This window comes from Thalassophryne amazonica, chromosome 6 (genome assembly GCF_902500255.1).
Source record: "Thalassophryne amazonica chromosome 6, fThaAma1.1, whole genome shotgun sequence".
Taxonomy (NCBI): domain Eukaryota; kingdom Metazoa; phylum Chordata; class Actinopteri; order Batrachoidiformes; family Batrachoididae; genus Thalassophryne; species Thalassophryne amazonica.
Genome location: NC_047108.1, coordinates 4,500,499 through 4,572,587, shown reverse-complemented (window position 1 = coordinate 4,572,587; position 72,089 = coordinate 4,500,499). Strand labels below are relative to the sequence as shown.

Genomic DNA, 72,089 nt, shown 5'->3' with positions numbered 1-72,089 from the left:
AGTGTTAAAGAGAGATCTGGCTGAACCAGAGGAGCGGTGCACATATTGAGCACATCTTGTGAATGCCAAATCTCTTACAAACTGAAATGAAATTAGAAATGAACACCAGAGAAAATTCCCTGAGATATGCTTCAAGATGGCATGTGACAGATATCAGTATCCAAAAGTCTGTAGATTTTCTATGGCTTTATTTTTGTGTCACTTTTTTGGGACACCCTGCATGTGAAGCAGTTCTCAGAAACATTGGTTATAAAACTAAATATTAGTTCAGAGATGCACAGGAAAGCTAGTAAATATTCAGGTATTTTTCAGCTTATACAGTAAATGTTTGTAAAGAAAAATGGAGACACTGCTATTGTTTTGAATATTCCTTTTCTTACCTTTCTGTAAAGTCGGAACATATTTGATAAATTTTTCTTCATATTTTGCTTTGGAATAGAATATTCAGTTGTACTATAGTTTTCATCAAGACAGGCAAAGTGCTAAAACAAACATTGACAAGAAATGTAAATACCAATGATGAGATGACTGTTGTGTGAAGGAATATTTGTTTGCACCTATTATGTGATGTGATGAAAATATTTAATAGAAACCTGTCGCAACAATGAAAATAGATAAGAATTTTCAAAGAAGTGCTTCATGTGCACCCATTGTACTCTGCAACGCATGTAAACTGTTCCCAATGCATTTGCGTGTATTTAAATAAAATACATAGAACAACACTGCCATCTACTGGATGGGAGTGTGAATAGCGACCAGCATGTTTGTGAATCTCAACTGCAGTTTGCGCTCAGAATGTCTCAGTATTGTGTAGCTGAGCAAAACGATGAATGTGTGTGATCAATGATCCACAAATACTGAATCACACTTCCACAAACAGAATTTTCAGTTTTGCAAATGCCTATTTTTTTTACACAAATAAAAAATTACATTCGTATTTACAAATACGCATATATTTGTAAAAACCAACACAAGTTACAATCTGAAATTTGTTTGTGGACCACAAAACGTGCGCAAATCAAGGACTATTTGCAGATCACCCTCTGTGCATTTGCAGGTATTAATGAGACAATTTTAACTCCATCCAGATCAGTATACAGGAGCAGTTTGCCATGCATGTAGACAGTGCAATTTTGTGGCTGTAGATAATAATACTGTATTTTTGACATGTTGCTTTGAAATATATCGATTACAGGACCTACCAAACAAGCAAAATTAAATAAATAAATAAATACATAAAAAAATAAGACATATTCCACAAATATGTTACTGGTATAAACAGACCTGGTGGGATCTTCAGTGCTGAAGTTGTCCAGTTTATCAAGCCAGGTATTTCCTCACAAAAGACATTATTGGCAATATGTAGTACATGCAAGCAACTGCTCCCAAATCATCTTTGTTCACTATGAGATGGACGGTACAGATGGACACAACACCACCACCAGGATCCAGCAGCCATAACCTCGCTGTCCAGTCATGTGGTCAGAGCAGTGAATCAGTGAGCAGATCTCAGACTTGACAGTGTAAGAAGAAGGATGCTGAAGAAACATAAAGCCTATCCTCAAATAATTTCTTAATTTCAGTGTAATTTTAAGCAAACAGGAACAATTAAAATATTTGCACAAAGTAAACATTTCGTCTTTCCTGCCTCGCAGACATTTCCGTTCTTTGGAGTTGTGCCGGCCATTCTGAATGAGTCTGGAGAGGAGCTGGAGGGACCAAGTGAAGGATACCTGGTCAGGCACCTGATTTATTTACTTATTTTAAGATTAGCCTGATTTAAACCCTTTCATCACCATTATTTAGCCATACTGTGCTAACAGTTTTGTATCTTGAACACTTTGTCATACATGTTAACCCTTTTCTGCTGTCAAACAGGTGTTCAAACAACCGTGGCCTGGTGTGATGAGGACAGTGTATAGAAACCACCAGAGGTTTGAAACCACCTACTTCAAGAAGTTCCCTGGATACTATGTGACGGGAGACGGTGAGACGCGACGGGAAGGGGAATGCTTCAGAATGGGCTCATGTGACATTATGGGTTGTTTATACTATTTATAAAAAAAAAGAGTGAGAAAATAGCTCGTGAAGATCCCGATCTAAAATAGATTACAAGGAGCAGTTAAGAAGTTTTGAGCCTGAGCCAGAAAAAGGGCGTAGTCTCCATCTTTTGCAACATTTCTTAAGGATGTGTGAAGTTTGGGCTCATTGTCTGCAGTGTTAAGAAATATTGGTTTCTCAGAATGCTAAAGATGGAGACACATCTCAGTCACCCCTCATATTCTACAATTGCAACAAACTGGTGTGTGACGATCATGGTCGAAAACTGAGACAAACCAGTGTGTGAAGGTTACATTCTATACAGTTGTATGCAAAGGTTTGGGCACCCCTGATGATTTCCATCATTTTTCCTTTATAAATCATTGTTTTTTTGGATCAGAAATTTCAGTTAAATATATCATATAGCAGACAAACACAGTGATATTTGATAAGTGAAATTAAGTTTCTAGGATTTACAGAAAGTGCAATAATTCTTTAAACAAAATTAGGCAGGTGAATAATTTTGGGCACCCCAACAGAAAAAATACATCAATATTAGATCCTCTTATTAGTAGATCCTCTAAATGCTTCCTGTCACTTCCAATGAGAGTCTGGATTCTGGTTGAAGGTATTTTGGACCATTCTCTTTACAAAACATCTCACGTTTGTTGGTTTCTGAGCATGGACAGCCCACTTAAAATCACACCACAGATTTTCAATAAAATTCAGGTCTGGGGTCTGAGAGCCACTCCAGAACGTTGTACTTGTTCCTCTGCATGAATACCTTCCAGCCTGGCGCAACTTCAACTTTGTCACTGATTCTTGAACACTGTTCTCAAGAATCTGCTGACATTGACTGGAATCCATGTCCATCCAAATCCTCAATTTTAACAAGATTCCCAGTACCTGCACTGGCCACACAGCCATACAGCATGATGGAACCATCTCCAAATTTTACCTTAGGTAGCAAGTGTTTTCTTGGAATGCTGTGTTCTTTTCAGTCATGCATGCCGGCCTTTATTATGTCCAAATAACTCAGTTTTAGTTGAATCAGTCCACAGCATTCAAAAATGAAGCTTGCTTGTCCGACTGTGCTTTAGCATACCTCAAGCAACTCTGTTTGTGGCGTGTACGCAGAAAAGGCTTCCTCTGCTTTACAGCATCATACAGTATCTTCTTGTGCAGAGTGCGCTGTATAGTTGAGCGGTGCACACAGACACTATCTGCAGCAAGATCATGTTGTAGGTCTTTGGCGCAGGTCTGTGGGTGGAGTATGACCATCTTTCGCTGACTAAATTTACCTTTCAAAACTTTGACGATGAAATTGCTTCCATCCCACACGACTGACTGTATTTCCCAATTTTCTTCTGTTCAGATCTGAAGGGAATTGTACATCTTGAAGCTCTTGCTGTGTCTATTTGTGTATCCAATTGCACAACAACCCGGCATTTTCAGTGAATAAATAATAAAATAGCTGGATTTACATGGCAGAAAGATTAACAGTGAACGCTATTTTGAACCCAAGATGGCACCATGAGGTCACATGACCGGTTTTTTTTTTTTTTTTTTAGACACACTAATTGTTAAGGCTATATGCCCCTGTTGGTCATTCAGGATTATGATTAATGATACTGAACCATGATCATTCATTCACTGTTCTTTGCTGTTTTATCCTTCAGGTTGCCATAGAGACAAAGATGGCTACTACTGGATAACAGGAGGATAGATGACATGTTGAATGTTTCAGGTAAGATTCAACTGATCAGCAGGTTTGATTGGCAGGACCTAGAATAATGAGTGCTTCCTTAATCTTGACGTTTTACCTCTGCAATGCCACACAGAAACTGTTCAGTCATGGTTAAGCACACTGCTTTATGCATCAGTGACAGAGACTCCCGGTCACTGACTGAAGAAACATTTACTTTGAGCCTGTATTATTCTAGGCCTAATTCCTCTCTTCCTCCTCATTTCCTTCTCATTCTGCTCTAGGTCACTTATTAAGTACGGCAGAGGTGGAATCTGCTCTGTAGCGCATGAAACTGTAGCAGAGGCTGCTGTTGTTGCCAGACCTCATCCTGTCAAAGGAGAAAGCCTCTATTGCTTCGTCACGCTCACTGATGGCGTGACGTACGACAGCAGGCTGGAGGCGGAGCTGAAAAACGAGGTTTGTAAACATGATTATTTTTAAAGGGTGTTGCTTTAAACAGGGTTCATACAGGTGCTTGAAATCCTTGGAAATGCTTTTTTTTTTTTTTTTTAATTCAAGTTTTTATTGAACTTTCTTAAGTTTGGTACATGGCAAATTAAACAAGTTTCTCCATACAGGAACAAGTAGTATATGCTTAAAAATGACTCCAGTAACAAACTCCACATATTTGTCCCAAAAATAGGCAATAAGTACAAAAAGTACAAAACAGTGAGTACATGATGATATCCACTGATACCGTCACATATACATACCTGCACAACCCCCCATACCTAAAATGCCTCTAATCTTTGGAAATGCTTGAATTTTAATGTATTTCAAGTTTTGAAAAATGCTCGAATTAGGGAATAACCCTGTTTAACGCGTCACCGATAAAGCTCAATTTGTGATGGTAAAATCCTGCATAAACGTCCGCAAATCATCAGACACAACAGGGTTATTCCCATTCTAATCCAATTCCATCGTTTGCACTGTTTATTTTTCTGTAAGTAATTCGGTCAGCAAATCATTGTGAAAGGGTGTGGTCAGTTTGTCAGAGCTTACCGTAGCAACAGCATCTTAATGCCAAACTGGAAATTCTGTGAGCAGACCCATAGATTTCTCCATCTTGTCAGCTGCATTGAGTTAAATCCACAGTAAATCATCAGTCAATCCAGTTAAAGCCATTAAATCCACACATTTTAGGATTGTCGCTGCACTAGTTTCTGTCAGTCTCAGGTGACAGCGTAATTTTTTTAAAAAAATACTGTATTTTCCTATTTTCACACTTTAAATGAATATACACAACATACCAACAACTTTCATACCACGAACAACAACAACACAACAAAAATACAAATGTAAATATCAATTTCCCCCCTCCACTGAGGCTTAAGGCAAAAAAGGGCCACAAAAGTGGGCAGTCTTTTTAAAGTCAGTCTGTGTTTCTTTGGTCTTTTTGCACATATGACAGAATACATCAAAAATACTTCCCCAGTAACTACTTAGAGAGGGGCAGGCCCAAAACATGTGTCCCGCTGTAGCTGGGCTGTTTGTTACCACATCTCGGGTAGGCAGAGTTTGTAGTGAGAAAAATTCTGGCAAGTTTTTCCTTTGAATAGTGGAGATGATGGAGCACCTTAAATTGAATTAATCCATGGCGTACACAATGAAGAGTGTGTATACGAGAAAGGCTGTCCCTCCACGCCTCCTCTGAAAGCACCTCCCCCAAATCACTCTCCCATGCAATTTTGGTTTTCTCCCAGGATATCTGATTTAAACCCCTTATCAAAGTGTGTATCGCCAAAACCCGTTTCTTCTCAAAGGGGTTGGGCTCTAAAATGTTATCTAATTGGCTTTTAGGTGGCAGGTAAGGAAATGAGGAGAACACTTTCTTAGTGAAACTACGTACTTGAAGATATTTAAAAAATGAGTGTTGCATAATGAGTGTTGTCTCTGTACTTCTCCATCAGCACTCTCAGAGCAAACATTGCATCTGTGGTGCTTTTTGTCTGCAAAACCATACTGCTGCTTACAGATCTTCACCTGTTTTCCAATAATTGCTTCTACTACTCTTTCCCATGACTTCTTGCTGTGGCTGATCAACTTTATGCCTCTGTAGTTTACTGCAGCTCTGCACATCACCCTTGTTCTTCAAAATAGGAACCAGCACATTTCGTCTCCACTCCTCAGCCATCCTCTCACTTACCAAGACTTTCTTGAACAGTCTGTTTAGAAACTCATTTGCGTCTCATTTGCATCTCTCCTATACATTTCCATGCCTCCACTAAAATGTCATCTGGGCCGACTGCCTTTCCACTCTTCATAGCTGCCTTTACTTCATCCTTGTCCTTCATCCTTCATCCTCATTAACTCTCCACATCACCCAGCCTTTTCTCTCTCATTTTCTTCATTCATCAGCTCCTGAAAATATTCTCTCCACCTTCTCAACATACTCTCCTCACTTGTCAGAACATTACCATCTACATCCTTTACCACCCTAACCTGCTGCACATCCTTTCCAGCTGGGTTTGGCCAATTGGTACGAGTCCTTTTCTCCTTCCGTACTGTTCAACTTCATGTACAGCTTGCTGTAGGTCTTTTCTTTAGCTTTTGCCACTTCTCTTTTCACGTTATGCCGCATCTCCTTCCACTCCTGTCTACTTTCTTCATCTCTGACTATCCCAGTTCTTTCTCACCAACTTGTTTGCCATTATGCTTTCCTAAACATTGTTGTTTCACCACCAAGTCTCATTGTCTTCCGTCCACTGTCCAGATATCACACCTAGTACCTTTCCAGCTGTCCCTCCCCACATTTGCAGTACTTTTCGAGTCATCCAGAATTGCTTCCCTCCTTCCAGTGCCTCTCTCACCTGCTCGCTGAATTTCACGTCTTCCTCCTTCAGCTTCCACCACCTGATCCTTTGTTGAGTTCTCACTCTCTTCTTTTTCTTCACCTCTAAAGTCATCCTACAAACCACCATCCTATGCTGTCTAACTACCCTCTCCCGTGCCACCATCTTGCAGTCTCCAGTTTCTTCTGCTTTTAGCAGTTATGTCGCTGAACACCACAAAACTGAGATAGCAGCGTGCAATATTTGCAAAGCCATTGTTTATTTATTTCAGCGGACGGTCTGGATGGAGGCTCTGTCATGACCTGAATCAATCATTTGAGAAAGCACCACATTAAATAATTAATTTTTAATTTTTTTATTTTTTTTTTTAACTGGAGCAGAAACACAAAATCAGCCAGGAAATGACTGTTTACCCAGACTGACTTCAAATATGAGTAAATTAAGTATTTTTATTATTATTATTATTATTTTTGGTGGTTTGGTGTTGAGTTTTGTAAATGAAGAAAAGTGCTCCACCTTCAAAACACTTCATGTATTCTGAGCGGGTGTGCCATCTAGTGTTCAAGAGATGAAACTTCAGCCACTGACCCAACAATAAATAAGTTTAATCTTTCACCAAAACATCAAATCTAGGCTTGCATCTTAGCTGTACCTTCTGGTCAATTGTAGCTATAGTTTTGAGATCTGCACAATAAATGTTCTTTGCTAGGAAGACCCATTCAGAAACACTTCATTACAATTTTTACACTTAAGTTTATATTGCGATATGTGCCATTACCGTGAAGGGATTCAATTTATACCGCAATATGAATTTAGGTCATATCACCCAGGCCTAATATCTACCCATTACTTACTCATCTCCTGTGTTCCCTTCGCCAACATGCCCATTGAAGTCCACTCCAGTCACCACTCTTTCATGCATTTAATTCGAGCAGGTTTTCATCCTGGAAGTCTCTGTACATTGCTACATTCATCTTTTCCTCAATCCTGACTATTTCCTACTGCTGACAAACATCTCCACAGCGTGATGCTGCCACCACCATGCTTCACTGTAGGGATGGTGCCTGGTTTCCTCCAAACATGACGCCTGGTATTCACAAAGAGTCTCATCAAACCAGAGAATTTTGTTTGGAGTGGCTTCCGTCTGGCCACTCTACCATACAGGCCTGATTGGTGGATTGCTGCAGAAATGGTTGTCCTTCTGGAAGGTTGTCCTCTCTCCACAGAGGAATGCTGTAGCTCTGACAGAGTGTCCATCAGGTTCTTGGTCCTTCCCCCTGATCGCTCAGTTTAGACGGGCGGCCAGCTCTAGGAAGATTCCTGGTGGATCCAAACTTCTTCCATTTATGGTTGATGAAGGCCACTATGCTCATTGGGAGCTTCAAAACAGCAGAAATGTTTCTATACCCTTCTCCAGATTTGTCCCTCAAGACAATCCTGTTTGAGTTCTACAGGCAATTCCTTTGACTTCATGCTTGGTTTGTGCTCTGACATGCTGTCAATTGTGGGACCTTATATGTAGACAGGTGTGTGCCTTTCCAAATCATGTCCAATCAACTGAATTTACCCCAGGTGGACTCCAGTTAAGCTGTAGAAACATCTCAAGAAGTTCAGTGGAAGCAGGATGCACCTGAGCTCAATTTTGAACTTCATGGCAGAAACTGAATACTTATGTACATGTGATTTCTTAGTTTTTTGTTTTAATAAACTTGCAAAAAAATAAATCACATTGTCATTATGGGGTATTGTGGATAGAATTTTGAAGGGAAAAAATCAATTTCATTTTGGAATAAAGCTGTAACATAAAAGAAAAAATGTAGAAAAAGTGAAGCGCTGTAAATATTTCCCGGATGCACTGTACTCTGCATGGTTGTGTTGGCCTGTTTTACACCGGATGCCCTTCCAGACACAACCCTACTCATTTATCCGGGCTTGGGACTGGCACTCAGAATGTCCTGGCTGCACACCCCTTGTGGCTGAGCAGTACCAAGTCGAAACTAAACTCTGAAAACATGATGATACTAATTATTATCTACTGCTGGTAGTGCTGTCATTACTGAGGATTCAGTTTTTACACAGCTGTCATTAAATCCCAAGATTGAGAAAACAACACTGCAGCAGAAACAGTTTTGTAGCTCGGTATCTGTTTCCAGCCTGCATAAGCGGATCTGAATCTTCTGAAGCATTGTAACAAATTGTTTCTCTAAAGCTGGGCTTACACTGTGCGAGTTTTTGCCTTTTTCAGCCAATTTTTCACTCGTGCGAAAATTTTTTGGATTGTGCTGAGTTTCAGCTTAATCGTGTGACCTGCATTGTGTAGTATACATGGAGTAACGAGCTGCGTTTAACATCTCACGACCACATCCCGATCGTCAATTGTATGGTTGGATGAAAATCAAACCTCTTTGATATTCTGGTCGGCCCTCGTGAAGGTATCTACGCGCTGATTACCTCTCGCACTGTGCATGTGCAAACACCGGAGTGATCATCTCTTTGGAAGAGCAGCTTCTGTTTCTTTTTTCCGCCTTATTCTTCATTTCATGTAAAGTCTTGTATTGTTTTTTTTTTGTTAAAACTTTGATGCAGTAGCGGCGCCAGGAAATGTTTTGGGGGGGCTGAGGGGGGGCTGGGATAAAAGTTGGAGGGCTCCACAAAATGTCTTTGAAAAGAACAATATATAGTAAATTGCTTTAGAAATACCAAGGTATGTATTTTAGTCACCCATGCTCCTCTAAAATGTGGTATCAATGCACACACACATCACTTAGAATGATTGCAAGTTCAGTAAACTTGCACATAGGTATAAATAAAGATAAGTGAAGTTTTAAGAGTGGCTGGAATAATATTTAGGAAACCTCAATTTTTGGAGTATGGAGTTAAATTTGTCTCATTAATACTTGCAAATGCACAGAGGGTGATTTACAAATACCCTTTGATTTGTACACGTGCTTTGTGAGCCACAAACACAAATTTCTGATTTGTAACTTGTGTGTGTTTTTACAAATAAATGTTTATTTGCAAAACTGAAAATTGTGTTTGTGAAGGGTGATTCAGCATTGGTGGATCACCGAACACACACATTCATCACTTTGCTCAGTTACTCAATATTGAGACATTCTCAGCGCAAAACTGCATTTGAGATCCACAAATATGTCATTCGCTACACATTAGCGAATTAGCATCATTATTGGCAGAATTATTGGGGGGGGGGCTTGGCTCATTATTGGGTGGGCTTAAGCTCTCCCCTTGGCACCGCCACTGCTTTGATGTCTCCCATCAAGTTTTTACGGAGCCCGCCTGGGGACATGGTGGTTAATTTTTTTTAGCCCAGATTATTGCGTTCCATCGCAATACTTGCATTCAGTCTCCCCCCACCTGATTCCATTCACTGTGTGCTCTGATAGGCATGAGGTTTAATATGATATTAGGTTATTACGAGGGAACGCAAAAACTATTGCGAGGGAATGCAGTATTCTGGGCCAAAAAAAAAAAAATTGACCACCATGTCCCCAGGCAGGCTCCGAAAGTTTTTGTAAAAATAAGAAGTGTAAATAAAGTTTGGAAAAAAAAAAAAGCTTCTGTTTATGTTTTGCTTCTGGAAACATGACTCCGATGTGTGGTTTTTGAGCATACAATGTGAGTAGTCAGACCGCATCAGAGCATTGTAGTGTGAGAACATAAATCATGCGCTCTGAACTTTTACACCGTGCGGTTTTGTCGTACAGTTTGATCTGGAGCTAAGTACAACGATTGAAAATATCGTACAGTGTCTGCCCAGCTTAACAGTGGAGTTGGAGAGAGCTCCCACATAACATTATTTGCAAATAAAAATGAATACTAGCCAAAGATAAAAGTCACAGAGCGGATCAGCTTAAGGGTGGAAGCCGCTAAATGCTTGATTACATGAATGAATGCTCTGCTCTTTGTCTGCTCAGCGCAGAACATAGTGTTCCTGGGTGTACGGAGGCACCTCGAACACATCATTTTCATATGTCATGAAGGAAAAGTCACTGTTTAATCCAGATTTGCTCTCCTCACAGCTGGATAGATGCAGTGCACTGCAGATGACAAACCTGTGACCTTTAAGTTTCCATTCCTATGTTTAATATGTCTTGCATGATGATGTTGAGTACAGTTTGGTTTGTGAAGGTGGTTGTTAAAATGTAACCAGTTCTTTCAAGGTCTGTTTCTGTGACAGTGTTTATGGAAGTGTCCCTGTAAAGTGTCCTCGAATCACATATTATATTGATTTGATTATATTGATTTTGATTATATTATGTTTCTGCTTCTCGTACAATAATACTACACATTCTTGTGTAATAATAAATTGTACACTCATGTACAACATTACTTGAACACTCATGCAATATTATGAAACAGTCTTTATTTTCTTGCTTGTAAATAGTGTATTATATGGTATATATTGTTATTCTGCACAGAACTGGACTTCTGTGCATCTAAAAAACAAATTTTCAAAATTTCCCAGGGAGGCATCCCAGATCCCTCTTTGCCCTCGGGGACTGTATCCTCAGCCAGATGCTTTGCATCTGTATTCATCCACCCAAGCCATCCAGTAAAATGTTGGGTCAAAGCATTTTTCCCCCCCCACTGAAACCTGTATAAATATGTATATTACCACAACTCTAATGTGCTGGAAAAGCTTGAAAATGGACCTTGAAAGTTGAATTTGACCTTGGGAATGGTGTATGAACCCAGATGGTGTCACTGAATCACAAAGACTTAAGTTGCATTAATCAGTTTCAAAGATGCAATGTACCATTTTTCCAAATGGAATTTTTTTTTTATGTAATTTTTTAATGTCTCTAGTTTACATTAAATTTATTTCAACATCCAGCACCCAAAATATTTTAGAATTTGCTGTTTTTAAAATGCTACATGTGAATAGAAGCCACGGGCAGTGGCATGAAGCTAAATCTGGTTCTGATGTATTCTTTGTGTGTCCACAGTGAGGGAGAAGATCGGTGCCATTGCGACACCAGACTACATCCAGAATGCACCAGGACTCCCCAAGACCAGATCTGGTAAAATTTATTAGAAGAAGTGGAACTGAAATTACACAGATTGCTATTTCAGCTGTAATTGTGCTTTGGGTTTGGGGGGAGTTTTTTTTTCTTTCTTCAAAGACTTGTCTCATTCCAGTTTGCAGCTCTGGCATATTTAGAACTGCACTCTTAATCTTATTGTGAAGCATTCGTCTCACACGTGTTCCGGAACTGTGTGAGAGTATCCTGGTTTTTATTGAAATGACCGCCTGATTTCACAGATTAACAACACTGACTAAAGTTCAGTCAAATCAGCTGCAATTGGTAGGAATGAAGACCTGTATCCACCTGGTTCTTGAGAAGAGTTTGGCACCACTGCTGTGACGGTTCAGTTCACTGCTGTTAGAGGTCTGTTGAGAGAGTTGTGGAGGTCAGTTGGAGTTGGGGTATTCAGAGAGAGAGCATAGGTCGGCAACCAGCGGTTCCAGAGCTGCATGCTGCTTTTTAACCTCTCTGCAGCGGCTACCTGCACCTTTGACCCATATCTGTACCTAAGAGTCTGTGCCCTTGAGTCTCCTTTTTTTTTTTTCCTCCCTGAGTGGCAGCGTCTTCCAAGTTGACAATCTGAGGTTTTCAGACGGAGAGACGCTGTGACATTCAGAAGTTTAGAAATCCTTCTGTAACCAATGCCAAGTATGTTTTGCAACAATAAGGTTGTGAAGATCTTGATAGAGCTCTTTGCTTTTACCTATCATGAGATCTTTCTGTGTCTTTCTGCACCTCCCTTTCTTCATGTGTTAGTACTTTTTCACGTAGATTATTGGGGTTGTTACTGATAGCTGGTGAACATTTGGCCACAGGGGTGTGCATATTGTACATTGCAAAATTTACAACCCCTGGCAAAAATGATGGCAGTCAGTAACAGTTACTTTTTTAGACCAAGCAGAGGGAAAAAAATATGGAATCACTCAATTCTGCTTTGCAGGTTGGAGCCTTGTCATGGACCATTTTTCAACTTCCACCAAAGATTTTCAATTGGATTAAGATCTGGATTTGCAGCCCATGACATTGACCCCATGTGTCTTTTTGCAAGGAATGTTTTCAGAGTTTGTGCTCTATGGCAAGATGCATTATCATCTTGAAAAATGATTTCATCATCCCCAAACATCCTTTCAGTTGATGGGATAGAAAAGTGTCCAAAACATCAACGTAAACTTGTGCATTTATTGATGATGTAATGACAGCCATCTCCCCAGTGCCTTTACCTGACATGCAGCCCCATATCATCAATGACTGTGGAAATTTACATGTTCTCTTCAGGCAGTCATCTTTATAAATCTCATTGGAACGGCACCAAACAAAAGTTCCAGCATCATCATCTTGCCCAATGCAGATTCGAAATTCATCACTGAATATGACTTTCATCCAGTCATCCACAGTCCATGATTGCTTTTCCTTAGCCCATTGTAACCTTGTTTTTTTCTGTTTAGGTGTTAATGATGGCTTTCATTTAGCTTTTCTGTATGTAAATCCCATTTCCTTTAGGCGGTTTCTTACAGTTCGTTACAGACGTTGACTCCAGTTTCCTCCCATTCGTTCCTCATTTGTTTTGTTGTGCATTTCCAATTTTTGAGACATATTGCTTTAAGTTTTCTGTCTTGACGCTTTGATGTCTTCCTTGGTCTACCAGTATGTTTGCCTTTAACAACCTTCCCATGTTGTTTGTATTTGGTCCAGAGTTTAGACACAGCTGACTGTGAACAACCAACATCTTTTGCAACATTGCGTGATGATTTACCCTCTTTTAAGAGTTTGATAATCCTCTCCTTTGTTTCAATTGACATCTCTCGTGTTGGAGCCATGATTCATGTCAGTCCACTTGGTGCAACAGCTCTCCAAGGTGTGATCACTCCTTTTTAGATGCAGACTAACGAGCAGATCTGATTTGATGCAGGTGTTAGTTTTGGGGATGAAAATTTACAGGGTGATTCCATAATTTATTCCTCAGAATTGAGTGAGTCCATATTTTTTTCCCTCTGCTTGGTCTAAAAAAGTAACTGTTACTGACTGCCACAATTATTTTTCCTGATTTCTTATAGTGTTTCTTAAAGCCAGAAAGTTGCCATTTGAAATGACTTTAGTTTTGTGTCATGTCTGTGATCTGCTTTTTTTCTACAAAATTAAACAACTGAATGCACATCCTCCAAGGCCGGTGATTCCATAATTATTGCCAGGGGTTGTACAAAGGTTAGGTTAAATTGTCCCAGTTAATTATACCAAGACCTGGAGAAACTGCATTTCGTTCTGCCTGTAAGGGTCGAGTGACAATAAAGTGAGTCTGAGTCTGATATCAGTAGCACCTTTAGAAATATTTACTGAGAAAATTATTGACATGTTCACAGTGGTGGGCACAGTTCCGCTAATCCTAACCGATAATTATCAAAGCTAATGTTTTCATTATTGGATTAGCTTTTCAGATACCTTCGAAAACCACCAGTGGACTAATTATCTTCCGATAAATTTTGGTCTGATAAATTTTAGACCGCTAACCTATTTTTGCAGGTGTGGTGAACAAATCTTTACAATCACAAACATTTATGAAGTCTGAAATCAAAGATTTGAGACCCTACCTGTTAAATGTTTTGCAGTAGATGCACAGCTCTATCCTGTGCAAAAAAATGAGCGCTGGTTCCAGGAGAAACTGCTCGTAGCACGGGCCGAGGCGGAGAATTAGCAGCAATCTTCCATTCCAGCTTATTAATTAATCAAAAACCCAGACAGAGCTTTAATTCATTTGAAAGCTTGACTCTTAGTCTTGTCCATCCAAATTGGAAGTCCCAAAAACCAGTTTTATTTGTTATCTATCATCCACCTGGTCGTTACTGTGAGTTTCTCTGTGAATTTTCAGACCTTTTGTCTGACTTAGTGCTTAGCTCAGATAAGATAATTATAGTGGGCGATTTTAACATCCACACAGATGCTGAGAATGACAGCCTCAACACTGCATTTAATCTATTATTAGACTCAATTGGCTTTGCTCAAAATGTAAATGAGTCCACCCACCACTTTAATCATATCTTAGATCTTGTTCTGACTTATGGTATGGAAATTGAAGACTTAACAGTATTCCCTTAATATTTACATTTACTCTGATGGACTACCCAGCAGTGGGGAATAAGTTTCATTACACTAGAAGTCTTTCAGAAAGCACTGTAACTAGGTTTAAGGATATGATTCCTTCTTTATGTTCTCTAATGCCATATACCAACACAGTGCAGAGTAGCTACCTAAACTCTGTAAGTGAGATAGAGTATCTTGTCAATAGTTTTACATCCTCATTGAAGACAACTTTGGATGCTGTAGCTCCTCTGAAAAAGAGAGCTTTAAATCAGAAGTGCCTGACTCTGTGGTATAACTCACAACTCCAGCTTAAAGCAGATAACCCGTAAGTTGGAGAGGACCAAATCACAACAAACAGTTGCCCCTTTTATCAAAAAACAAAAAACAAAAACATAACTCTTCTGTGGTTCATAAAGTTATCAGGTCATTTCACAGTCATAAAACTTTTTCTAATCCAATGACGTTTTTCTCAGCAAATCTGATTGGTTAGTCGTGTGATTTCAGACCATAAAATATCACATGGATGGTGGCAAAATATTAAAACCGTTTCACATTTGATGTGCCACTCCGCCCCCTGACCGCGTTGCTGCGCAGGCGTTACTAATGACGCTGTCAGCTGAGAGCGACAGAAACTAGTGCAGGGACTATGATGCTGAAATGCGTGGATTTAATGGATTTAACTAGATTGATTGATTGGATTTACCATGGATTCAACTTATTGCAGCTGATGAGATGGAGAAATCTGTGGGTCTGCTCACAGAATTTGCAGTTTGGCATGAAGATGCTGTTGTGACAGTAAGCTCTGACAAGCCGACCACACCCTTTCACAACAATTTGCGGACCAAATTACTTAACAGGAAAATAAACCGTGCAAACAATGGAATTGGATTAGAATGGGAATAACCTTTTGTGTCTGATGATTTGCGGCCGTTCATGCTGGATTTTACGGTCGCAATTTGAGTTTTACCGGCGAGGCGTTAAAGATGCTTCCAGAATGTCGTGCTGAGAAGAAACTGGGAGAAATGTCTATGAAGTTTGGAGCAGATTGTGGCGCAAAACCAGTGGTGGGCACAGTTAACCACAAAGTTAGCTTCGATAACTGTTAATCCGCTAACTGAAAATTTAGCTTTTATAAAGCTAAACTGATAAAACCCTAAAATATTTAGTGGACGTTACAGATAAAAGGTTAACCGTTAACCTTCAGTATTGATTTCAGTACAGTAGCAGCTACTGACACAACAATTTGCCAGTGCTTCTGTCTCAGATCAGCCTTCTCTCCGAAAAACAGACCTGGTGACCATAAAGAAAGGAAAGAGAAGAGTGAAAAGAAGAAGGGGGGAAGATAATTCTCTTCATACCATACAGACTCGCCGGCATAACACACAAGTCATGCAAAGGCAGACAGTTTTGACTTATGGTTAAAATTTTAAACTAATTCCGGACAAGTTATTGAAATTAATGTCACGTCTGTTTTACAAAGTAAAATATCAGCTATATGTTTTAGTTTTAAAGTAATGCACTAATTTTGAAGGTTTTAGCATTTAGACACACATGCCGCAATGAATTATGGGTAAATTAGTTTCCTGACATGAGTGGTTGGTTGATCAGTATAAGTAACACACGTTACTGCAATGTTTGGTGGATTTTTACAAATAAATCTGTATTTGTAAATATGTCATTTTTTTCATCTGTAAAAAAAGGCATTTTGAAAACTGAAAATTCACTTTATTAAGTGGATTCAGCACTTTTAGCAAATGTGTGGCGGGAAATGCTGTTCATACTGCCATAAACACTGCCATCTACTGGCCAGTAGATGGTAGTGTTCATTGCAGTGTGAATACAATACAGTAAATACAGTGTGATTATTAACTCTAGTGCTGCTGCAGTGTCTATCAGTAGGCCACCTTCCCCATGCCAGCATGTCAAGCTTCCCCAGCCTGCCTGTATGCCAGGCCATATTACAACAAAGTGAAACTTCATGTGCAGTGAAAACAGCCAAATCTCCCCAGTGTAAGACACAATACCTATATGACAGTCATAATAAATCAGTAGAAAAAGAATGTATAGTGCAATAGAACAATTATCCTGATGCGGTGAAAATGATGAACCATCATACATATATAAACATTATGACTTACCCTTTTGAAAAATACTTTCCTGAGTTATGATTGATGTCCTTATTCAACCAAGTATTGAACAAACTATAAATGCAACACTTTTGATTTTGCTTTTCTATATACACAAAAGACTAAATAATCCATCCCCGATAATCCATCCCACCTCACAGGTGTGGCATATCAAAATCCTGATTAGACAGCATAATTATTGCACAGCTGTGCCTTAGGCTGGCCGCAATAAAAGGCCACTCTAAAATGTTCACTTTTATCACACAGCACAGTGCCACAGATGTCATATGTTGTGAGGGAGTGTGGCTGACTGTGGGAATGTCCACCAGAGCTGTTGCCCGTGAATTGAATGTTCATTTCTCTACCATAAGCCATCACCAAAGGTGTTTCAGAGAATTTGGCAGTACATCCAGCTGGCCTCACAACTGCAGACCATGTCTAACTACAACACCCCCAGGACCTCCACATCCAGCCTGTTCACCTCCAAGATAGTCTGAGACCAGCCACTTGGACAGCTGCTGCAATGGTCGGTTTGCAGAACCAAAGAATTTCTGCACAAACTGTTAAAAATCATCTCAGGGAAGCTCATTCTGCATGCTTGTTGTCCTCATTGGGCTATCGACCTGACTGCAGTTAGTCGTCGTAACCGACTCGAGTGGGCAAATGCTCACATTCGATGACATCTGGCTGCTGATCAACTCTATGTGAAGGAGATGTGCTGCACTGTATGAGGCAAATGGTGGTCACACCAGATACTGACGGTTTTCTGATCCCCCCCAGGCCTCCCCAATAAACCAAAATGGCACATTTCAGAGTGGCCTTAATTCTTCAGCCTAAGGCACACCTGTGCATAATTGTGCTGTCTAATCAGCATCTTGATATCTCACACCTGTGAGGTGAGATTATCTCAGCAAAGTGCTCACTAACACAGATTTAGACAGATTTGTGAACAATATTTGAGAGAAATTGGTCTTTTATGTACAAAGAAAATGTTTTACATCTGAGTTCAGCTCATGAAAATGGGAGCAAAAAAAACAATGTTGCAATTTCTATTTTTGTTCAGTGTAGTTGGCAAGGACTTTGCAATTCTGTGTGGCTTTGGGTGGCCCTGAAAAGGGCTGTTGGGGTGTTGGAATCAGATGGTACTCAATGAAAACTGGATAACCAGTGTCCTCATCTCCGGCAGCTCTCCTCTCCATGAGCCTTTGTAGGCTCCATCGTGAACTGCGGGCTTTTCGGCTCTAAATTTGGTATTCGTCCATTGGACACCTTTGACTTCTGCAGGCTCCAGTTTGTCGTCATCTCACTCGAAAACCCAAGAAATCATTATCAGAATCCTCTATCATAAAGATGTCCCTGAATAATTCGCTATTCTCCAGTTCAGAGTTGTCAAGTATGCTATCTTCACCAATAATGGTATGTGCAGTCGCTGCTATGATTCAGTCACTTTCTTTTTTCTGATGTAACGCGGTCTGGACAAACTCCCTCTATATGGAGAAGAGACTTGTTTTACCACAACAAAATGAGCATTACCACCGGAGGTGTGTCTGATTGTATACATGGGGTTCGAGATTCAGCTAGTCCTTAGCGTTCACTGGTTATTACACTTGCTTTGTAGGTACCTCCCAAACACTAAATACAGCAGACCGGCAATGAAAGTGTCTTCGGGAGCCGATATTTCGAGGATCGGCACAAAGCGTAATACATGCATGCTATATATACAGTAGTGTTCAGAATAATAGTAGTGCTATGTGACTAAAAAGATTAATCCAGGTTTTGAGTATATTTCTTATTGTTACATGGGAAACAAGGTACCAGTAGATTCAGTAGATTCTCACAAATCCAACAAGACCAAGCATTCATGATATGCACACTCTTAAAGCTATGAAATTGGGCTATTAGTAAAAAAAAAAAAAAAAAAAGTAGAAAAGGGGATGTTCACAATAATAGTAGCATCTGCTGTTGACACTACAAACTCAAAACCTATGTTCAAACTGCTTTTTTAGCAATCCTGTGAATCACTAAACTAGTATTTAGTTGTATAACCACAGTTTTTCATGATTTCTTCACATCTACGAGGCATTAATTTTGTTGGTTTGGAACCAAGATTTTGCTCATTTACTAGTGTGCTTGGGGGTCATTGTCTTGTTGAAACACCAATTTCAAGGGCATGTCCTCTTCAACATAAGGCAACATGACCTCAAGTATTCTGACATATCCAAATTGATTCATGATACCTGGTATGCGATATATAGGCCCAACACCATAGTAGGAGAAACATGCCCATATCATGATGCTAACCTCTTCTGCACGTCTTTTATTTAACAGAGGGACTTTGCGGGGGATTCTTCCAAATAAATTAGCTTCACACAGGCGCCTTCTAACCTGTCACAGCACTTACAGGTAACTCCAGACTGTCTTTGATCATCCTGGAGCTGATCAGTGGGTGAGCCTTTGCCATTCTGGTTATTCTTTTATCCATTTGATGGTTGTTTTCCATTTTCTTCCACGCATCTCTAGTTTTTTTTTGTCCATTTTAAAGCATTGGAGATCATTGTAGATGAACAGCCTATAATTTTTTGCACCTGCGTATAAGTTTCCCCCTCTCCAATCAACTTTTTAATCAAACTACGCTGTTCTTCTGAACAATGTCTTGAACGTCCCATTTTCCTCAGGCTTTCAAAGAGAAAAGCATGTTCAACAGGTGCTGGCTTCATCCTTAAATAGGGGACACTTGATTCACACATGTTTGTTCCACAAAATTGACAAACTCACTGACTGAATGCCACACTACTATTATTGTGAACACCCCCTTTTCTACTTTTTTTAACTAATAGACCAATTTCATAGCCTTAAGAGTGTGCATATCATGAATGCTTGGTCTTGTTGAATTTGTGAGAATCTACTGAATCTACTGGTACCTTGTTTCCCATGTAACAATAAGAAATATACTCAAAACCTGGATTAATCTTTTTAGTCACATATACTACTATTATTCTGAACACTACTGTAGATGACCGGCAGGGCTAGAGTTAAGAACCCAGCTGTTTACTTTGACGGGTTGTCAGAAGATCTCTCGTAGGAAGATGTTGTTCTCTGCAGTGTGGTCGTTTGATTTGGTTGCTCTTGGGAACCCGGCCAGTTCTCATCTGGGACTCCGGTAGACCACTGGAGGGGGGGACGTGTGACACAGTGTAGAGATGTCAGCTGTGCCAAGTTGATTGCTTGACATCACAGTTAAACTGGAGATGGTGCTGGTCGTCACTTCAAGAAGACCACAGAGTGAAAAATTATTGTCTCTAAGAGTTCTTCCTGTTGGAATAATCTGGTGGTTTAAAAAACAAAGAAACAAATAAAAAAAGAGAAAAACTTTTTGTATTTAAAAAAAAAAAAAAGACTAAAAATGAATAATTGAAAAAGGGAAACCTTTTTAAATTTAGAAACTTGCACAACGTTAATGGACAGATCTCACTCCAGTCAACAATTCCTTTAAAAAAAAAATTACATACCAGATTATGAATCATTTCTTCCATTTTAACTTGTGCGGGCCCTGATACAGTTGATAAAGCTAAAATAAGCCAGAGTGCATCAGAAAATGCAAGACAAATTCAGTCATTTTTATCCATAATCATTACGTAACATTTTGAACAGATTTTAGCTGAGTGACGGTCATGCACCTGTGTCCAGTTACAGTTTCATGCTTTGACTTATGCCAGTAAGTTAAGCCGGGTTGCTTTTTGTATTCTGAAAAAAACAAAAAAACAAAAAACAAACAAGCTAAATAAGCACAAAATATTAATAAATACATACCCTGAGAGATGCCATCCCACTGAGTTCTCCTCCCCTGTTTGCACACAGCAGCCATGTAGAATTGCTGCTGCTCCGATCAACAAAGTTGTTATCTGCTTTCAAAACCTCCAAATTGTATGAACACATGATGGTCAGTATAGATGTATCGTCGATCGTCCCCAGTCATTGATCCGGTAAGACAACACTGTTAAACAGCTGGGGACTGGTCTGGTGTCCACGTCATGGCTACCTGTGGAGCGTGAAAAAGAGACATTTAATTTCTGTGACAGCAGCCAAAAAACAAAAACTCCTCCCATTCCAGGCTTTTGGAACAGGCAGCACGCTTAGTTCTGCTGGCCACATGAATTGAATCGAAGGAATAGAGCCGAGCAGCTTTGTGCCAGCTGCAGTTTCTCCACTCTTTCTGGGAGGTGTGTACAAAAGCTTCCACTTCAACCTCAAAAATCTTAAGCATGGGAACACTCACAGCAAAATCACTAGTGTTAAATTAACACTGACAGTGTACATGTGGCCCCATACTGGGTCAGTGTAGGACCACATGTACGCTGGCAGTCTGAATATTAACAGTGTTAATTTAACACTGGTGATTTTTGCAGAATTTACTGTGATGGACAACTCATAAAAATCATAATTGGTATTGCTGGACCTTCTAAAAACACACCAAATCATTTTGACGTATTCTCTGTAATAGTTCTAAAAAAGAGCGATTTTGAACTTCAAAAAATTAGTTTAAATGAAAATAATAAATGCGTCTGAGGGGGCGGTCCCTAAAGTGGCGTTACTGAAGTCAACATTTCTCACAGGCTAATAAGCGTTAATTAGTGGCAGATAAAATCAAGCTAATTTCCTCATGTCAGTGACTTAATTTCTCCAGGCATATTGTACCAAAATAAAAGACAGTATATCAATATTTTCAAAATTCTTTATTTGTTTAGAGTAGTCGACTCATTTGGCATTTTATTTACCAGAGATATGCATGTTAAAGATGGGAAACTTAATCTGGAGACCTTAATCAGAAGCTGTTTGACAAGTAACGGTAAATTTGATAAACGAGGCGGCATGTTTGCAAAAACTTAAATAAATAGAAATAAATTCTCAACAGATGGAAAGTTAAAATGCAGAGCTTGAAAGAGGAAAAAATGGATGAAAAGTAAGAGCGAAGAGGTGCAGAAGAGAAAGCTGAAAAAGATTGAAGAAAGAGCCACAGTGAAATGATCAAAGCAAGAAATGAGAGAGACTCTGTTATACGGAGGCTGGTATTTTACAGATCAGCTGAACAGGTGAGGAACTGGGTGTAGAAAATGTTCTTTGATCAGTCTTGATTTACATCACAGGGGTTTAAGGTGTTTGGGCAAACATGTCATCATCTATCCTGTTGAATGGCACGTCACTTTTCAAACCTGTGAGTCCTGGGTGACTTCAAAGGCTTGGTTACTTGACAAAGACCAGCCATTCTTGCTGCAGGCGGTACCAATGTGTACATGCAAAACTATGGTGTATGACTTCAACTATGGTTGAAGTCGAAGGAGGACACAGATGCTGACAGAAAGGCACAAAAATCTTCAAAGATAAGCCACGGAGTGTCCGGGTTAAATGTTCTATGGGCACATGAAACCAGAGTAGAGCTCTTTCAGGTTGCTGATAGGAGACAACATGAAGCCCATAAAGAAAACAACACCGACCCAGAGTCAAACACAGAGTAGGTTCTGTCACGCTGTGGGGCTGCTGAGCTAATTGTTACTGGAGGCATTGAATGTATCAAAAAACTTGAAGTTTACCAAGTCATGTTGGATGTGTTGCCCATGGTCAGAACAATAGGTATGAAGACAAAGTCTCTGATTTTCCAGTAAGACAACAAACGAAATAACTAATCCAACAGCACATAAGAGTATTTGAAAAGTTAACATTGAACTTTAAACCATTGAATGAAAACATACGGCGAGAGCTAAAATCTGCTGTTGTTTAAAAGGACTCACACAAACTTAAGAGGTTGAATTCAGGTAAATGGAAGGTGGTAGAAACTACCAGCAGATAGATCCAAAAAACATTTAAAGGTGTCATTGTTTTATTGTTAAGGTTTTTGCAACCAACTAGTGAAGGTACCAATAAAGTGTCCGTGGTACCTTTGGTCTTTGTATGACTTGCACAATTCTGCAGTTTTTTTTCTTTTGCTCATTAACTTTGGACTTTTGATTTAAATTTTCTGATTTTACACAATTGGTTCTTTTGCATTTATTTCTGTAGATAATCAGAACATGATGTTTGTGTCTTTGCTCCTGTGTGCACGTGTGTTGATGTGCACGTCTTGCGCCTGTCTTTGTTTAAAACCAGGTCCCATGGAACAAAGAAGTGGACCTGTGTTGGCACACGCTGGTGCGTGGAGTGTCAGATGAATGTGAACCTGAGTGGTGTGACTCAGAAGACCCTCTCTTCATCCTTTACACCAGCGGCTCAACCGGCAAACCAAAGGTGCAGAACACCAGATTAAAACTGGCAGCCACACTAAATCTATAGCTACAGACAGACTTGGCAGGATAACAGCGACTTGTCAAAACATTTAGAGATTTTCCTCACCTGCCACTGCCCACCTCACTCTCTCCTCACATTTCCAGGGTGTTCTTCACACGGTCAGCGGCTACATGCTGTACACCGCCACCACCTTCAAGTTGGTGTTTGACTACCAGCCCAACGATGTCTACTGGTGCACAGCAGATATTGGTTGGATTACTGGACACTCATACATCGTCTACGGCCACTGGCTAACGGGGCCACTAGTGTCCTGGTGAGTGGGGGCCAAGGGACTAATTTGGTGTCTACAAACTGAAAGTGAACTGAAATAATTTATGCATTGGACATCAGATCAAAATATTAATTTGTTCAGTTACTATTTTAAATAGTTTACACCTGTAATAAAGTCCAAGGGGTGTGATAGTCTGTGTCTGTGGACAAGATACCTCAAAAACAGCTGAATGGATTTCCTACAAATCTAATGGGACTGTTACTTGTGGTAGTCATGCCATTAAGTGCACTTGTTTCTAGTGCGGAAGGTTTCTGGTTCAAACCCACCCTGCCTATTCTTCAACAAGGATTTGTGTCAGGAAGGGTGTCCGGTTTTAAAACCTCTGCCAACATGTAGATCCACCTCAGATCTGCTTTGGCGACTCCGAATGAAAGGAAGGGAGATGCTACTTAGACATCGAGAGGTGATTAGATTTTGGAGTAGTTTGGTCAAAGGTCAAGGAAAACATGGTCCACAACAGACTTAAAACCGAACATTCATTTTCTATACCCGCTTCTTCCTGTTAAGGTCACGGGAGAGCTGCAGCCTTTCCCATCAGTCACAGGTCAAAAGGTGGGGTAGTCCCTGGACAGGAAGCCAGTCTATCTCAGGATCACACACACACACACCACACACACACACACACACACACACACACACACACACACACACACACACACACACACACACACACACACACACACACACACACAACAGACAAACAAACACATTTACACCAATTTAAAGTTTGCAGTAAACTTGAGAGCAAATAAAATGAAAAGGTGTAATTTGTTGACCAATAAATCCAAACTTTACTTGAATGCCCTTTGAAACACCTTCAGTGCCCCTGATTTTCTGGATGTTGATATCGTAGATAAGTGGCTGCTTCCTTCTGCATTTTAAACCTTGTGCTTGAGCAGTTTGAGCCATTTCTGTTTCATCCTTTAGTGATGTAGAGAAACACACAAAATCTACAAGTTGTCCTTTAGATGTTGTTCCAGCTGAGTTGCTGGAAGCACTTTTTAATACTGTCTGGTCAGGTCTCTTAACTTTTATTAACTCAGAGACCATTGTGTTTGGATGTTCTGGCATGCTGAATGTGGTACCATCTTTACCTCTACATTACCTTTACATCTCTACCACCAACTTTGGTGCTCTGGCTAATTATGCAAAACCAGCTGTCAAGAATTTGGGGGTGATATTTGACAGCTGTTTGAGGTTTGATTAACAGATAACTCTGGCTAAAATAAAGCACTTCCTCAGTAGAGGTGATCTTCAGACAGCCATTCATGCTTTCATCAGCTCCAGACTTGATTGTTGTAAAGCACGTTATACTGGTATTAACCAGTCGTTTCTTGCACACCTCCAAGTGGTGCAGAATGCTGCTGCAAGTCTTTTACGACCACTTCTAGACGTGGACATATTATGCCTGTACTGTGCTCACTCCACTGGCTTCCAGTTCATTTTAGAATTAACTTTAAGATTTCTGTGTTTGTTTTTAAGGCTATTAATGGCTTTGCACCTTTCTACCTGTCTGATATTTTAACTCTCTGCACTTAGAGTAGGACATTACGAACGCCTGGTCAGCTTTGCTTAGATGTTTCGAGATCAAAATACAAACTCTGGGATGATCGTGTTTTTGCGGCAGCTGGCCCTAGACTGTGGAACAGGCTACCTCCTGATTTACACGCTATTCTTGACCTAGCACTTTTTATATCAAAGCTTAAAGCCCCTTTCACACTGGCACAAATGTAGAGTTGCGCTGTGTTACATTTATAGTACGCCCAAAATGCACACATACTCTGTGTTTTTCCTGTGTAATCGTGTGTCGTTGCATTCGTAGATTTGCTTGCAGCTGCATATGTTTGCTTTTAATGTATGTGTACTGTCCCATGTAGCCCTGCCTATGTTTTTTTTTTTTTTGCATTGTCGAAATGTGCTCTGTTCTGAAAATGGTAAAAAGCAAACGGCATTCACGTTTCCAGATGTACAGCTGGACACACTGCTTCCTTGTCAGGGCTGGGAACGTCAGATCGCAAAGTTCAGAGTCCTTGTGTATCGTGTATCCTCCTCCCCCCAAAAAGTAGAGAATATTGCCATTTAAACTCACAAGCAAACCCAAACATTCCATTTCTTGTTTCAGCATTGAGAGAGAGAGAAGGGTTTTGAAAAACAAAGGAGAGAGAGAGAGAGATAGCGCTGTTTCTAATCACTGGGCTGTGCTGTGTGGATCTTGCAGTCAGTCACACATGCATGTGGGTTTGATCACCTGTTCTGATCAGGCACACACATGTGCTTCACCTTTTCGCCAGCTGATTCACTCTGGATGAATGCATTCAGTGTTTGGATGTATTGTAGGACACACACACACACACACACACACACACACACACACACACACGTACACATGCAGACAAAAGGACTGTCTCATTCATGATTCAGTGCCACAAACGTTGTTCAGAAAATAATGTAGCCATTTGCGATCACACTGGGTTTTCTGTTTTTAATATGTCAGACCTCTGTGGATCAAAGCTGTTGACACGTGAACGTCCGCTGCTGCTGAAACTTTTTCATACGTGATGCTCAAAGTCACATGCTTTTGTAAACTGCTGCCTGGTTTGCAGCACTTGGACTTGGACTTTTGTTTTCCTGCAGACATATCTGCATTGCCAAACATGGCTGTAGTCATGTACTTGATTATCCAACAAACATATCAGAGCTGCAGAAAAGTTTTAATTTGTGTCAAAAATATAAGAAAACTCCAATTTGATCACAACCAAGAATTAAAGATTCTGACTACCTGCAACATTTTTTTTTCTGCATAATCTACACCAAAGTTAAAAATCAAATGTTTTACACGGGCCAACAACAACACAATTTTAATGTGATGTTATTCTGTGTTTCAGTTTGAGGGCCTGCCGATTTACCCAGACATGAGCCGTATGTGGCAGATTGTGGATAAATACAATGTGAGTAAGTTCTACACAGCTCCCACCGCCATTAGACTTCTGATGAAGCACGGCAGTGAGCCAGTGCAGAAGTGAGTTCATCCTCCTGAACCTCTACTCTTGTTTTCTCCTTTTGTTTTTGTTTTTTTTTTCCTTTTTTATTATGAGAATAATGTTCTTTATTTTGTCGTTGTGACATCGTGAACCTTGAAAGTAGATAGTCTGATAGTTGCTTGTTTCTCCTCCTCCTTTCCAGGTGTAAGCGAGAGTCTCTGAAGGTGTTGGGGACAGTGGGCGAGCCCATCAACCCAGAGGCTTGGCATTGGTACTACAATGTGGTTGGAGAAAAGAGATGTCCCATTGTCGACACCTTCTGGCAGACGGAGACTGTACATATAAATTTTGATTCTGTTTTAGAAACATTCGAGAAGGTTTTAGTTAGTTTTTTTCTTTTAGACAAGAAAAATACTGATGCTTCTTTTCACCTTTTGTTATGTTTAAAATGACTTGCATCTTTTATTTTCACCACTATTTAAATCCTTGCTTACAACCAGAAATTCAGGCTGCCCTTTTGTGGTTGTACGGTTCACATATTTCACTGTTTTTTTCAGGGTGGACATGTGTTAACGCCTTTACCTGCAGCCACACCGCTAAAACCTGGATCTGCTGTGAGTCCCACCACCACCTTCTAGAGGCATCGCAATACATGTATTTGTATTGAACCATATGGTTAGGCAGAATACATGGCACAACTGTGCACACTATGATTATACATTGTATATTTGATTCCACAAGTCACCGAGAGTTCAGTGAGTAGCGCTGCTCATGTCCACAGACTGCATCCTTCTCATCTCCTGCTCTGTGCAGGAGGTGTTGCCAGCTTGTTCTGTGCAAGAAGGTGTGGTCATCCCCCTCAGCCTGCTCTCTGTGAGGCAAACAGAGGAAATAGCCAGCCAGCCAGTTGAAGCAAGCAACCGCTTTATTCCACCCACAAACCTAGAAAGCCTGAGTGGAATTGGTTAATTTGCCTTTTTTTTTCCTAAATTTGAACCTAAAATTGAAAGTGTACTGATCCACATTTGTGTTGAATCACTGTCCCAATTTGAGATCAGTATCATCATTCAAGCTTACAAACAACGGCACCAACTTATGACAAAAGTTGATGCTTTATAAGAATTTTTGTAAAATTTGGTCATCGTTGCTGAATGAAAGGATGTTCCAGGTGCCCAGCCGCGTGAGCTGCCTCAGGTTTGGGCCTGGGCACCACCATGCAGTGGACAAACCTCTTAGCATTGCACCATCTGCCATCCTCCAAAGACAAGGCCCTTTGTCTCGTTGACGTTTTTCTTCTTGGGGCATGAGGCTCCAAATGGCTGTCCTCCATAATAATGCGTGCTACCTTTTGTCTTGGAGCTGTGCGAGACATTTTTATGGTGGTTGAAGTGCCAGTCCCACCGTCAAGCCCCAATGGAATGAAGTGTGGGCTGGGCTGGAGGACCACCTGCAGTTCCAGATGCAGAACCATGCTCAGGGTGCCCACACAAATTAAATACACACCAGATTAAAAATAAATAAATAAGAACAGAATCTATTAGGGATACACCAATCCCAATACCAGTATCAGGTATCGTCCCGATCCCGTATTGATTTACTCGTAATCATAAAATGTCTCTGATACTCCGTGACCCAATACCCATTTACAGCAGCGTGAAGTCAACCTCTCAATGTGGGATTTTCACGCTCCGTAATTTCCGGATTATAAGACGCTACTTTTTTCATACCTTTTGAACACTGTGTCTTAAACAGTGATGCGGCTAATTTATGGATTTTTACAGGCTTTCGTGTAATTTACTCAAAAGTCGAAATACATCCATCAATGCTGTCCATCATGCTGTCTGTAAATTCACCCACACAGAGTAAATAAAAACTCTTACCTATTTGTTTCAGTGGAATTCATCATATGATCTGGAAGAAAAATAATCCACACAAAGCGTCCTGAACCTAACCTAACCTTATCTCAGTGTCACACATTGCAGATGAAATCAGAAATGGTCTCACAGCTGATAACACAGAGAAGCTCTTTTCCTCAACATGAATCTGTCCCTCACATTTTCAGAAAAGGCTTTTAGTCCTCACAGACAAAGTTATTGATGGACAGTTTCAGTTCTGTTCCTGGTGTTGTATATTTTGTAGTGCTGAAGTCCACAGGTTACATTTCAGTGAGATGTCTGGCAGTGTCATGTTAAGAAACGCACTGTTAATGTTAAATGACAATTTGTTGTAGACAATTTTTTACGTGTTTGTAAATAAAAACAAAGCTAATAATATTGGTAGCAGTTACAGTCAAAAAGTAAGGAACAACTGATGAAGAAAACATGTTTTCAAAGTCATCATAAAACTGTAATGGTATCATTAAGTATTCGTATCAGTACTCAGTATCGACGGTATGTACTTGTACTTGTACTCATTCTGGAAAAAAGTGGTATCAGTGTATCCTTAAAATTCATAAAAACATTCAAAAACTAACAAAAATATACAGTGCATCCGGAAAGTATTCACAGGGCCTCACTTTTCCACATTTTATGTTAAGCCTTATTCCAAAATGGGGTAAATTAATTTTTTTCCTCAAAAATCTACACACATCACCCTATAATGATCTGATTTTCTTTTTTTTAAGATTTTTGCAAATTTATAAAAAAGAAAAAACAACAACAAACAAACTAAGAAATTACGTGTATTGACAGCCTTTGCCATGAAGCTCAAAACTGACCTCAGGTGCATCTTGTTTTCACTAATTGGAGTCCACCTGGGGTAAATTCAGTTGATTGGACATGATTTGAAATGCACACACCTGTCTGTATATAAGGTCCCACAGTCAGAGTACATGTCAGAGAACAAACCAAGCATGAAGTCAAAGGAATTGTCTGTAGACCTCCGAGACAGGATTGTCTCAAGGCACAAATACATTTCTGCTACTTTGAAGGTCCCAATGAGCACAGTGGCCTCCATTATCCATAAATGGAAGAAGTTCAGATCCACCAGGACTCTTCCTAGAGCTGGCCGCCCGTCTAAACTGAGCGATCGGGGAGAAGGGCCTTATTCAAGGGGTGACCAAGAACCTGATGGTCACTCTGTCAGAGCACCAGCATTCCTCTATGGAGAGAGAACCTTCCAGAAGGACAACCATCTCTGTAGCAATCCACCAATCAGGCCTGTATTGTAGAGTGACCAGACGGAAGCCACTCCTTAGTAAAAGGCACATGGCAGCCCACCTGGAGTTTTCCAGAAGGCACCTGAAGGACTCTCAGACCATGAGAAACAAAATTCTCTGGTCTGATGAGACAAAGATTGAACTCTTTGGTGTGAATGTCAGGAGTCATGTTTGGAGGAAACCAGGCACCATCCATACAGTGGAAGCATGGTGGTGGCAGCATCATGCTGTGGGGATGTTTTTCAGTGGCAGGAACTTGGAGAATAGTCAGGATTAGGGGAAAACATAAATGCAGCAATGTTCACAGTCATCCTGGATGAAAAACCTGCTCTAGAGCGCTCTTGACCTCAGACTGGGGTGAAGGTTCATCTTTCAGCAGAACAATGACCCTAAACACACAGCATGTCTTTTTCCTGGTTCTCTCCCTCAGCCCCAACCAGTCCCAGCAGAAGACTGCCCCTCCCTGAGCCTGGTGATATCAAAGGAGTGTCTTCAGGACAAACTCTGTGAATGTCCTTGAGTGGCCCAGTCAGAGTCCAGACCTGAATCTGATTGAACATCTCTGCAGAGATCTGAAAATGTCTGTGCACTGACGCTCCCCATCCAGCCTGATGGAACTTGAGAGGTGCTGCAAGAGGAATGGACAAAACTGCCCAACGATAGGAGCACCAAGCTTGTGGCTTCATATTCAAAGACTTCATGTTTTAATTACTGACAAAAGTGCATCAACAAACTATTGAGCAAAGGGTGTGAATACTTATGTACATGTGATTTCTTCATGTTGTCATTATGGGTGTTGTGAGTGGAATTATGAGTAGGGGAAAAAAAATCAATTTACTCCATTTTTAATAAAGCTGTAACACAACAAAATGTGGAAAAAGTGAAGTGCTGTGAAAACTTTCCGGATGCACTGTAAAGGCACGATGGCCGTTGACTCAAGGAGTTCAGCTGCCCTTTGACAGGTCTTGTTTGTCATCCTGCTGGGTGTTAGTTATGCCACTATGCGGCAGGTTGTACTGGGTACAGTATTACAAATAGCAGGATTAATACTGTCCCTGACCTGACAAGCCATGTGGCTTGTTTAACTGTGCATGATCCAGCATGAAGGTGTCTGATTGTTGAGGACTCCAGTAGCTGGAGAAGGCCAAAGGGATATATATCCACGTTTCACCTGGCTGTGGCAGATTACAGTTGTGTTAAAAATAATAGCGTGTTTAAAAAGTAAGGTTAAAAATCTTGAAAATAGCTTTTATTTCCATACACACAAATGCATTTGGAACACTGCGCATTCTATTCCAAATCTAAACATGAAGAAAAATGTATCCAGTTTGTTATTACTTTACATAAAATTAATAAAGTAATATTCAGCTGTCAAAACAACAAAAAACCAGCAGTGTCTGCATTTTTCTTTCTGTGACCCTAATTGCTCCCTTACATGTGACCCTTATTTAAGGACAAAGGCAGCAAAATGTTATACATGCTGGTTGTTGTGCATTTCTCTCTGAAAATCTGAGTAAAGTGAGTTGTTCCAGACATTGTTCAGAAGAACAGTGTACTTTCATTAAAAAGTTGATTGGAACTGGGAAACTGTAAAGATGAGCAAAAAATGGACAGCTAAAGCAATCTCAAATGCTTTATAAAATGGCAACAAAACAAGAAATATGTGGAAGAAAACAGAAAAGCACCATTCAAATGGATCAAAGTGTAGCCAGAATGGCAAAGACTCAGCCAATGATCAGCTCCATGGTTATCGAAGGTCTCGTTAACTGTGAGTACTGTAACAATTAGAAGATGAGTATGTGAAGCCAAACTATGGACAAGAAGCCCAAGAAAAGTCCCATTGCTGAAAAATATGTGCTGAAGAGGTTACGATTCACACATTAATACCTGTTCACAGGTGCTAGAAGTGGTTGAATCCATGCAACACATACAGGGTGTCCCCAAAAAGTGCCACAAAATCATTTGACTCTAATTCTACAACGGCTAATCTAAATTGTTTGTTTTGTTTTTTTTTCCCCAGACATCAAGATGTGAAGAATTTCTTCTGATGTAGTTTAAGTTCTGCTTACAGTCAAGCAAAAAGTGAAACTGGTGGAATTCTACTTTGAGACCTAATCGATTGTGCAAACCCAATGACAATATCAACGTTGTTTTGCAGTTAGAAAATCTCCAGACAGAAAGACAATATGGAGGATTGAAAAGAAGATTCAAATTGATAGAACTGCTCAGTGTTAAAGAGAGATCTGGCTGAACCAGAGGAGCGGTGCACATATTGAGCACATCTTGTGAATGCCAAATCTCTTACAAACTGAAATGAAATTAGAAATGAACACCAGAGAAAATTCCCTGAGATATGCTTCAAGATGGCATGTGACAGATATCAGTATCCAAAAGTCTGTAGATTTTCTATGGCTTTATTTTTGTGTCACTTTTTTGGGACACCCTGCATGTGAAGCAGTTCTCAGAAACATTGGTTATAAAACTAAATATTAGTTCAGAGATGCACAGGAAAGCTAGTAAATATTCAGGTATTTTTCAGCTTATACAGTAAATGTTTGTAAAGAAAAATGGAGACACTGCTATTGTTTTGAATATTCCTTTTCTTACCTTTCTGTAAAGTCGGAACATATTTGATAAATTTTTCTTCATATTTTGCTTTGGAATAGAATATTCAGTTGTACTATAGTTTTCATCAAGACAGGCAAAGTGCTAAAACAAACATTGACAAGAAATGTAAATACCAATGATGAGATGACTGTTGTGTGAAGGAATATTTGTTTGCACCTATTATGTGATGTGATGAAAATATTTAATAGAAACCTGTCGCAACAATGAAAATAGATAAGAATTTTCAAGAAGTGCTTCATGTGCACCCATTGTACTCTGCAACGCATGTAAACTGTTCCCAATGCATTTGCGTGTATTTAAATAAAATACATAGAACAACACTGCCATCTACTGGATGGGAGTGTGAATAGCGACCAGCATGTTTGTGAATCTCAACTGCAGTTTTGCGCTCAGAATGTCTCAGTATTGTGTAGCTGAGCAAAACGATGAATGTGTGTGATCAATGATCCACAAATACTGAATCACACTTCCACAAACAGAATTTTCAGTTTTGCAAATGCCTATTTTTTTTACACAAATAAAAAAATTACATTCGTATTTACAAATACGCATATATTTGTAAAAACCAACACAAGTTACAATCTGAAATTTGTTTGTGGACCACAAAACGTGCGCAAATCAAGGACTATTTGCAGATCACCCTCTGTGCATTTGCAGGTATTAATGAGACAATTTTAACTCCATCCAGATCAGTATACAGGAGCAGTTTGCCATGCATGTAGACAGTGCAATTTTGTGGCTGTAGATAATAATACTGTATTTTGACATGTTGCTTTGAAATATATCGATTACAGGACCTACCAAACAAGCAAAATTAAATAAATAAATAAATACATAAAAAAATAAGACATATTCCACAAATATGTTACTGGTATAAACAGACCTGGTGGGATCTTCAGTGCTGAAGTTGTCCAGTTTATCAAGCCAGGTATTTCCTCACAAAAGACATTATTGGCAATATGTAGTACATGCAAGCAACTGCTCCCAAATCATCTTTGTTCACTATGAGATGGACGGTACAGATGGACACAACACCACCACCAGGATCCAGCAGCCATAACCTCGCTGTCCAGTCATGTGGTCAGAGCAGTGAATCAGTGAGCAGATCTCAGACTTGACAGTGTAAGAAGAAGGATGCTGAAGAAACATAAAGCCTATCCTCAAATAATTTCTTAATTTCAGTGTAATTTTAAGCAAACAGGAACAATTAAAATATTTGCACAAAGTAAACATTTCGTCTTTCCTGCCTCGCAGACATTTCCGTTCTTTGGAGTTGTGCCGGCCATTCTGAATGAGTCTGGAGAGGAGCTGGAGGGACCAAGTGAAGGATACCTGGTCAGGCACCTGATTTATTTACTTATTTTAAGATTAGCCTGATTTAACCCTTTCATCACCATTATTTAGCCATACTGTGCTAACAGTTTTGTATCTTGAACACTTTGTCATACATGTTAACCCTTTTCTGCTGTCAAACAGGTGTTCAAACAACCGTGGCCTGGTGTGATGAGGACAGTGTATAGAAACCACCAGAGGTTTGAAACCACCTACTTCAAGAAGTTCCCTGGATACTATGTGACGGGAGACGGTGAGACGCGACGGGAAGGGGAATGCTTCAGAATGGGCTCATGTGACATTATGGGTTGTTTATACTATTTATAAAAAAAAAGAGTGAGAAAATAGCTCGTGAAGATCCCGATCTAAAATAGATTACAAGGAGCAGTTAAGAAGTTTTGAGCCTGAGCCAGAAAAAGGGCGTAGTCTCCATCTTTTGCAACATTTCTTAAGGATGTGTGAAGTTTGGGCTCATTGTCTGCAGTGTTAAGAAATATTGGTTTCTCAGAATGCTAAAGATGGAGACACATCTCAGTCACCCCTCATATTCTACAATTGCAACAAACTGGTGTGTGACGATCATGGTCGAAAACTGAGACAAACCAGTGTGTGAAGGTTACATTCTATACAGTTGTATGCAAAGGTTTGGGCACCCCTGATGATTTCCATCATTTTCCTTTATAAATCATTGTTTTTTTGGATCAGAAATTTCAGTTAAATATATCATATAGCAGACAAACACAGTGATATTTGATAAGTGAAATTAAGTTTCTAGGATTTACAGAAAGTGCAATAATTCTTTAAACAAAATTAGGCAGGTGAATAATTTTGGGCACCCCAACAGAAAAAATACATCAATATTAGATCCTCTTATTAGTAGATCCTCTAAATGCTTCCTGTCACTTCCAATGAGAGTCTGGATTCTGGTTGAAGGTATTTTGGACCATTCTTCTTTACAAAACATCTCACGTTTGTTGGTTTCTGAGCATGGACAGCCCACTTAAAATCACACCACAGATTTTCAATAAAATTCAGGTCTGGGGTCTGAGAGCCACTCCAGAACGTTGTACTTGTTCCTCTGCATGAATACCTTCCAGCCCTGGCGCAACTTCAACTTTGTCACTGATTCTTGAACACTGTTCTCAAGAATCTGCTGACATTGACTGGAATCCATGTCCATCCAAATCCTCAATTTTAACAAGATTCCCAGTACCTGCACTGGCCACACAGCCATACAGCATGATGGAACCATCTCCAAATTTTACCTTAGGTAGCAAGTGTTTTTCTTGGAATGCTGTGTTCTTTTTCAGTCATGCATGCCGGCCTTTATTATGTCCAAATAACTCAGTTTTAGTTGAATCAGTCCACAGCATTCAAAAATGAAGCTTGCTTGTCCGACTGTGCTTTAGCATACCTCAAGCAACTCTGTTTGTGGCGTGTACGCAGAAAAGGCTTCCTCTGCTTTACAGCATCATACAGTATCTTCTTGTGCAGAGTGCGCTGTATAGTTGAGCGGTGCACACAGACACTATCTGCAGCAAGATCATGTTGTAGGTCTTTGGCGCAGGTCTGTGGGTTGAGTATGACCATCTTTCGCTGAATAAATTTACCTTTCAAAACTTTGACGATGAAATTGCTTCCATCCCACACGACTGACTGTATTTTCCCAAATTTTTCTTCTGTTCAGATCTGAAGGGAATCTGTACATCTTGAAGCTCTTGCTGTGTCTATTTGTGTATCCAATTGCACAACAACCCGGCATTTTCAGTGAATAAATAAATAAAATAGCTGGATTTACATGCAGAAAGATTAACAGTGAACGCTATTTTGAACCCAAGATGGCACCATGAGTCACATGACCGGTTTTTTTTTTTTTTTTTTAGACACACTAATTTGTTAAGGCTATATGCCCCCTGTTGGTCATTCAGGATTATGATTAATGATACTGAACCATGATCATTCATTCACTGTCTTTGCTGTTTTTATCCTTCAGGTTGCCATAGAGACAAAGATGGCTACTACTGGATAACAGGGAGGATAGATGACATGTTGAATGTTTCAGGTAAGATTCAACTGATCAGCAGGTTTGATTGGCAGGACCTAGAATAATGAGTGCTTCCTTAATCTTGACGTTTTACCTCTGCAATGCCACACAGAAACTGTTCAGTCATGGTTAAGCACACTGCTTTATGCATCAGTGACAGAGACTCCCGGTCACTGACTGAAGAAACATTTACTTTGAGCCTGTATTATTCTAGGCCTAATTCCTCTCTTCCTCCTCATTTCCTTCTCATTCTGCTCTAGGTCACTTATTAAGTACGGCAGAGGTGGAATCTGCTCTCGTAGCGCATGAAACTGTAGCAGAGGCTGCTGTTGTTGCCAGACCTCATCCTGTCAAAGGAGAAAGCCTCTATTGCTTCGTCACGCTCACTGATGGCGTGACGTACGACAGCAGGCTGGAGGCGGAGCTGAAAAAACGAGGTTTGTAAACATGATTATTTTTAAAGGGTGTTGCTTTAAACAGGGTTCATACAGGTGCTTGAAATCCTTGGAAATGCTTTTTTTTTTTTTTTTAATTCAAGTTTTTATTGAACTTTCTTAAGTTTGGTACATGGCAAATTAAACAAGTTTCTCCATACAGGAACAAGTAGTATATGCTTAAAAATTGACTCCAGTAACAAACTCCACATATTTGTCCCAAAAATAGGCAATAAGTACAAAAAGTACAAAACAGTGAGTACATGATGATATCCACTGATACCGTCACATATACATACCTGCACAACCCCCCATACCTAAAATGCCTCTAATCTTTGGAAATGCTTGAATTTTAATGTATTTTCAAGTTTTGAAAAATGCTCGAATTAGGGAATAACCCTGTTTAACGCGTCACCGATAAAGCTCAATTTGTGATGGTAAAATCCTGCATAAACGTCCGCAAATCATCAGACACAACAGGGTTATTCCCATCTAATCCAATTCCATCGTTTGCACTGTTTATTTTTCTGTAAGTAATTCGGTCAGCAAATCATTGTGAAAGGGTGTGGTCAGTTTGTCAGAGCTTACCGTAGCAACAGCATCTTAATGCCAAACTGGAAATTCTGTGAGCAGACCCATAGATTTCTCCATCTTGTCAGCTGCATTGAGTTAAATCCACAGTAAATCATCAGTCAATCCAGTTAAAGCCATTAAATCCACACATTTTAGGATTGTCGCTGCACTAGTTTCTGTCAGTCTCAGGTGACAGCGTCATTTTTTTAAAAAAATACTGTATTTTCCTATTTTCACACTTTAAATGAATATACACAACATACCAACAACTTTCATACCACGAACAACAACAACACAACAAAAATACAAATGTAAATATCAATTTCCCCCCTCCACTGAGGCTTAAGGCAAAAAAGGGCCACAAAAGTGGGCAGTCTTTTTAAAGTCAGTCTGTGTTTCTTTGGTCTTTTTGCACATATGACAGAATACATCAAAAATACTTCCCCAGTAACTACTTAGAGAGGGGCAGGCCCAAAACATGTGTCCCGCTGTAGCTGGGCTGTTTGTTACCACATCTCGGGTAGGCAGAGTTTGTAGTGAGAAAAATTCTGGCAAGTTTTTCCTTTGAATAGTGGAGACGATGGAGCACCTTAAATTGAATTAATCCATGGCGTACACACAATGAAGAGGTGTGTATACGAGAAAGGCTGTCCCTCCACGCCTCCTCTGAAAGCACCTCCCCCAAATCACTCTCCCATGCAATTTTGGTTTTCTCCCAGGATATCTGATTTAAACCCCTTATCAAAGTGTGTATCGCCAAAACCCGTTTCTTCTCAAAGGGGTTGGGCTCTAAAATGTTATCTAATTGGCTTTTAGGTGGCAGGTAAGGAAATGAGGAGAACACTTTCTTAGTGAAACTACGTACTTGAAGATATTTAAAAAATGAGTGTTGCATAATGAGTGTTGTCTCTGTACTTCTCCATCAGCACTCTCAGAGCAAACATTGCATCTGTGGTGCTTTTTGTCTGCATAAAACCATACTGCTGCTTACAGATCTTCACCTGTTTTCCAATAATTGCTTCTACTACTCTTTCCCATGACTTCTTGCTGTGGCTGATCAACTTTATGCCTCTGTAGTTTACTGCAGCTCTGCACATCACCCTTGTTCTTCAAAATAGGAACCAGCACATTTCGTCTCCACTCCTCAGCCATCCTCTCACTTACCAAGACTTTCTTGAACAGTCTGTTTAGAAACTCATTTGCGTCTCATTTGCATCTCTCCTATACATTTCCATGCCTCCACTAAAATGTCATCTGGGCCGACTGCCTTTCCACTCTTCATAGCTGCCTTTACTTCATCCTTGTCCTTCATCCTTCATCCTCATTAACTCTCCACATCACCCAGCCTTTTCTCTCTCATTTTCTTCATTCATCAGCTCCTGAAAATATTCTCTCCACCTTCTCAACATACTCTCCTCACTTGTCAGAACATTACCATCTACATCCTTTACCACCCTAACCTGCTGCACATCCTTTCCAGCTGGGTTTGGCCAATTGGTACGAGTCCTTTTCTCCTTCCGTACTGTTCAACTTCATGTACAGCTTGCTGTAGGTCTTTTCTTTAGCTTTTGCCACTTCTCTTTTCACGTTATGCCGCATCTCCTTCCACTCCTGTCTACTTTCTTCATCTCTGACTATCCCAGTTCTTTCTCACCAACTTGTTTGCCATTATGCTTTCCTAAACATTGTTGTTTCACCACCAAGTCTCATTGTCTTCCGTCCACTGTCCAGATATCACACCTAGTACCTTTCCAGCTGTCTCCCTCCCCACATTTGCAGTACTTTTCGAGTCATCCAGAATTGCTTCCCCTCCTTCCAGTGCCTCTCTCACCTGCTCGCTGAATTTCACGTCTTCCTCCTTCAGCTTCCACCACCTGATCCTTTGTTGAGTTCTCACTCTCTTCTTTTTCTTCACCTCTAAAGTCATCCTACAAACCACCATCCTATGCTGTCTAACTACCCTCTCCCGTGCCACCATCTTGCAGTCTCCAGTTTCTTCTGCTTTTAGCAGTTATGTCGCTGAACACCACAAAACTGAGATAGCAGCGTGCAATATTTGCAAAGCCATTGTTTATTTATTTCAGCGGACGGTCTGGATGGAGGCTCTGTCATGACCTGAATCAATCATTTGAGAAAGCACCACATTAAATAATTAATTTTTAATTTTTTTATTTTTTTTTTTAACTGGAGCAGAAACACAAAATCAGCCAGGAAATGACTGTTTACCCAGACTGACTTCAAATATGAGTAAATTAAGTATTTTTATTATTATTATTATTATTTTTTGGTGGTTTGGTGTTGAGTTTTGTAAATGAAGAAAAGTGCTCCACCTTCAAAACACTTCATGTATTCTGAGCGGGTGTGCCATCTAGTGTTCAAGAGATGAAACTTCAGCCACTGACCCAACAATAAATAAGTTTAATTCTTTCACCAAAACATCAAATCTAGGCTTGCATCTTAGCTGTACCTTCTGGTCAATTGTAGCTATAGTTTTGAGATCTGCACAATAAATGTTCTTTGCTAGGAAGACCCATTCAGAAACACTTCATTACAATTTTTACACTTAAGTTTATATTGCGATATGTGCCATTACCGTGAAGGGATTCAATTTATACCGCAATATGAATTTTAGGTCATATCACCCAGGCCTAATATCTACCCATTACTTACTCATCTCCTGTGTTCCCTTCGCCAACATGCCCATTGAAGTCCACTCCAGTCACCACTCTTTCATGCATTTAATTCGAGCAGGTTTTCATCCTGGAAGTCTCTGTACATTGCTACATTCATCTTTTCCTCAATCCTGACTATTTCCTACTGCTGACAAACATCTCCACAGCGTGATGCTGCCACCACCATGCTTCACTGTAGGGATGGTGCCTGGTTTCCTCCAAACATGACGCCTGGTATTCACACCAAAGAGTCTCATCAAACCAGAGAATTTTGTTTGGAGTGGCTTCCGTCTGGCCACTCTACCATACAGGCCTGATTGGTGGATTGCTGCAGAAATGGTTGTCCTTCTGGAAGGTTGTCCTCTCTCCACAGAGGAATGCTGTAGCTCTGACAGAGTGTCCATCAGGTTCTTGGTCCTTCCCCCTGATCGCTCAGTTTAGACGGGCGGCCAGCTCTAGGAAGATTCCTGGTGGATCCAAACTTCTTCCATTTATGGTTGATGAAGGCCACTATGCTCATTGGGAGCTTCAAAACAGCAGAAATGTTTCTATACCCTTCTCCAGATTTGTCCCTCAAGACAATCCTGTTTGAGTTCTACAGGCAATTCCTTTGACTTCATGCTTGGTTTGTGCTCTGACATGCTGTCAATTGTGGGACCTTATATGTAGACAGGTGTGTGCCTTTCCAAATCATGTCCAATCAACTGAATTTACCCCAGGTGGACTCCAGTTAAGCTGTAGAAACATCTCAAGAAGTTCAGTGGAAGCAGGATGCACCTGAGCTCAATTTTGAACTTCATGGCAGAAACTGAATACTTATGTACATGTGATTTCTTAGTTTTTTGTTTTAATAAACTTGCAAAAAAATAAAATCACATTGTCATTATGGGGTATTGTGGATAGAATTTTGAAGGGAAAAAATCAATTTCATTTTGGAATAAAGCTGTAACATAAAAGAAAAAATGTAGAAAAAGTGAAGCGCTGTAAATATTTCCCGGATGCACTGTACTCTGCATGGTTGTGTTGGCCTGTTTTACACCGGATGCCCTTCCAGACACAACCCTACTCATTATCCGGGCTTGGGACTGGCACTCAGAATGTCCTGGCTGCACACCCCTTGTGGCTGAGCAGTACCAAGTCGAAACTAAACTCTGAAAACATGATGATACTAATTATTATCTACTGCTGGTAGTGCTGTCATTACTGAGGATTCAGTTTTTACACAGCTGTCATTAAATCCCAAGATTGAGAAAACAACACTGCAGCAGAAACAGTTTGTAGCTCGGTATCTGTTTCCAGCCTGCATAAGCGGATCTGAATCTTCTGAAGCATTGTAACAAATTGTTTCTCTAAAGCTGGGCTTACACTGTGCGAGTTTTTGCCTTTTTCAGCCAATTTTTCACTCGTGCGAAAATTTTTTGGATTGTGCTGAGTTTCAGCTTAATCGTGTGACCTGCATTGTGTAGTATACATGGAGTAACGAGCTGCGTTTAACATCTCACGACCACATCCCGATCGTCAATTGTATGGTTGGATGAAAATCAAACCTCTTTGATATTCTGGTCGGCCCTCGTGAAGGTATCTACGCGCTGATTACCTCTCGCACTGTGCATGTGCAAACACCGGAGTGATCATCTCTTTGGAAGAGCAGCTTCTGTTTCTTTTTTCCGCCTTATTCTTCATTTCATGTAAAGTCTTGTATTGTTTTTTTTTTTGTTAAAACTTTGATGCAGTAGCGGCGCCAGGAAATGTTTTGGGGGGGCTGAGGGGGGGCTGGGATAAAAGTTGGAGGGCTCCACAAAATGTCTTTGAAAAGAACAATATATAGTAAATTGCTTTAGAAATACCAAGGTATGTATTTTAGTCACCCATGCTCCTCTAAAATGTGGTATCAATGCACACACACATCACTTAGAATGATTGCAAGTTCAGTAAACTTGCACATAGGTATAAATAAAGATAAGTGAAGTTTTAAGAGTGGCTGGAATAAATATTTAGGAAACCTCAATTTTTGGAGTATGGAGTTAAATTTGTCTCATTAATACTTGCAAATGCACAGAGGGTGATTTACAAATACCCTTTGATTTGTACACGTGCTTTGTGAGCCACAAACACAAATTTCTGATTTGTAACTTGTGTGTGTTTTTACAAATAAATGTTTATTTGCAAAACTGAAAATTGTGTTTGTGAAGGGTGATTCAGCATTGGTGGATCACCGAACACACACATTCATCACTTTGCTCAGTTACTCAATATTGAGACATTCTCAGCGCAAAACTGCATTTGAGATCCACAAATATGTCATTCGCTACACATTAGCGAATTAGCATCATTATTGGCAGAATTATTGGGGGGGGGGGCTTGGCTCATTATTGGGTGGGCTTAAGCTCTCCCCTTGGCACCGCCACTGCTTTGATGTCTCCCATCAAGTTTTTACGGAGCCCGCCTGGGGACATGGTGGTTAATTTTTTTTAGCCCAGATTATTGCGTTCCATCGCAATACTTGCATTCAGTCTCCCCCCACCTGATTCCATTCACTGTGTGCTCTGATAGGCATGAGGTTTAATATGATATTAGGTTATTACGAGGGAACGCAAAAACTATTGCGAGGGAATGCAGTATTCTGGGCCAAAAAATAAAAAAAATTGACCACCATGTCCCCAGGCAGGCTCCGAAAGTTTTTGTAAAAATAAGAAGTGTAAATAAAGTTTGGAAAAAAAAAAAAAGCTTCTGTTTATGTTTTGCTTCTGGAAACATGACTCCGATGTGTGGTTTTTGAGCATACAATGTGAGTAGTCAGACCGCATCAGAGCATTGTAGTGTGAGAACATAAATCATGCGCTCTGAACTTTTACACCGTGCGGTTTTGTCGTACAGTTTGATCTGGAGCTAAGTACAACGATTGAAAATATCGTACAGTGTCTGCCCAGCTTAACAGTGGAGTTGGAGAGAGCTCCCACATAACATTATTTGCAAATAAAAATGAATACTAGCCAAAGATAAAAGTCACAGAGCGGATCAGCTTAAGGGTGGAAGCCGCTAAATGCTTGATTACATGAATGAATGCTCTGCTCTTTGTCTGCTCAGCGCAGAACATAGTGTTCCTGGGTGTACGGAGGCACCTCGAACACATCATTTTCATATGTCATATGAAGGAAAAGTCACTGTTTAATCCAGATTTGCTCTCCTCACAGCTGGATAGATGCAGTGCACTGCAGATGACAAACCTGTGACCTTTAAGTTTCCATTCCTATGTTTAATATGTCTTGCATGATGATGTTGAGTACAGTTTGGTTTGTGAAGGTGGTTGTTAAAATGTAACCAGTTCTTTCAAGGTCTGTTTCTGTGACAGTGTTTATGGAAGTGTCCCTGTAAAGTGTCCTCGAATCACTAATATTATATTGATTTGATTATATTGATTTTGATTATATTATGTTTCTGCTTCTCGTACAATAATACTACACATTCTTGTGTAATAATAAATTGTACACTCATGTACAACATTACTTGAACACTCATGCAATATTATGAAACAGTCTTTATTTTTCTTGCTTGTAAATAGTGTATTATATGGTATATATTGTTATTCTGCACAGAACTGGACTTCTGTGTGCATCTAAAAAACAAATTTTCAAAATTTCCCAGGGAGGCATCCCAGATCCCTCTTTGCCCTCGGGGACTGTATCCTCAGCCAGATGCTTTGCATCTGTATTCATCCACCCCAAGCCATCCAGTAAAATGTTGGGTCAAAGCATTTTTCCCCCCCCACTGAAACCTGTATAAATATGTATATTACCACAACTCTAATGTGCTGGAAAAAGCTTGAAAATGGACCTTGAAAGTTGAATTTGACCTTGGGAATGGTGTATGAACCCAGATGGTGTCACTGAATCACAAAGACTTAAGTTGCATTAATCAGTTTCAAAGATGCAATGTACCATTTTTCCAAATGGAATTTTTTTTTTATGTAATTTTTTAATGTCTCTAGTTTACATTAAATTTATTTCAACATCCAGCACCCAAAATATTTTAGAATTTGCTGTTTTTAAAATGCTACATGTGAATAGAAGCCACGGGCAGTGGCATGAAGCTAAATCTGGTTCTGATGTATTCTTTGTGTGTCCACAGTGAGGGAGAAGATCGGTGCCATTGCGACACCAGACTACATCCAGAATGCACCAGGACTCCCCAAGACCAGATCTGGTAAAATTTATTAGAAGAAGTGGAACTGAAATTACACAGATTGCTATTTCAGCTGTAATTGTGCTTTGGGTTTGGGGGGAGTTTTTTTTTCTTTCTTCAAAGACTTGTCTCATTCCAGTTTGCAGCTCTGGCATATTTAGAACTGCACTCTTAATCTTATTGTGAAGCATTCGTCTCACACGTGTTCCGGAACTGTGTGAGAGTATCCTGGTTTTTATTGAAATGACCGCCTGATTTCACAGATTAACAACACTGACTAAAGTTCAGTCAAATCAGCTGCAATTGGTAGGAATGAAGACCTGTATCCACCTGGTTCTTGAGAAGAGTTTGGCACCACTGCTGTGACGGTTCAGTTCACTGCTGTTAGAGGTCTGTTGAGAGAGTTGTGGAGGTCAGTTGGAGTTGGGGTATTCAGAGAGAGAGCATAGGTCGGCAACCAGCGGTTCCAGAGCTGCATGCTGCTTTTTAACCTCTCTGCAGCGGCTACCTGCACCTTTGACCCATATCTGTACCTAAGAGTCTGTGCCCTTGAGTCTCCTTTTTTTTTTTTCCTCCCTGAGTGGCAGCGTCTTCCAAGTTGACAATCTGAGGTTTTCAGACGGAGAGACGCTGTGACATTCAGAAGTTTAGAAATCCTTCTGTAACCAATGCCATCAGTATGTTTTGCAACAATAAGGTTGTGAAGATCTTGATAGAGCTCTTTGCTTTTACCTATCATGAGATCTTTCTGTGTCTTTCTGCACCTCCCTTTCTTCATGTGTTAGTACTTTTTCACGTAGATTATTGGGGTTGTTACTGATAGCTGGTGAACATTTGGCCACAGGGGTGTGCATATTGTACATTGCAAAATTTACAACCCCTGGCAAAAATGATGGCAGTCAGTAACAGTTACTTTTTTAGACCAAGCAGAGGGAAAAAAATATGGAATCACTCAATTCTGCTTTGCAGGTTGGAGCCTTGTCATGGACCATTTTCTTCAACTTCCACCAAAGATTTTCAATTGGATTAAGATCTGGACTATTTGCAGCCCATGACATTGACCCCATGTGTCTTTTTGCAAGGAATGTTTTCAGAGTTTGTGCTCTATGGCAAGATGCATTATCATCTTGAAAAATGATTTCATCATCCCCAAACATCCTTTCAGTTGATGGGATAAGAAAAGTGTCCAAAACATCAACGTAAACTTGTGCATTTATTGATGATGTAATGACAGCCATCTCCCCAGTGCCTTTACCTGACATGCAGCCCCATATCATCAATGACTGTGGAAATTTACATGTTCTCTTCAGGCAGTCATCTTTATAAATCTCATTGGAACGGCACCAAACAAAAGTTCCAGCATCATCATCTTGCCCAATGCAGATTCGAAATTCATCACTGAATATGACTTTCATCCAGTCATCCACAGTCCATGATTGCTTTTCCTTAGCCCATTGTAACCTTGTTTTTTTCTGTTTAGGTGTTAATGATGGCTTTCATTTAGCTTTTCTGTATGTAAATCCCATTTCCTTTAGGCGGTTTCTTACAGTTCGTTACAGACGTTGACTCCAGTTTCCTCCCATTCGTTCCTCATTTGTTTTGTTGTGCATTTCCAATTTTTGAGACATATTGCTTTAAGTTTTCTGTCTTGACGCTTTGATGTCTTCCTTGGTCTACCAGTATGTTTGCCTTTAACAACCTTCCCATGTTGTTTGTATTTGGTCCAGAGTTTAGACACAGCTGACTGTGAACAACCAACATCTTTTGCAACATTGCGTGATGATTTACCCTCTTTTAAGAGTTTGATAATCCTCTCCTTTGTTTCAATTGACATCTCTCGTGTTGGAGCCATGATTCATGTCAGTCCACTTGGTGCAACAGCTCTCCAAGGTGTGATCACTCCTTTTTAGATGCAGACTAACGAGCAGATCTGATTTGATGCAGGTGTTAGTTTTGGGGATGAAAATTTACAGGGTGATTCCATAATTTATTCCTCAGAATTGAGTGAGTCCATATTTTTTTCCCTCTGCTTGGTCTAAAAAAGTAACTGTTACTGACTGCCACAATTATTTTTCCTGATTTCTTATAGTGTTTCTTAAAGCCAGAAAGTTGCCATTTGAAATGACTTTAGTTTTGTGTCATGTCTGTGATCTGCTTTTTTTCTACAAAATTAAACAACTGAATGCACATCCTCCAAGGCCGGTGATTCCATAATTATTGCCAGGGGTTGTACAAAGGTTAGGTTAAATTGTCCCAGTTAATTATACCAAGACCTGGAGAAACTGCATTTCGTTCTGCCTGTAAGGGTCGAGTGACAATAAAGTGAGTCTGAGTCTGATATCAGTAGCACCTTTAGAAACATATTTACTGAGAAAATTATTGACATGTTCACAGTGGTGGGCACAGTTCCGCTAATCCACTAACCGATAATTATCAAAGCTAATGTTTTCATTATTGGATTAGCTTTTCAGATACCTTCGAAAACCACCAGTGGACTAATTATCTTCCGATAAATTTTGGTCTGATAAATTTTAGACCGCTAACCTATTTTTGCAGGTGTGGTGAACAAATCTTTACAATCACAAACATTTATGAAGTCTGAAATCAAAGATTTGAGACCCTACCTGTTAAATGTTTTGCAGTAGATGCACAGCTCTATCCTGTGCAAAAAAATGAGCGCTGGTTCCAGGAGAAACTGCTCGTAGCACGGGCCGAGGCGGAGAATTAGCAGCAATCTTCCATTCCAGCTTATTAATTAATCAAAAACCCAGACAGAGCTTTAATTCATTTGAAAGCTTGACTCTTAGTCTTGTCCATCCAAATTGGAAGTCCCAAAAACCAGTTTTATTTGTTATTATCTATCATCCACCTGGTCGTTACTGTGAGTTTCTCTGTGAATTTTCAGACCTTTTGTCTGACTTAGTGCTTAGCTCAGATAAGATAATTATAGTGGGCGATTTTAACATCCACACAGATGCTGAGAATGACAGCCTCAACACTGCATTTAATCTATTATTAGACTCAATTGGCTTTGCTCAAAATGTAAATGAGTCCACCCACCACTTTAATCATATCTTAGATCTTGTTCTGACTTATGGTATGGAAATTGAAGACTTAACAGTATTCCCTTAATATTTACATTTACTCTGATGGACTACCCAGCAGTGGGGAATAAGTTTCATTACACTAGAAGTCTTTCAGAAAGCACTGTAACTAGGTTTAAGGATATGATTCCTTCTTTATGTTCTCTAATGCCATATACCAACACAGTGCAGAGTAGCTACCTAAACTCTGTAAGTGAGATAGAGTATCTTGTCAATAGTTTTACATCCTCATTGAAGACAACTTTGGATGCTGTAGCTCCTCTGAAAAAGAGAGCTTTAAATCAGAAGTGCCTGACTCTGTGGTATAACTCACAAACTCACAGCTTAAAGCAGATAACCCGTAAGTTGGAGAGGACCAAATCACAACAAACAGTTGCCCCAAGGCGCTTTATATTGTAAGGCAAGGCCATACAATAATTACGTAAAAACCCCAACGGTCAAAACGACCCCCTGTGAGCAAGCACTTGGCGACGGTGGGAAGGAAAAACTCCCTTTTAACAGGAAGAAACCTCCAGCAGAACCAGGCTCAGGGAGGGGCAGTCTTCTGCTGGGACTGGTTGGGGCTGAGGGAGAGAACCAGGAAAAAGACATGCTGTGGAGGGGAGCAGAGATCAATCACTAATGATTAAATGCAGAGTGGTGCATACAGAGCAAAAGGAGAAAGAAACACTCAGTGCATCATGGGAATCCCCCAGCAGTCTAAGTCTATAGCAGCATAACTAAAGGATGGTTCAGGGTCACCTGATCCAGCCCTAACTAGAAGCTTTAGCAAAAAGGAAAGTTTTAAGCCTAATCTTAAAAGTAGAGAGGGTGTCTGTCTCCCTGATCTGAATTGGGAGCTGGTTCCACAGGAGAGGAGCCTGAAAGCTGAAGGCTCTGCCTCCCATTCTACTCTTACAAACCCTAGGAACTACAAGTAAGCCTGCAGTCTGAGAGCGAAGCGCTCTATTGGGGTGATATGGTACTAAGAGGTCCCTAAGATAAGATGGGACCTGATTATTCAAAACCTTATAAGTAAGAAGAAGAATTTTAAATTCTATTCTAGAATTAACAGGAAGCCAATGAAGAGAGGCCAATATGGGTGAGATATGCTCTCTCCTTCTAGTCCCCGTTAGTACTCTAGCTGCAGCATTTTGAATTAACTGAAGGCTTTTCAGGGAACTTTTAGGACAGCCTGATAATAATGTATTACAATAGTCCAGCCTAGAGGAAATAAATGCATGAATTAGTTTTTCAGCATCACTCTGAGACAAGACCTTTCTAATTTTAGAGATATTGCGTAAATGCAAAAAAGCAGTCCTACATATTTGTTTAATACGCGCTTTGAATGACATCCTGAAAAAAAATGACTCCAAGATTTCTCACAGTATTACTAGCGGTCAGGGTAATGCCATCCAGAGTAAGGATCTGGTTAGACACCATGTTTCTAAGATTTGTGGGGCCAAGTACAATAACTTCAGTTTTATCTGAGTTTAAAAGCAGGAAATTAGAGGTCATCCATGTCTTTATGTCTGTAAGACAATCCTGCAGTTTAGCTAATTGGTGTGTGTCCTCTGGCTTCATGGATAGATAAAGCTGGGTATCATCTGCATAACAATGAAAATTTAAGCAATGCCGTCTAATAATACTGCCTAAGGGAAGCGTGTATAAAGTGAATAAAATTGGTCCTAGCACAGAACCTTGTGGAACTCCATAATTATCCTTAGTCTGTGAAGAAGATTCCCCATTTACATGAACAAATTGTAATCTATTAGATAAATATGAATCAAACCACCGCAGCGCAGTGCCTTTAATACCTATGGCATGCTCTAATCTCTGTAATAAAATTTTATGGTCAACAGTATCAAAAGCAGCACTGAGGTCTAACAGAACAAGCACAGAGATGAGTCCACTGTCTGAGGCCATAAGAAGATCATTTGTAACCTTCACTAATGCTTTTTCTGTACTATGATGAATTCTAAAACCTGACTGAAACTCTTCAAATAGACCATTCCTCTGCAGATGATCAGTTAGCTGTTTTACAACTACCCTTTCAAGAATTTTTGAGAGAAAAGGAAGGTTGGAGATTGGCCTATAATTAGCTAAGATAGCTGGGTCAAGTGATGGCTTTTTAAGTAATGGTTTAATTACTGCCACCTTAAAAGCCTGTGGTACATAACCAACTAATAAAGATAGATTGATCATATTTAAGATCAAAGCATTAAATAATGGTAGGGCTTCCTTGAGCAGCCTGGTAGGAATGGGGTCTAATAGACATGTTGATGGTTTGGATGAAGTAACTAATGAAAACAACTCAGACAGAACAATCGGAGAGAAAAAGTCTAACCAAATACAGGCATCACTGAAAGCAGCCAAAGATAACGATATGTCTTTGGGATGGTTATGAGTAATTTTTTTTCTCTAATAGTTAAAATTTTATTAGCAAAGAAAGTCATGAAGTCATTACTAGTTAAAGTTAAAGGAATACTCGGCTCAATAGAGCTCTGACTCTTTGTCAGCCTGGCTACAGTGCTGAAAAGAAACCTGGGGTTGTTCTTATTTTCTTCAATTAGTGATGAGTAGTAAGATGTCCTAGCTTTACAGAGGGCTTTTTTATAGAGCAACAGACTCTTTTTCCAGGCTAAGTGAAGATCTTCTAAATTAGTGAGACGCCATTTCCTCTCCAACTTACGGGTTATCTGCTTTAAGCTGCGAGTTTGTGAGTTATACCACAGAGTCAGGCACTTCTGATTTAAAGCTCTCTTTTTCAGAGGAGCTACAGCATCCAAAGTTGTCTTCAATGAGGATGTAAAACTATTGACGAGATACTCTATCTCACTTAGATAGATAGATAGATAGATAGATAGATAGATAGATAGATAGATAGATAGATAGATAGATAGATAGATAGATAGATAGATAGATAGATAGATAGATAGATAGATAGATAGATAGATAGATAGATAGATAGATAGATAGATAGATAGATAGATAGATAGATAGATAGATAGATAGATAGATAGATAGATAGATAGATAGATAGATAGATAGATAGATAGATAGATAGATAGATAGATAGATAGATAGATAGATAGATAGATAGATAGATAGATAGATAGATAGATAGATAGATAGATAGATAGATAGATAGATAGATAGATAGATAGATAGATAGATAGATAGATAGATAGATAGATAGATAGATAGATAGATAGATAGATAGATAGATAGATAGATAGATAGATAGATAGATAGATAGATAGATAGATAGATAGATAGATAGATAGATAGATAGATAGATAGATAGATAGATAGATAGATAGATAGATAGATAGATAGATAGATAGATAGATAGATAGATAGATAGATAGATAGATAGATAGATAGATAGATAGATAGATAGATAGATAGATAGATAGATAGATAGATAGATAGATAGATAGATAGATAGATAGATAGATAGATAGATAGATAGATAGATAGATAGATAGATAGATAGATAGATAGATAGATAGATAGATAGATAGATAGATAGATAGATAGATAGATAGATAGATAGATAGATAGATAGATAGATAGATAGATAGATAGATAGATAGATAGATAGATAGATAGATAGATAGATAGATAGATAGATAGATAGATAGATAGATAGATAGATAGATAGATAGATAGATAGATAGATAGATAGATAGATAGATAGATAGATAGATAGATAGATAGATAGATAGATAGATAGATAGATAGATAGATAGATAGATAGATAGATAGATAGATAGATAGATAGATAGATAGATAGATAGATAGATAGATAGATAGATAGATAGATAGATAGATAGATAGATAGATAGATAGATTGATTGATTGATTGATTGATTGATTGATTGATTGATTGATTGATTTCCAAACTCCAAAGTCGTAGTTTGGATAATTTTAGCTTGTATTAGACAGCAAACCCAGAAACGAAATTGATGACATAAAACATTAAACAATAAAATAATTCCTACCATCAACAATTGTTGTCAGCTGAGTGTTGGGGGGGGGGGAGTTTCAGGCTATATTTAAAAATGTTGATAGAACTAAACTTTACCACATATGGACTGCAGATTTTGTCGTCATCAGATACATTGTATGTGGAAAGCAACAAAACAAGAAAAACTCAACTTGTCAAATGATATAATCAGTTATTTTTCCCTGTCATCCGTTTGTGTGTGTTTGCATCAGATAGGATACACAGAAAATACACGGTTCTAATATAAAGGAATTTTTTTTAGAGCTACTGTTAAAAAAAAAAAAAAAAAAAGTACAACCCCAATTCCAGTGTTGGGACGTTGTGTGGAATGTAAATAAAAAAAGAATACAGTGATTTGCAAATCCTCTTCAACCTATATTCAATTGAATACACCACAAAGACAACATATTTAATGTTTAAATGGATAAACTTTGTTGTTTTTGTGCAAATATTTGCTCATTTTGAAATGGATGCCTGCAACACAGTTCAAAAAAAGCTGGGACAGTGGCAACAAAAGACTGGGAAAGTTGATGAATGCTCAAAGAACACCTGTTTGGAACATTCCACAGGTGAACAGGTTAATTGGAAACAGGTGAGTGTCATGATTGGGTATAAAAGGAGCATCCCCAAAAGGCTCAGCCGTTCACAAGCAAAGATGGGGTGAGGATCACCACTTTGTGAACAACTGCATGAAAAAAAATAGTCCAACAGTTTAAGAACAATTTTTCTCAATGTTGAATTGCAAAGAATTTAGGGATTCCATCATCTACAGTCCATAATATAATCAGAAGATTCAGAGAATCTGGAGAACTTTATACACGTAAGCGGCAAGGCTGAAAACCAATACTGAATCCCGTGACCTTCGATCCCTCAGGCAGCACTGCATTAAAAACTGACCTGGTTTAATGTCAGTTTTTCATAGCAGCTTTTATTTTCTCCAGCTCAGAGCAGAGACGCTGTTTCCAGCTGCTCCGTTCACAGCTCTGTGGCCACAGAACGGGCTGACTCTGATCGCTACTGTTTGCATTTGATATGAAGAACATGACAAATATATTTCTTATTACTTTCATTTTTGGTTTAAAATTGCAAATGTATGACTCTGTAAGCTTGAAATATGATCGAATTGGTACATTTTCAGCAACATTTCAGTTCATTTTTCAGAAATTCTGTGCTGGGTGGCACAACCAATTTGACCCCAACAGCCGCCCAGCGCCGCCCAACCCTGACGCAGATATTTCTTGAAACGGTGTCATGTTTCTGGAACAGTTTTTGAAAATGACAGAGTAAAAAGATTGTATGCATTTCCATGTGGACATGGCCTCATTCACTGAAGGGCGGTGCTGCTTCTTCCAGCAGCCAATCGGCTGTTTTTCTTCTCAGGGCGAGTGCTCGCTTTTCGTCCACAAACAGCAATTTGCTTCCGGCATGAAAAGGTGCAGACTTGATATTGTCCAGGTAATTTATGTAAAACAAAAGCCAGAGCCGTCCCAAATAATCTGTCTGCAACAGCGGCGCCCACCACCCACCCTCCGGCTCTTTGCCAGTCCTCAGTGAGTCACTGCCTAAAGTCTGATCCATATGAGATAAACAGCTGTGATCTGTTCTGCCCTGTTTTGGAAGAGAGGAAAACGGTGAATGGGAGGGGAACCAGCAAATTTATTTGTGAAATGAATGGGTCTGTTATTCCAAGCTAACCTGCTGTAACTTTACTTTGACAGGTGGACAGGTTTTTTTTTGGTATTTTATCCTTTCTTTTTATTACAGACAGTACTGTACAAAAGTATTAGTCATGCCAGTTATAATAAAAGTCACATTTGATGCCCCTCCCCCATCCCTTTTTAAATTTTTATGTCCACACAAAATCAGTTCCAACAAAAGTGAACATGAGCGCTCTCTCTCTCTCTCTCTCTCTCTCTCTCTCTCTCTCTCTCTCTCTCCATAATGTTGTTGGCCAGTAGAATACTACATAAACATAGTTGCAAATGATCATGCAATATTAAAATGACTGTAAGACGCAATTACTCATATTTTAAATTCTGACTTATACTCTGTTGCGACTTTTGTCTAAAAAAAAAAAATACACATAAATAGAACCCAATTTTGATACAGATTGTCAAAGTTTAAATTCATCTCACATTTCATTTCTTCATTAATATTTAGCAAGTTTTCATAATTTTAACACTTTTATGATGCATTAAATGTGCCAAAACATTTGCACAGTACTGTACATTCACTTAGATGATTAATTCTGTGATGCTTAGAGATCCAAAATATCTGTTGTCTTGCCGAGGCCTCTTAACATCCTGTTCATGATGATTGTTGACTACTAGGCCCAATTATTAAACACTGGAGTACTGATGAGCTCCAACATTAACAGTACTGCTTTCAGTACTGGAAAAGAAATTGACACACTTTTGCTGTACAGAAAACAGTTTCTCTTTCTCTTTGAGAAGTTTCACTTTTCTTTCACTGTGCCCTAGAGCTCTCTCGCTCTCTCTCAGCCTGCACGCAGCATGCGCTTTGAGATTGCACATGAACACGTGATAAAGACGAACCTTTCGGGAGGAACGTTTCCTGATTGAGTTGTTTGGCCACAATAGACAGAGGTATCTTTGGAGACGTAAAGGTGAGGAATTTAACCCCAAGAACACTGCACCAAATGTTAAACATGGTGGTAGTGTCTTGCTTTAACATCAGCGTAACCAGTGTATGAATAATGCAGGAGGAGGACTGAGAATTCTTCAGCAAAACATCAAACCATCGGTAGATTGTTGAAAGTTAGACACAACCAGGTGTTCCAACAGAACATTAACCCCTAGCATACATCAAAGCTGGTTCTGCAAAGATTTCAGAAAACCCTACAGAAATTCAAACTTGTGCATCAATTTCTTTGGTTTGAGTTGCTTTGTCATCATTCTGCTCCAGCAAAAGAACACATTAAAGACCTGATATAGCCATGAAGTGGCCATGTGCTAGATTTTTATCCATCCTTCCTTACACTGAAGTTAAGGTGTTTGAGCCACACCCACCTGCTAAGTGGGTATGGCATTGCTACAAGTGCTATTGAAATTTCTCTGTCAGTTGCAAGGGCTGCTATCCACCATCGGAAGCATTAAAGAGAAGAAGAAGGAAAAACGCTAAACCATGAAGACGGAGGCCACACACAGAGAATGGGGCTGTGATGAAATGCTTAACATAAAAAAAAGTCACTACAACATTACAGATTGCTTCAAGAGGATGTTTTCTAGTTATGAAATAATTTATAACTTAATGGAGGAATGGCCTCTGTTCACTTTTTAGGTAAGATCATGAGACGAGTGCTTCGCAAAATCGCCTGTGGCGAACGTGACCTGGGTGATATCTCCACACTGGCTGACTCATCAGTCATCGAAGAGCTCTTCCAAAACAGATGCTGCACCGCGGAGTGACGGCCACAAGAACCTTCAGGTGGAAGCTTCACCTAAAGCTGCACACACCAGTACCCACAAATACAGCCGAGGAAGAGGAGGAGCAGAAAATGTCAAGAACGTGTCCAGTAAACAACTGTTATCTGCAGGTGAAGGTGATCAGTGTGCAGCAGAGTCAGAAATTCAGCAATCCTACTGTCCATATATGCAAGATACTGCATCTGCTAATCATCAGGAAGAAACGAAAGAGCTGTAGGGAAGTGTGCTTCCCAGCATGCAACAGGAAATGTAACAAGGGTTTTTTTTTTTTTCTCCCAGTGAGCAGTATTTATCTCATTGACAGGCTTTTCATGCTTCAGTACTGATGTCAGTAAGTAAATTATACATTTCCTGGTCATATTAAGATGAAGAACAAAATCTGCTAATTTAAAGTCAGTGGTGTATATGAGACGGTGAGGTGAGAAACTGTAAGTAGAAACTAGAGCCTGACCGATATATTGGTCAGCCAATAATATTGTACGAAGGGAGCTTTTCACCAACATGCATACTGGTATTGGTATTATTACTGCTGATGTGGAAGCTTTTTTTTTTTTTTAACTAAGTAAATATGTGGAAAACACTTTGATTGTTGGAAATGGTGCCATTACATAGTTTGCCCAACAGAGGACACTGACTTCATTGTTTACACTACTGTCAAGCATGGCTGGGACCTACATCACCCCTTGGTCAAATTAGCAACAAGAGACAGGCCAAGCAACCAGGTGTCATTTTCAATCAGAGTGGATATTTTCCAGCGACAAGTGGTGCTGTTCCACCAGTTCAGCACGGCCAGGATCGATAAGTCTGTGTTATGTAAATTTTGAGTGATGCAACACCAGTCAGAGTGAAGGCAACATGACGTATGTAGGTTGGTTGTTGGTTATGTTTATGCTTGTAAATAAGGTTCATGTTTAAACTGTAAAACATCAAGCCTCAATTACATTTCTTTGTTATTAGGGTCTAATAACAACATGATAGGAATCACTACCATGTTTTTTACTACATCAGTGGATACGTCAGTAGTAAATTTGCTTTTACTTCTTAATATAAGTATACCAGCCAAGCAAAAAAATCAGTATCGGTCAGGCTCTAGTAGAAATGGTGTTGAAGTTTTCTCAGTTTTGTTTTTGCCTTGTTTTTTTGCCTTGATTCATGCTGTGTTTTGTTTCTCCAAGCTTGTGTGTTCAACTCAAAGCTCCAAAGACGCTTGGCTGATGTGTCACAGACGACTTTGACACTTTTTATGAACTATGGCATCATGGTACTCTGTTTAATTCTCAGTTCTAAATTTGGGTTTGGAAGAAATTAACAGTTTTTTGCGCTTCATCATTTACAGTGTGGAACTAATTCAGACTGTTAATTACTTGACTTTGGAAGGGATGCTGTTTGAAACAAAGATTTTAACTTCAGTAAAAAGTTAAAATCTTTTAACTTTTAAACGGTTGATTATTAATGTTTCAGTGTTTGTTGCCATTTGTGTCTCACTGTGCCAACCAAAGTCACACAGCAGCTCTGTGTATTAAGGTCATCGTGTGTAATGTTGAAATTGATAAATAAATTGAGCTGCTGGGTGTTTGCTTCTGAAGCATTTTACTTATATCTGGTGAAGGAAGCAGATTTTATTTTTGTCATTTTCTTTCCCTTGTTTATAGCAAAGCAAACCTGCACCACTATTGTCTCTTGTCAATATCTGTTCTTTTTAAACTTGTATGTGTGCGTATAAGTTGCCTTTATTACTCAAAGTTTTAACATCTCCAAAATACAAAGTGATTTTAAATTAATATGTATGTCGCGGACGTGAATGAGCATCTCACCATATCATTTAGGTCCTTCAGATGGTTTTTTTCAATAAATGGTTCTGGAGAGCATTACCATGGCTAAAAACCTTCAGCTTCTGGTGGGCTTCAACCCCCAGACCCCCCAACTATGGACCTCTTAACTCCCAGCCATTTAAAGCATTTTCTTTATTTGCGTCGCACATGCCTGGAAAAAGTCTTTACCATCTCATTTAGGTCCTTCACACTTTATTTTCAGTAAATACGTCCGGGGAGCATTAGCATGACAAAAAAAACTTCAGCTTCTGGGGACTGAAATTTCCTATCACTAAGGTTAGAGGTAGTGCTATTGTACCAAAGACAGTGAGAACGACTTGTCAGGCATGATGTCAACCATGCAAGGGCATTCCCAGTAATCCCAAAATAATTCTCCAGCCTATCGAGTAGAATATGATGATCCACAGTATCAAATGCACCACTATGCTCTAACAGCACCAGAACCGTAGTGGTGTCCGAAACCATTGCAAGCAGAAGATCATTCATCGCTTTAGTGAGAGCTGTCTCTGTGGAATGATATTTTCTAAAAGCAGCCTGTAGTGGCTAAAAAAAGATTCTTCTCAGTAAAGTGGTCCATGAGTTGCCGTGAAACCACCTTTTCCAGAATTTTAGAGCAAAATAATAGATTTGATATTGGCCTATAGTTTTTCAATACACTAGGGTCAAGATTAGATTTCTTAAGTAATGGTTTAATCACTGCAGATTTGAAACACTTAGGAACAGATCCAAAGGCTAATGAGAGATTAATAATTTCCAGCACAGTTGGCCCAAGAGTGGGCCTATACTGTGCTGGGCCTATACCAACAAAACTGTTAAACAGTTTTGTTGGTATAGGATCAAACAAGCAGGTTGTGCTTTTTGTAGACATTATGCGTTTCATCAGCACACCGAGTGAGATACTATCAAATTCGAGATACTATCAAATTCTATAAATCTAGGTAATACCTCAGTGATGGCACCAACTTCAATAGCAGGGTGTAGCGGCTGGGTTACGGCATGCTGGGATATATTTAACGTAATATTTATTTTCTTCTTGAAGTAATCCAAGAAATCTTATGCTGTAAAAGAAGAGCAACTTATAGGTGGTTGTCCATGAATAAGTGTTGTCACCATGTTGAACAAGAACGTTGAGTTATGCTTCCTTTTGTTGATCAAATCAAGATTAATAGGCCCACTTTGTAGCCAGTAGTGCATGCTTATAGTCTAAGATAGCGCCACGCAAGGTGGAATACTTCTAATTTTTAACTAAGCCATTCACGTTCTAGACCTCTAGCCTTATGCTTGAGGTCATGCAAGTAATCACAAGACTGTCTACTGATTGGGCATTTTCCAAATGTGAAGCCAAGATATCAGGCAGTCTAGCTTCGACTTCAGATGTAATTAAGGAGTTGATGCGTCGCAGCAGTAATAAATAAAGTTGTTGTTCCACTAAACATGGCAGTGAAACTATAAACCGAGTAAGTGAGTGATCGGAGACCACCGATGAAAGTGGCATGATGTCAATATTTGTGACAGCAATGTCACGTGCGAGAACCAAATCCAGGGTATTTCCAATAATGTGAATGCATTGCTGAAATCCTAATGCATCCACAATTTCCATAAATGATTTGCAGAGTTATATGAATGTTAAAGTCACCAATAATCAATGTTATCGGGCACTAGTTGACAAGTTAGAGATGAACGCACCAAATTAATCAAAGAAGAGTATTGGCCAGGGGGCCTATATACGGAAAGCAATGCGGCTGATTTTTATTCTTCTATTCTTGGCAATAAGTAGCATCGTGGGCAGAGCGGACAATCACATTCAAACAAATTATATTTGTGACCCCCAACAGCTAATAAACTAAACCTAGACTAATAAATAAGAGCAACACCCCCGCCTTACTTCGCATTATGAGGGACGTGACTAAATGTGTATGCCAGTGGGCAGGCCTCATTTAAGGGGAGAATAGCTGTAGGTTTAAGCCAGGTTTCACATAACCCAGTCATATTTAATTGATGATCCATAATTAGATCATTAATCAGCAATGATTTTGAGGACAGTGATCTGATGTTAATGAGACCCAGACTAAGGACCTCAATGGGGTTGACAGGTGGACTGTTTGGATTTAGGGGTGGTTCCAGATTAGCATATGTACAGGAGTGTTCAGAATAATAGTAGTGCTATGTGACTAAAAAGATTAATCCAGGTTTTGAGTATATTTCTTATTGTTACATGGGAAACAAGGTACCAGTAGATTCAGTAAATTCTCACAAATCCAACAAGACCAAGCATTCATGATATGCACACTCTTAAGGCTATGAAATTGGGCTATTAGTAAAAAAAAGTAGAAAAGGGGGTGTTCACAATAATAGTAGCATCTGCTGTTGACACTACAAACTCAAAACTATTATGTTCAAACGTTTTTTGTAGCAATCCTGTGAATCACTAAACTAGTGTTTAGTTGTATAACCGCAGTTATTCATGATTTCTTCACATCTGCGAGGCATGGAGTCAACCAACTTGTGGCACCTTTCAGCTGTTATTCCACTCCAAGATTCTTTAACAACATTCCACAATTCATTCACATTTCTTAATTTTGCTTCAGAAACAGTTTTTTTGATGTCACCCCACAAGTTCTCAATTGGATTTAGATCCGGGGATTGGGCAGGCCACTCCAAAACATTAATTTTGTTGGTTTGGAACCAAGATTTTGCTCGTTTACTAGTGTGCTTGGGGTCATTGTCTTGTTGAAACACCCATTTCAAGGGCATGTCCTCTTCAGCATAAGGCAACATGACCTCTTCAAGTATTTTGACATATCCAAACTGATACATGATACCTGGTATGCGATATATAGGCCCAACACCATCGTAGGAGAAACATGCCCATATCATGATGCTTGCACCACCATGCTTCACTGTCTTCACTGTGAACTGTGGTTTGAATTCAGAGTTTGGGGGTCGTCTCACAAACTGTCTGCGGCCTTTGGACCCAAAAAGAACAATTTTACTCTCATCAGTCCACAAAATATTCCTCTATTTCTCTTTAGGCCAGTTGATGTGTCGTTGATCATCCTGGAGCTGATCAGTGGGTGAGCCTTTGCCATTCTGGTTATTCTTCTATCCATTTTGATGGAAGTTTTCCGTTTTCTTCCATGCGTCTCTGGTTTTTTGTCCATTTTAAAGCATTGGAGATCACTGTAGATGAACAGCCTATAATTTTTTGCACCTGCGTATAGGTTTTCTCCTCTCCAATCAACTTTTTAATCAAACTACGCTCTTCTTCTGAACAATGTCTTGAACGTCCCATTTTCCTCAGGCTTTCAAAGAGAAAAGCAGGTGCTGGCTTCATCCTTACATAGGGGACGCCTGATTCACACCTTGTTCCACAAAATTGACAAACTCACTGACTGAATGCCACACTACTGTTATTGTGAACACCCCCTTTTCTACTTTTTTTATTTTTTTATTTAAACTAATAGACCAATTTCTTAGCCTTAAGAGTGTGCATATCATGAATGCTTGGTCTTGTTGTATTTGTGAGAATCTACTGAATTTACTGGTACCTTGTTTCCCACGTAACAATAAGAAATATAGTCAAAACCTGGATTAATCTTTTTAGTCACGTAGCACTACTATTATTCTGAACACTACTGTATGTGTCTTTGACTCAGGTAAATGAATTGCTGCATCAACAGAAAGACATGTTTACTGCTCTGTTACAGCAGCAGCAGGAAATTTTTGATAAATTTGTTCAAGTTATCGTGGACTCAACCAACACCAGACTTGATGCTTTAACTAAAGAAATTCAAGATCTGAAAGCCAGCATCCAATACACTCAGAAGGATGTAGATGATCTTAAAATGAATCAAGCCAAACAGTCTGAACATCTCAAGATCACTGAAAATGAAATAGTTAAAATGAGTGAGAGTTAACAGGTCATTTTTGACAAGCAGGATTCATTTCATTTCATTTATTATACAGGAAAAAGGTTAAAAGCACAATTGCACATTACCCCAGGCCTGACTCAGTAAAAACTGTTTTACAGCAGGTTCCTGTTTTACACATAAACCAACACACAAACAATCATTTCATTCAATCATGTGGACAATAAACCTAACATGTACAGCACACATTCATAAAACAATCAGACAAGTGAGAAAGGTAGATCAGTGGTTACATGAATAACTATTCAATAAATCGTCTCTGTTAAGTTTTTTAAATAGTATCTCTGAGCTGATAGTTCTAGTGCCCAGTGGGATATCATTCCACACCTTAGTATAGATGTAGAAGAATGATCTTTGTCCATAGGTGTTTTTATAAGAAGGGACTTGGAGCTGTTCCGCCGATGTTGATCTGGTGCTCCTTTGAGAGTTTGTAGTTGGTACTAGAGCCAACAGAGCTGGTGTCAGGTTGAAGTTTTTTTTTAACTGAAAATAGAATCTAATAGCCATACTGCTTATATAGTTGTTGAAAGTCAGAGCATTTGATCTGGACAGAGCTATACAATGGTGGGTCCAACCTGGAAGTTGACAGTGAATTTTAAAAGCTCTGTTGTGCAGTCGAGCCACAGGATCAAGAACATCATTTGTGGTGAGAGACCATATAGGCAAACAATAGGAGAGGAGAGGAGATAGATGTTGAAAAGGGCCTGATGCTCTGGATCAGAGGCTTTCTGTCTTGTCGCCCTCAAAGAGTTTGTGCTAACAACATTCTGTCAGGAGAGCTCATCATAAGCACTGGCTGCCCACAGGGTAGCGTTCTTTCACCTCTGCTCTTCTCTCTTTTTACAAACGAATTTGCAGTTAATGACACAAACTTTAAACTGATTAAATACGCGGATGACATGGCCCTAGTCGGCCTGCTACAGAAGTGTGACTCCTCTGGTGAAGCCTCCTATCTCGCTCACATTAAGGCTCTTGAAGCTTGGTGTCTCGACAGCCAGCTGGAAATCAATGTGTCTAAGACAAAGGAGCTTGTTTTTCCACACAAAGCAAGAACTGACAGTGCAGCCAGTTTCACTCGATGGCCAGCTTGTTGAAACGGTTGAAACTTTTAAATATCTTGGTACAGTTCTTGATAGTCACTTGAGCTTCTTTGAAAACACTGATTTTATCTTTAAGAAATGTTCACAGCGACTCAGTCTTCTTAGAAGATTGAGTTGTCTTGGTGTTAATCCGCAGATTTTAGAGCTTGTGTATTCTGCACATATTCAGAGTATTTTAACATTTCATCTTTGTGTTTGGTCACTTGAGTTGTAAATGTAAGGACAAATTAAATAGAATTGTAAAAATGGCGGGGAAAATTGTGGGAAAACCCCAGAAGACTCTGGCCCACATTTACACTGACAGGATGAGGAGGAAAGCTGAGAGAGTCCTGGCAGACAGCTCTCATCCTCTGTCCTGTCAGTTTGACCTCTTGAAGTCTGGGAGGCGCTACAGAGCTCCTCTGGCCAAAGGTTCTTTCAAAAAATCTTTTATACCAAATGCCGTCACCATAATGAACTTAAAAAAGTGACCACTCCACAAATTAAACCTGAACTGCTTTACTTCTGTTTTATTTGATTTTATTAGATCTTACTGTACGTTTTATGTATCTTACTAGGTCTTATTCTACTTCTTCCTTTACTTCCATGTATTTTATGTATCTTATTTTTGTTTTATTCGTGTGTTTGTATGAATGTTTTATGACTGTTTTTTTTGTCTTTTTTGTGCTGGTGAGCCGAAGACAATTTTCCACATCGGTGGACAATAAAGAATTATTCTATTCTATTCTATTCTAATACTAAGGTGGTGATCCGTTAGCCAATTTTGGAGTGTTTTGAGATCAGATGACAATTTAGAATTTACAAAATTGGGGTTTGAGTCGGAGTAAAAGAGTACAGTGTCATCTGCATACAATAAAACGTTAGAATAGTTGCATATAAGTGGAAGATCATTAATATAAAGAAGAAACAGTAATGGACCAAGAGTACTCCCTTGTGGTACACCAATATTATATATTTAAGCGGACGAGATTTAGTTTGACCAATTTTGACTATTTGAGACCTGCCACTCAAATAGGATGTAATCATGTCAAGCACACTTTGGGACAGCTTAAAGGACTGAAGTTTACTTAGTAAAATGAGATGATTTACTATATCAAATGCTTTACGGAAATCTATAAAAACTACAGCTGTAACCTGTTCTTTGTTTAAAGCAGAGCGTATATGTTCAATGAACAGTAGAAGAGCAGACATAGTGGAACGTTTGGACCGAAAACCATACTGAAAGTCACTGAGCAGGTGGTTTTTCTCCAGGAAGCTGATAAGTTGATTATACAGAGTTTGTTCTAGTAATTTTGATATTGTTGAAAGTATAGCTATTGGTCTGTAATTTGAAATGCATGTAGGGCTGTCTGATTTAAATATGGGAATGATCAGGGCAGTTTTCCAGGAAGGAACACAGACAGTCTAATACATAAATTGATCAGATGATGAAACAAAGGTACAAAGCTTTCAGAGTGTGTCTTCAGGAAGTTCGTTGTTAAGCCAGTGACATCCCGCGTGTGAGAGTTGTTTAAGGATTGAAAAGTGGCAGATATCTCTTGTTGGGAGACTTCTGTAAAGGAGACTTCCTAGGAGGAAGCTACTAGGAGGATTACCTAGAAGGTCAATCTAGGCAAAATAACATTGTCATCGAAGGCATCCCTGAATCGCCTGGTGAATCCTGGATGGATTCCAAGGTAAAAGTAAGAGACATTTTTGAGCAGAAACTGCAGTTACAGAGGGAGATGGAGGTGGAACGTGTACATCGCACTGGTAAAACAGGAGTCTCTGGAGACAGACCGCGACCTATTGTCAAATTCCTGCATTTCAAGGACAAGGCTGCAGTTTTACAGAGTGCGAAGAATCTCAAAGGTACAAAGATATTTATTACTGAAGATTATACTGACACTGTATGTTTAAAAAGAAAAGAATTAATGCCAAAACTGAAAGCTGCATGTGAAAGGTGATATTGCTTATCTCAAGACATGATAAGCTTATCATCCGTCCTTGTTCCAGCACTACCAAGTAATCTCTGAACTTCAAGGTTATGATGTCATAAAAAAGGCGTTTGTTATTTTTATGTGACTGATACATCACAACATGGATTACTGAAGAGGGAGTTCAGAATTGTGCATAGTATTAACATTAATAGTCTGAGGAACAAAACTGGTGTGGTAAGTAATCTGCTGCGTAAATACAAACTACATGTACTTGCTATTTAAGAAACTAATCTGGATTCTTCGTTTGATGACATTGAGTTATATATTGATGGCTACAATATTGACAGAAATGATAGAAATAGATTTGGTGCTGGAGTTGCTTTTTATATTCAAGATCACTTACCAACACAAATCAGAAATGATATGATGAAATTTAATATTGAAGCGTTATGGCTGCAAATTAATTTACCTCACCGAAAGTCGATTTTGCTGGGTTGTTATCGACCACCAAATGCTAATTGTGAATATTTAGACACAATCTGTGAAATGTTGGACACCTATACTGCTGTGGATCATGATATGTACCTTATGGGTGATTTGCCAAAAGGTTTAAGAAATAAGTTGTTTACTGTCACTGCTTCATGTGGAGTTACTCAGGTCATTAATAAACCCACAAGAATACACGTTAAGAATGATGTTAACAGAGTATCAGCATGTATTGATCATATTTTTACCAATTGTCCTGAGCGGTGTAGTAAATGTAGCAATTTCTGTACCCATTGGCTGTAGTGATCATAACCTGATCATAATTGTATTAGCCACAATGGTAGGTGGACCTGGACCCACAGTAGTATTTAAGAGGTAATATAAAATGTTTAATGATGTGAAATTTGTTGATGATGTGAAAGCTATTCATTGGTCTGAGGTGTTATCTGTTCATAATCCTAAAATTGCACTTGCAAGATTTAATAGTTTATTCATGCCTTTAGTGGAAATTCATGCTCCATTGAGGAAGTTTACTGTCAGGAACATTGTCACACCATGGTTGGATGATGAAATTAAAGATTCTATTAAAATGAGAGCTCAGATGAAAAAACGGCAATTGTAACAGGAAATAAATCTGACTGGGAGCTTTATCGTAAAATGAGGAACTCTGTCACTAAACTTAATAGAAAGAAAAAATGTTTTTTGAGGATCGAGTTCTGAAAGCAGGAACTGACAGCAAAAAGATATGGAATGTTTTAAATCAATTGACTGGTAAGAAAAATAGAATTAAGTCCTTTCTTGAGGTAAATAAAAAATTCATAACAAAGCCAGTAGATATAGCTAATTATATTGATTATAAGCAAACTAGATAAATTGAGAGAAAATATGCCTAATCTGAGTCATGTTAAATCCTATCTATTGATAAGAAATCAAATTATGAACAATAAAAACATCAGGTTTAAATTTGAAGAAGTAAGTATACATAAGGTAAAGGAATATTTGAAATCCTGTAAAGACAAGCCCCCGGGTGTTGACGGTCTTGACAATAGGCTTCTCAGACTAGCAGCTGATTGTATTGCTGCTGTTATTGCTCATATAATAAACCTCACTTTTGCTTGTAATAGTGTCCACATGCATGGAAACAGACTAAAATTATTCCACTACTGAAAAATAAGAAAATTCCATTCTCAACTTTAAACAGTTAACCAATAAATATTCTACCTGTGTTAGGAAAAATCATGGAGCCTATTATATATGAGCAAATTAGTAACTATTTTTTGTTGAATAATTTAATCACAGACTTCCAGCATGCATATAGAAAGAGTCACTCACTGCCACAACGTTGACTCAGATGTCTGACGATTGGCTCAGAGAGGTTGATAAGAAGAATATAGTTGGCACTGTGTTTCTTGATTTCTCTGCTGCTTTTGATATCATTGACCATGAGTTGTTATTGGAAAAACCTGCTGGTTATGGTTTTGAGCTTTCAGCTCTTACTTGGTTTTATAGTTATCTATCTAACAGGACTCAGACAGTGTTTTTAATGGCAGCTTTTCTGGCACCAGGAGTGTAGTATGTGGTGTGCCACAAGGAAGTTGCCTCGGTCCACTATTATTTACAATTTCCACGAATGATTTACCATATATCTTTGATAAAGTTAGTGTAGTAATGTATGCAGATGATTCAACCATTTATACATCAGCACACTCACACAATAACTTGGAAGCTGTTTTAAATATGGAATTGCACAAGGTTGTTGACCCAATAAGCTAATGTTAAACACAGTAAAGACGAACTGCATGATTATTGGTTCCAGTTGTGTTATTTTGAAAAATCCTGTATTAAACATTAAAATTAATAATATGAGAATAAATCAAGTACATGAGACTAAGCTGCTGGGTGTAATGGTAGACTCAAAATTATCATGGAAAAACATAGAAATGATATTTCTGTAAAAATGGGCAGGGGTTTATTGATTATGAGAAGACATGTATGGTTTTTAAGTTGTACAACTTTGAATTATGCTATTAAAGCATTATTTGTTTGGTTTCGGTTCTGGGGGTTGTGTTGGATGCATCCCTGGTCCCCATGCTCTTTTGTGTCTTAAGTGTTCTCCCATTATGCTGTTTCTGGTTGAAGGTGTGTGAGTGACTATGTCTCTCACTTTCTTCTAAGTGTTCTGCATTTGTTGTCATGACGGTAAAGCCGGTGTATGTGTTATTCGTGTGTGTGTGTGTGTGTGTGTGTGTGCGTGCCTGCCTGCCTGCTTGAGTAGGGATGAAGGTGTACGTGGGTGATTCAGTGTTCTGTTGTGCGTATGTAAGAATGTGTGTCTGTGACGTATTTTTTTTACTCGTTCTGCTGCATACGGGGACTGGGGTTTCCTTTTCTCCACCCAGTCAGAATATTTTGTTATCTTTTAATACTGATTGATTTGTTTTTTCTCACGTGCCTCCTGTGTTTCCGTCCGCACGTGTTGGTCATAGTTGTCATTAATTCTGTTTGTTATTTAAGCGTCACTTGGATCAGGGCTGGTGCTGGTCGATTGTTTTTTGCCACACGTCTTGCCACAGAAGCAGCTCCTTGCCACACATCTGATCTTTTGCTATTCTACTGGTTCCAGCTTCACTGAAGGTCTGTTTTATAAAAGTGCCTTCCTCGCTGTCACGTTTTGACAGTTGTTCTTTGTTATCACGTTTTTTTAGTCTCTGTCTTTTGGAAAGCTTTTTGAGTTTTTGATTCTGCTGTGTTTTTTCACTTCACCTCTATTAGTCAGAGAAGTATTTTGGATTTTTTTGGGACAGTTTTCACTTGTCTTCTGTAAATAAACACCTTGATCTGCACCGAACTCATCCTTGTTTTTGGCATCTGCATTCTGGGGTCCAGTTCCAGTGTTCCAGGGTTGTAACCCGTAACATTATTATTAGTATAGCTGGATTATTGCCCAACAGTTTGGTCAAATGCCTCTGGGGAAATGATAAATAAATTACAGATTATTCAAATTAAGGCTGCTCGTATAGCACTCAACTGCAGTTATAGGACTAACATCATTACAATGCATAAAAATTTAAACTGGATGTTATTTAAAGATAGACTTTTATATTCACTGATCATTTTTACCAGAAAGATTATTGTCACTAAGTTACTGTGTATTTTGTTTAGGAATTTCTCTTTCAGTTCAGAAAATCATGCATACATAACCAGACATGCTGTGGTGGGAAACTTTACACAACCTGTAGCCAGGACTAATGCCATAAAAACACTGTCATATTTAGGGGTATGAATGAATGGAATTCATTAACGTAATGCATCAAACTCATTTCAAATTAATGTTCTTTTAAGGTACTTCTAAAACGACATTTGTGGACATAACAAGAAATCTGGGTATGGCTTTTGATAATTTATAGATGGGGGTTTTTTTGTATGTGAATTGACGAGATGTGATGATTGATTTAATTGGAACTTGATTGTTTTGATTTTATGTTTTTTTCCTTTTTTTTATTATTTCTCATTTTATATGTTTTTGAATGCATTTTTGATTTCTGTATATTGTTTGTTGACTTGTGTGGAGCCCACGAAGAATAGCTTATTTATTTGGGGATCCAAATAAATAAACAACAGTCTCAACTGGATTAATTTCCCTTCCTGTCACATAAACTGCAATATCACCATAGTGGATTTTCTGCACTAATTTCCCCGCTAAGCTAATTGATTCCACACCCACATTTGTCATAAGCCTTGCAGGGTCTCTAATCACCTGCTCTGTGGCCTGCTGTAAAGTCTTAATGTTGCCCTCCCTGTAGAGCTCTATCTATGCGGCACCTTCCCCAGTACGGTGAAGGCCGTCCGGCATCAGTAAGCCATGGCGCCCCCAATTTTAATTTAATTTAACACATCATGTGTACTGAGCCATCATGTCCAGTTGCCAATAAGTTGCTGGCTGGCGATCATTTGAAAGTTGCCATACCGTGCATGCTCAGACGTGGCTGGCCGGTCCCCATGTGTACTTGTCTGCACATAATTATCAGCATATAAAGAGAGCATGAGAGGCCACCCACACATGTGCATGTGGATTGTGGTTCATGTTGATGACACGACATATGTCCTTGAGTTGAGTTGTGAGTACACAGAGGTCAGCTATTCCAGCTCCACATTACAGCTGTCCAGATGCGCGCTGCACTATGATGGCACTACAGCCACCTCAGCAGCACCTGACAATGTTGGTTCATGGTGGGGGGTGGGGGAGCGACATACTCGCATGCCACATGCTGTGGGTAGGGGGAGGGGGCACACTTGCATGACATATGGTCACAGCACACTTATGGGCCAGTTAGACATTGTGGGGCCATTTGCCCTCTACTGTTGTGCCGGGTCAACCCGAATTAAAGGAAAGTTGCTTTTAACAATCTGGACCTCATTTCTGGCATAATATATGGCCGTTTACTCACCAATATAACTTTGGTGTCATTATGAGTCCACTGTTCAGATGACGTGTTCAGATTTAAATCTGGCTCAAAGATTTTTTTCTTCTACGAAGGTGGATTAGAACTTTTTGAGATACATAGCGCCAACTAGTGTACAGGAGGGACCTAGCAGTCAATATGTGTGACCAATTACAACCAGACTTGCAGTGCCGTGACATGTCAATCATCCGGGGTGGCACTTGGGGTGTTCAATCAGATTTTAAGGGAGTTCATAGCCGCCCTGGCCTCCCCTCTTGCTCCACCCATGCCAGGAAATGTTCAACATTTGACATTTCCTGTTTCACTTTCAAGTCAAAATTCTCAACTTGCCACTGAATTCCTGCAAGATCCCACGAGATCTCGTCTATTGTCAATCCAGGAAGCATTCAACATTTGACATTTTTTTTAATTTAATGAGACAAACAAAAAGTTGCACAGAAACCTTACAGATGATTACATACGAGGTCTGTTAGAAACCTTACAGATGATTACATACGAGGTCTGTTAGAAAAGTATCTGACCTTTTTATTTTCTCAAAAACCTGATGGATTTGAATCACGTGTGCTTGTATGAGCCAACCTTGAACCTTCGTGCGCATGCGTGAATTTTTTTCACGCCTGTCGATTGCATAATTTGCTTGTAAGCAGCCTTTGTGTGAGGATGGGTGGAGTCGCTTGTCGTTTTTTCTTTGTGAGGAAAATGGCAGAATGACTGAAGCAGCGCGACTGCATCAAATTTTGCCAGAAACTGGGCGACAGCCAGGTGGAAACCATTCGGATTATTCAGACGGCTTTCGGTGACGATCCTCTGGGCATCACACAGATTAAGGAGCGGTACAACTGGTTTAAAGATGGCTGCACAACGGTGGAGAGCGAGCCACACTCCATGTTGGCCATCAACATGCTGAAACAACCAGATCATTTCCAAAGTGAACGCTGTGGTGATGTGGGACCGTTGTGTGATTATCCGAGAAATTGTGGAAGAGGTGGACATCAGCACTTTTTCGACACATTCCGCTGTGACAGAAGATTTGGCCATGAAAAGAGTTGCAGCGAAATTCATGCCGATGGCTTTGGCACGAAGCTGACGTCAGAGCCAAAGCGCCACCGTGTTGAAAGCTCACAGGACATGTTGTGACATGCCCACCTGTTCCACAATTTCTCGGATAGTCACACGACTGAAAAGCCACCGAAAGCCATCTGAATCTTCAGAATTGTGGAAGAGCTGAGCATGTTACAACATGTCCTGTGAGACTTCAACATGGTGGCGCTTTTGCTCCACCGTCAGCTTCGTGCCAAAGCCATTGGCATGAATTTCGCTGCAACTCTTTTCATGGCCAAATCTTCTGTCACAGTGGAATGTGCCAAAAAAGTGCTGATGTCCACCTCTTCCACAATTTCTCGGATAGTCACACGATGGTCCCATATTACCACAGCGTTCACTTTGGAAATTATCTGGTCATTTTCACATGTTGATGGCCGCCTGGCGCGCGGCTCGCTTTCCACCATTGTGCGGCTGTCTTTAAACCGGTTGTACCGCTCCTTAATCTGTGTGATGCCCAGAGGATCGTCACCGAAAGCCGTCTGAATAATCCGAATGGTTTCCACCTGGCTGTCGCCCAATTTCTGGCAAAATTTGATGCAGTCGCGCTGCTCCAGTCATTCTGCCATTTTCCTTGCAAAGAAAAAACGACGAGAGACTCCACCCATCCTCACACAAAGGCTGCTTACAAGCAAATGATGCAATCGACAGGCGTGAAAAAACTCACGCATGCGCACGAAGGTTCAAGGTTGGCTCATGCAAGCACATGTGATTCAAATCCATCAGGTTTTTGAAATAAACAAAAAGGTTGGATACTTTTCTAACAGACCTTGTACACCAGCACAAACAACATACTGAAGAACAGGTTAATTAAAAAAAAAACAGATCAAAACTAGGGGAGAATTATTTAAAAAATGAACTTTCTAAAGGTAAACACATTTGACATTTCCTGTTCCACTGTGGACTCAAAATTTGGCACTTCCTGTTCCAGTCTCAACTTGCCACTGAATTCCTGCAAGATCCCATGAGATTCCCTCTACTGTCAATCCAAGACGTTTTCAACATTTGACATTTCCTGTTTCACTGCGGGCTCAAAATTTGCCACTTCTTGTTTCAGTGAGAACTTGCCACTGAATTTCCGCAAGATTCCACAAGATCTTGTCTATTGTTAATCCAGGAAGTGTCGATCCAGGAAGTGTTCAACATTTGACATTTCCTGTTTCACACAAATTTGGCACTTCCTGTTTGGGACACAGTGTACCATGAGCGAGCTTTACAACACTTTGCTCATAATATGTATATGTCGCGGACATGAACGAGTGAAGCTCTTCAGCATCTCACCATGTCATTTAGGTCCTCCAGACTTTTTTCCAGTAAATGCTTCTGGGGAGCACTAGCATGGCTAAAAACCTTCAGCTTCTGGGAACTTCACCCCCACTCCCCCTAACTACAGCCCTCTTAACCCCCTACCATTTTAATCATTATTTATATTTGCATCTGACATGCCTGGAAAGTCCTCACCATCTCATTTAGGTTCTTCAAACTTTATTTTCAGTAAATGCTTCTGGGGAGCATTATTATGGATAAAGACCTTTAGCTTCTGGGGGGTTTTGCTCCCCAGACCCCCCAACTATGGTCCTCTTAACCCCCTGCCACTTTAAGAATTTTTTAATGACGAAGAAAATTCATATTCAAACTTTTCAGTCGGGCAGCATAATATGGCCAAATTATCATATCTCAGTATTCAAGCCAAATATTATATCTCTATCGATATGATATACAATATGACTATGATTTGACACAAAGTGTAGCAACAGTGAAAATTAAGCATTCTTAAACAAAATGTTGGGAAAGTGTAGGAACACGGACCCACAACAGGGGGCGCAAATGAACGGACAATGGAGGAAGTCAAATAGCACTTTTACTGTTGTGAAATAAGCACAACAAACACAACCGATTACAATAATAGACAATGAAGTCGAATCACAAAGGTGTCATGTGGGCAGGCTCGAAGATAGGAGACGTCTGTCCAAAGCAGAACCGGAACCACACGATTTCCTCCGCCACCGAACCCCGGGAATACTGGAGCCGCCAAGTCCCGAACTCCCAGGTGGCCACTGCCTCCGCTTGTCGGATCTGGTACTGCTGGCGAGGAACAGAAACAGTCAGATGTGGGTGCGCCTGCACCCAGCAACACGTATGGTGGAAAAACCACCTCCACCTCTCGTCAGGAAAACACTGTTAGTGCAGGAATGTGAGTACTTATCCAAAAGGGGTCCAATACAGTCTCCTGCTGTTCTACTCTCTCTCTGCGTGAAGGCAAAAAAGTATTTATGGTCAAAAGACAATCTGATTGGCTGGATACGTTACCTCCTTGGTAGAGCGATATCTCGGCAAAGAAGTGGAGATGACGTCTTGCAGATATACCACTGCGGATCAGATGATTGGTAACAGCTGTCGTAGGTGACAGCTGTCACCCCGGCTGCTCCTGTGAGGTGGCAGCGCCCTCTGGTGCCTGGAGCCCGCACTCCAGGCAGGGTGCCCTCTGGTGGTGGTGGGCCAGCAGTACCTCCTCTTCAGCGGCCCACACAACAGGACCCCCCCCCTCAACGGGCACCTCCTGGCGTCCAACCAGGCTTGTCCGGGTGGCGGCGGTAGAAATCAGCCAGGAGGGCCGGGTCCAGGATGAAGCTCCTCTTCACCCAGGAGCGTTCTTCGGGGCCGTACCCCTCCCAGTCCACCAAATACTGGAAGCCCCAGCCCATCCTACGGACATCCAAGAGCCGGCGCACAGTCCAAGCCGGCTCGCCATCGATGATCCGGGCAGGAGGTGGTGCCGGACCCGGAGTACAGAGGGGTGAGGTGTGATGTGGCTTAATCCGGGACACATGGAAAACGGGATGGATCCGCAGTGAGGCCGGAAGCTGAAGCCTCACCGCGGCTGGACTGATGACCTTGAGGATTTTAAATGGACCGATGTACCGATCCTGCAGTTTAGGTGAGACCACTTGGAGGGGAATGTCCTTTGTTGACAACCACACTTCCTGCCCTGGCCGATACGTAGGGGCCGGGGTCCGCCGACGGTCTGCATGGGCTTTCGTCCTCATCCGGGCCCTCAGCAAAGCAGAACGGGCGGCACGCCACACCCGACGGCACTTCCGCAGGTGGGCCTGGACCGAGGGCACACCGACCTCTCCCTCAACCACCGGAAACAAAGGAGGCTGGTACCCCAGACACACCTCAAAAGGGGAGAGGCCGGTGGCTGACGATACCTGGCTGTTATGGGCATACTCGATCCAGGCCAAATGGGTACTCCAGGCCGCCGGGTGCGCGGCCG

At 39.9% G+C, this 72,089-nt stretch overlaps 2 protein-coding genes across 2 annotated transcripts in view; both read left to right on the top strand.

Moving 5' to 3' along the window:
- The window catches only part of LOC117513133 (acetyl-coenzyme A synthetase, cytoplasmic-like), a 75,180-nt gene extending 63,545 nt beyond the window's left edge, over window positions 1–11,635 (top strand). The window contains 8 exon segments of the mRNA XM_034173467.1: window positions 1,656–1,736; window positions 1,879–1,987; window positions 3,720–3,758; window positions 3,761–3,787; window positions 4,030–4,065; window positions 4,068–4,204; window positions 6,197–6,266; window positions 11,547–11,635. Coding sequence (XP_034029358.1) covers window positions 1,656–1,736; window positions 1,879–1,987; window positions 3,720–3,758; window positions 3,761–3,787; window positions 4,030–4,065; window positions 4,068–4,204; window positions 6,197–6,266; window positions 11,547–11,635 — 588 coding nt within the window.
- Window positions 11,636–22,963: 11,328 nt separating this feature from the next.
- Window positions 22,964–54,183, top strand: LOC117513132 (acetyl-coenzyme A synthetase, cytoplasmic-like; the record flags this gene model as incomplete). The annotated part of the gene is given in 12 exon segments (XM_034173466.1): window positions 22,964–23,107; window positions 23,251–23,386; window positions 23,389–23,420; window positions 26,324–26,457; window positions 26,622–26,754; window positions 26,977–27,033; window positions 33,459–33,539; window positions 33,681–33,789; window positions 35,530–35,598; window positions 35,841–36,017; window positions 43,388–43,462; window positions 53,837–54,183. Coding segments are annotated over 12 exon segments (1,275 nt in total), but the record flags the coding sequence as incomplete, so codon positions are not given.
- Window positions 54,184–72,089: the final 17,906 nt, after the last annotated feature.